This window comes from Thamnophis elegans, chromosome 2 (genome assembly GCF_009769535.1).
Source record: "Thamnophis elegans isolate rThaEle1 chromosome 2, rThaEle1.pri, whole genome shotgun sequence".
Taxonomy (NCBI): domain Eukaryota; kingdom Metazoa; phylum Chordata; class Lepidosauria; order Squamata; family Colubridae; genus Thamnophis; species Thamnophis elegans.
Window position 1 is genome coordinate 154279416 of NC_045542.1, and position 72089 is coordinate 154351504.

Sequence of the window (72089 nt, forward strand, 5' to 3'; positions counted from 1 at the left end):
GGTGCACTGGGCAGTGTTCCCTCTAAGGTGCGCGCCTGCGCAGCCGCACACATAATACGGAAACACCACGCAGCAGTTTCCAAGTGCCGCTCATGATTTTCAATGTTACACTTCCTGTTAGATGAGAGGCCACTCTCCGCTCCCGGCGCTAACTTTTGTGCTCCTGGGCTTTCTTTGCATAATGGTTGGAGTCCCTTCTGATTCTGCTCCAAGCTGCGGAACATCCAGGCTGATTTATTTCACAGAAGTTATACCTCTCCACTCTCGGGGCGGAGGCAGGGAAACTTTTGCTCTGTGGTTGGTTGTGCAGCCAGACTTAGGCGGTGGGGAGAGAAAGCGGGCGTCTTCCACCCTCTCTTGCTCACACTTGCCAGTTCCCAGGACAATCTAGAGCCAGCAGGGAACGAGCGACGGCTGTTGGCTCCCATTCGGATTGGATTGCGCCCACCCGCTCCTGGCAGAGGCTTCACTTGACTGAAGTGGGGAAGCTAATTAACCGGCCGCTTTGGGGGGGGTTCCAGCTGGCTTTCGGGGCACAGTGGTATGGGGCACTAGGCAGAGAAGTCGCCTCTTTTCCTGTTCCTCTTGGTGTGAATCTTGGGGAAGGAGGAGGAAAAGTGGCTGCAGAAAGGGATAATGAACTGAGGCGGAGGGGGAGATTTTAGTGGGTGTGAGATCATGCCTTTTGCAAGACGGAGGGTGATGGTCTGGAGCCCTCAATAAAGTAGTAAACAATAAACATCCCCTGCCCCCTCCCTTCATTGCTCCCTAGCAATGAATTAAAAACATTTATCTTGAGTTTTCACATTTCAGTAAAACGGTTAAAAAAAGGGTATTCGCAACGGCTCCTTTAAGAGGTGCATGTAATTATTGTGATCTTTCCAGTTGAAAGATTTTTAGGAGAGGGGGAGGGAATGATATCTTTTTTGTTCCTGCTGTGTTTTGGGGAATGTCTCTCCCAGTATGGAATACTCAGTTTTTGCGCACAACATGAAAAATACTAATTACTATCAATTACTTAAATGTCTTTAAAAAGCATAATCACTTACCCTATTTATTTGCCAAATGCAAATAGTTGCAAGATATACTGAGTGTCAAGAAAAATATTGAAATTAGGAGATACAAGCAACAATAATAGCTTTAGAATAATTGGTCATCCTCTGCTGAATCTAGCAGATATAAATATGAACTGTTATTCATAAATACTAGGAAAATGTCCCTTCATGAAAAATTACTTTTTCAGTTAACTCTGCCTGGCATTAGTTGGGGGAACAGAAATATTAGTTGGCCAATTCTTAAAGAGAGCACCACAAAGAACTTAAAAGATTTTTAAGAGAGCTGGGTTTTTCATTTATATTATATGTATGAACAGAATTAACACAAATTGCAGATACCAATCAAAAATAAAGAAAAAAAGGATGAAATAATGCTCATTTTTAAAAACTCAATGAAAATAAAAACAATATACCAGGAAGGTGGCCTACTGGTTGTGATTTGATCTCTTCGGGGGATCCCGGGGATCCCCTATACAAGTATTTTAATATTGCAGACTTGCAGTATTATAAGTCATACTGATATTATAGAACACTTTAATTAAGCGGGTCCCTTGAATAAACATAACTTTGAGTTTCAAATAACACTGATTTCGTTGTTGTCTTAGGTGACATCTGTGAAAAAAATTCAGGTGCTCAGGCATGAAAATGTACCGCTCAAACACTACACTTTTCCGCTCACACTGAAAAAAAATTAGAGGGAACATTGGCGCTGGGGGATGTAAGCTGTAGAGAAAAATGAGAATCCAGATCTACTAGAACGATAAACCCCGTATATAAAGTATAAACATGGAAGAAAGAAAAATGATTACAATTAACATTAATGGACTTAATTCGGTAACTAAAAGAACGAAAACATTTCATAAATTAGAGAAGTTAAAACTTGATATAATTTTCCTACAAGAAGTACATATCCAAAAGAAATATGAACATCTACTAATTCAACCAAAGCTTGGGAAAATGTTTTCAACACTGGCGAACTGCAAGAAAAGAGGAGTGATCTTCTATATTAAAGGCAACATTCCAGCAAAATTAATCTATGCAGAGGAAGAGGGAAGAATTCTGATGGTGGAAATTATGGATACTAAAAAAACACTCCTAATCAGAATTTATGCCCCCAATGAAAAACAAGATGAATTCTATAAAAAACTACATTAAAAATTTTTGGACTTAGACTATGTTGATATTTGTATGATGGGAGACTTTAATGGCATCGTGAACCAAAATATAGACTATAAAACACACAAAACAAAAAAGTTAAATAGAAAGCTGCTGCTGAAATCCTTCTTTAGGATGATAGATGTAGTAAATCTAAAAGATATATGGAGAGAAAGAAATGCTAAAAAAGAACAATACACTTTCTACTCAAATAGACATTCTTCATTTTCTAGAATAGATATGATATGGGCCTCAGCAGAGTTGAGCTGCAATGTACAAGAAATTGAGATTGGAGCAAGCACCTGGGTGGACCACAACCCAATTTCAATTAAATGGAAAGGCCAAAGGGCAAGATCCAGATGGACATTAAATAATACTATATTGAAAGAAAAAGACTTTGTACAAAAAATGGAAAAAGAGTTGGTCCTTTTCTTTAAAGAAAATAGGAAAGAAGATACATCATTGCAGAATCTTTGGGACACAATGAAGGCTGTTACTAGAGGTCTGATAATAGACTACACAAGGAAGAGAAACCTAAAGAAAAGAAAAATGCATAAAGCTTTAGATAATGATTACAAAATACTTGAAAGAGAACTACAGAGATCGCCACAAAAAAAAAGATGTCAAAATAAAAATGGACATAATTAAACATGAAATGGACCTACTGGAAAAGGAAGAACTGGCACAAAAAATTAGAGGTGCTAAACAGAACTATTTTGAAAATGCGAATAAACCAGGCAGGTGGTTGGCATATAAGCTGAAAAAAGAGAGAGAAACAAAGAAAATATTCCAATTAAGAGATGAACAAGGACAAACTCAGTATGGAAATATTGAGAAAAAAATATTATACAAGACTACTATGCTAAGCTCTATGAACAAGAGAAGGTGGAGGAGGGAGGAGTCAAAAAGTACTTACAAGATGCCAATCTTCCCCAGATATCAGATGAAATTAGAACAATGCTAGAAAGTAAAATAACAATGATGAAGCTAACAGATGCACTTAAAAAACAAAACAATGGGAAAGCCCCAGGACCGGATGGACTACCTGTGGAATTTTACAGAACATTTGAAGAAACATTGACTCTCCCACTCCTACGAGTCATGAATGAACTGATGTCTGAGAGCAAAATACCAAAGTCATGGTCAGAAGCGTATATTACATTACTACCTAAGGAAGAGACCGATCTAACACAAATTAAGAATTATAGACCAATTTCCTTATTAAATTCAGACTATAAGCTATTTGCATCTATACTAGCTGAGAGACTTAAAAAATATTTAAATGGCTTCATCCACTCAGATCAAAATGGCTTCTTACCTAAGAGACAAATTAAAGACAACATGAGAATGATTTTGAATACTTTGGAATATTATGAGGCTCACCCCGAAAAACAAATGGCTTTGATGTTTCTCGATGCGCAGAAGGCTTTTGACAATGTGAATTGGCAATTTATGTTTTTACAACTGGAGCAGATGAACTTTGGTAAGAAATTTACCCAAACCATACGAATGATATATCAGAAACAAGTAGCAAAGATAATAGTAAATGGAGAATTAACAGACCCTATTGAAATAAAGAGAGGTACGAGACAAGGCTGCCCATTATCACCACTACTCTTTGTCTTAACATTAGAGGCCCTAAAGAGAAAGATCAGAGAAGGAGAAGAAATAAGAGGAATGAAAATTAAGAAAGAAGAATATAAGCTACAAGCGTTTGCAGATGATCTAGTTTTTATTCTTGAAGATCCACTAGAAACAGCACCCAAACTACTAGAAAGAATAGAGGAATATGGAAAAGTAGCAGGCTTGAAAATAAACAAAGAAAAAACAAAGATTATGACAAAGAATATGCCAGTAACACAAAAGGAAGAGTTGTCAGAAACTTTGCAGATTCAAATTACAAGTAAGGTTAAATATTTGGGGATATACTTATCACCTAGATGTAGAACTCTTAAAGAGGACAACTATACTAGACTAAAACAACAAATAGCGACTGATCTGATGAAATGGGAAAATCTGCACCTATCAATGATGGGAAGAATTTCTACAATTAAAATTAACATTTTACCTAGAATTTTATACCTGTTTCAGACAAACCCAATCAGATTGGGTAAGGATTTTTTTCAAGATTTAAATAAAATAGTTTTGAAGTTTATTTGGCAAGGGAAAAAAGCTAGAATAAAATTTAAAAATGCCAGGAGCATAGACATTTCACGAAAGAGCATGGCATGGGACGGGGAAGGGAGAGGACAGGGATGATGGACATGGGAGTGGTCTGAAGCCCAATTTTCTATGGGAAAGATCTTAGAAGACAGGAGGAAGAATGTTTTGACCCAGCTTCCCAAACACACCAAACACTGCAGCTTCCAGAGGTTCTTCAAGGACCTTGAAGTGCATTGCAGCAACCCAAATAGGAGGTGACCGAAGCAGAAGGGACTGTGTGTAATGCTTCTTGATATTGGAAAGGCTGCAATTGGCATGCAATCAATTGTGCAAAATCACCCTTGATTTTGACTTAAATGAGCCCCAGCATTATGTACTGGGTTTCTCTGGTCTGTTTCAACCCAGTCTAGTCCATCTTTGTGAGATGGATGGCTATACAAATTTGATTACTATATATATATATATATGTATCTCCAATCAGGACACAGCCAAGCTCCTACCCAAACAGTTCAAACCCCCACTGGCAGTTAAAAGGAAGAAACAGCCGAGATCTCACATTGCTCCTGGAAGCACCAAGCCTGAAGATGACGAATGAGACTTCGTCAAAACGTCACCAAGACATCTCCAATTTTACGCGGGAGAATATATATATATATATATATATATATATATATATATATATATATGTGTGTGTGTGTGTGTGTGTGTGTGTGTGTGTATAACATATGTATATATGTTAATGTTTTATATATATATAAAAAACATTGCATTCAGGACTCACTGCCTATCCTGGCTTTAAGTAAGAGTTGCTGATGCCAGCAGGTCACCCTCATAACTCAGACACATAATATGAGTTTCCATATTCTGTTTGTTTTTATTACACAACTTTTAAAATGGTTAAGAAGAGAACTCAAATGAACAATGCATGGAGTTATCAGGGAACAAAGGAAAAAGGAAAAAAAAGAACAAATCTATTCATTTCATATGTTCACAGATCCATATGTCAAGTCCTACGTAAATCTTTCGTGCATGGTACAATATTTCCTTACAGGCATCCATAATTATCTTGATGCAAAATCCTGGAATGTTCAGAAGATGAGATAAAAGGGCAATTATTTCTTTTGGACATTTGGAAACATAATGAGATGCTACACTTTGATCTGTGTGGTTAGCTGCTCCTTGGTATTCAGGTGAGGCCTCAGCAAAATAATATAGCTCTTGGGGAAAAAGATGCAGGCCAACAAGCCAGCACTGGAGGCCAAGATGGAGAAGATCTGCACGGCCACCATGTATTTGCCCTTGGTGCTGAGGTAGGTGGGCACAAAGGAGACCCAAACACTGCAGAAAACCAGCATGCTGAAGGTGATCAACTTGGCTTCGTTGAAGGCCCCAGGCAGTCTGCGAGCCAGGAAAGCAACCGTGAAGCAGACAACAGCAAGGAAGCCTATGTAGCCAAGGGCACAGTAAAACATGACAGCAGGTCCTTCATTGCACTGCAGGACAATATGTGCAGGGTGTGAGTGTTTGTCTGTATCAGGGAAAGGAGGAAAGATTCCCAGCCAGGTGGAGCAAATGAGAACTTGGACAGCAGAGCAAGCAAGAACAAGAGCATTGCCCAAGGTCTTCCCGAGCCACCGCCTCATTTTGTTCCCTGGCTTTGTTGCCAAGAAGGCCAGCACCACTGTGATGGTTTTGCCTAAGAGGGAAGAGACTGCCACTGAGAAAACGATCATGAAGGCTGATTGTCGGAGAAGACAGGTAGCTTTCCTTGGTTGGCCAATGAAGAGGAAGGTGGTGAGAAAGGAAAGGAGGAGTGATGTGAGTAGAATGTAGGAGAGATCCCGGTTGTTGGCTTTGACTATTGGGGTTTCGTGGTATTTAATGAAAATTGCTAACATAAAGGCTGTGATGAAGGACAAAAATAGAGCAAAGGAAACCAGGATGATTCCCAAATATTCTCCATATGACAAGAAGGTTATAACCTTTGGAAGACAGTGATCTTGGTGCTCATTTGGATGCTGGTCTTCCAAACATTTGGTGCAGTAGACTGCATCTGTAATAGAGGAGAAGATCTCCCTTATTTATTCTTAGCAATCCCTTAGTGTAGTAACAGGAAATCCTGTTTGATCCCAGAAAGTGCTGTAGTGGGTAAAATAATAAGGCCAATAAAAATAAAGTATAGTTTGTGAAATCACCCTTAAGGGGATAGTTTAGAAAGTGAAAAATAGAAGATTGTGTTGATATAAATTTGCCTTATGCCAGGAACTGTTCTCTGCTGGTCCATATTTTAAAATTTTCCCTTCACACTGTTCTTTTCAAAAAGTTATCATCATCCGAATTATATTCCAGCTTGTTTCAATAAGTCAAAATGATTACTTGAGTGTTTCCCATCTCTAAATGCTTATTTTGGCTTAAATTTATCAACTATTCAATTGTTCCCAATGAAACTTCAAAATCCACCAGAACACCTTATTCATGAAGGGCATGAAAGGAAATGCCAAAGTCAGCCAAGGCAGAATATCCACAGGTATACACAGGTATTCCTTCAGTCCCTATAACCATTTTCATGCAGTCTTTCTCTGAGACCTGAACATACTTTTCAAGGGTTCCTCCAGGACAAAATGTTTGAGAAAAGCAAAAGGAGAAAATCATTGTTGGCCTTTTGGTAGCAATCATTGTATTGTCCAGCTAAAATGTAAACTAATTGTTGACCTAAATCTTCTGAAAGACCAGAAGAACAAAAGTATGCATAATAAACAAATGTGATAGCAAGATTATTTCAAAAGTCCAATAAAGAGAAACAGTAGATAAGAGGAAAAAGTAAGAATATGATATTATCATATCGTATTATATCATATCATGTCTCATTTCTATCTATGTATCATTATCTATCTATCTATCTATCATCTATCTATCTATCTATCTATCTATCTATCTATCTATCTATCTATCTATCTATCTACCTACCTACCTACCTACCTACCTACCTACCTACCTACCTACCTACCTTCCTACCATCTATTCACCCATCCATCTACGTGTGTCCCTCCCTCCCTCCATCTCTCCTGCCTGCCTGCCTGCCTGCCTGCCTGCCTGCCTGCCTGCCTGCCTACCTACCTACCTACCTACCTACCTACCTACCTACCTACCTACCTATATCTATCTATCAATCCTGTCTGTCTGTCTTTCTGTCTGTCTGTCTGTCGGTCTCTGTGTGTGTCTGTCTTTCTGTGTGTCTGTCTCTCTGTGTGTCTGTGTGTCTGTCTGTGCATCTATCTATCTATCTATTTATCTATCTATCATCTATCTATCTATCTATTTATCTATCTATCTATCATCTATCTATCTATTTATCTATCTTTCTATCTCATTTATTTCCTCCTTCAACACAAGTATAATTAATTTTAGTACGTTGTCACCTTGTCTTAAACTACAAAAAGTGATCTCTTCTTCCCATACCTATCTATTTTTATCTGGATCAAATAAACTAATGTTACATTTCTGTTTTTCCTTTTAACAATCTCGATTTTTCATTCCTTGAAATAATATCCTAAAACTTGATTCTTCCCCTTTTGTATGTCCAATGTAGCATCTTTTTAAATCTTTCTCATAGCTTGTCATTTTTAAATACTTTTTCAGATCATTCTCAGTGTGTTCGGATAAAACTTATGCCCCTTCCATGAATCTTTTTAAATACAGTCCATCTATGGAGACAGACAATCTTAAAATTAGCTCTAGGCATCATGGTTCAAAAACAGCCTTCAGTATTTCAATTGTAAAATCTCAGGTCCAAACCACCTAACGTGTTTCCCTGAAAATATGACATGTCCTGATAATAAGGCCATGCCTTATTTTTCTGGTGGGGAAAAATATAAGTCCACCCCCGCAAATAAGCCCCCTGGACAAGCCCCTATCTCCAACCAGGCAGAGCGCCGCTCACCAACCAAGCAGTATCCTGAAGGTGCCAAACCACAGGAACTGGGTGGGGGGAGTGTAAAGTGATTGTGTTGCTTGGTGCCTTCGGGATACCACTATGATGGTGAGTGGCTCTGTGTCCAGCTGAAGAAGGGGGTTACCGGGTGGCTGCTCTAATGTGAGCAGGCCCCAAAGAGCCGGGCACAGCAGCTTCCCAGCAGACCCCCTTTCCAACAAGGCACAGCACCATTCACTGACCTAGTGGTATTGCTAAGCTGTGTGAGTGCCTGTTCGCCGCCACCTGGCTCTCGCGGCTTGGCGAAACCCCTAGGTCACTGAATGGCGCTGTGCCTGGCTGGAAAGCGGCTTTGCGGGGTGGCTGCTCGTGAGGGTTGGTTGCTTCATGGCTGTTGTGTTGTGCTGATGTGACAGCACAACACAGTCATTTGCCCGTGAGGCTGTGCCTGGCTCTTTGGGAGCTGGCTTGGAAGAGAGCAGATGCCTGGCAATCCCAAAACAATAAACCCTCCCCATATGGCCCAAGCCATATTTTGTGTGTAAAAAGCAAATAAGGCCCTGTCTTATTTTCGGGGAAACATGGTAGTAGAGCAATTTTCTCAAGAGTAAGGAACAATTATGTTACTATGATTGATATTTGCCCTATGCCAGGAAGAGATATATTTCTCTGGACAATAGTGTGGACTGCTGTTAGATACCTTCTGCGAATACCTCTAAAATTAAAAGAGTGTTTACTAAATTTCAAGGTTCAGTAAAATGGCTTGCAGTTGTAATGGAGTTCTGCAACCATTCAGAAATGTGCAGATAGAATTCTTGCAGGTCAGGAAATATGCTGTTAAAAGTATCTGGACAATGCCATTTTTATAGCAATATTTTGGAAGACCATGATAGCAATTAAGCCCCCTTTTTCTTAAGTTATTGAGGCGACTAAAAAGCTTGTCTTGTAAGAGTTCAAGGCAGTGGGCATGTGTTGGCAGTCATCACACACTGAGAAATTCATGACTTCCATGAATGAGTTGGAGACACAAGCAACGTTCATGGTCTCTTGCCCTCCAGTTGTGTTCTGAAACTTCTTTTTGGAGGCAGTTGCACAGACCAAATATGACCTTGAAAAAAGAGTTTTCATACCACTTAAGGAGCAATAGTTGCACATAGATTCCTGATTTGCTGCCATGTCACAAAAAGTTTCAGATTGTTTTCCTGTGTCATTTCTTCTTCCTTTATTTCAACTAATTGCTGAATGCAGAACATACTTTACAAATGGTTTGCAACAGTGGTGGGATTCAGCTGGTCTGCACCAGTTTCAGCAAACCAGTTGTTAAACTCCCCCCCCCCCATCAAAGTTGATCCTGGGTGCTACGGTGCAATGGAGAAACTGGCAATGAAGTGGTGGTGTGAGGGATATAAGAGACTGCTTTCTCTCTTTCTCCTCCCTGCAATCCTCCTTCCCACATGCTGGGCACTCCGTTTCCCATTTCTCAATTGCAGCTTAGCACCCAGGTTTCACTTTGATAGTGGGGAGGGGTATAATTTAACAAGGTCAGGTTGGTCATTTCAGGAGGCTCATCCCACGTGTGGTGGAGCTGGAGGGCAGGGATGGGCTGTGCCTCCACGGCAGCCGGCCTTATCCTGGGTGAATTCTTTGAATCCCTCCACTGATTTGCAGTCATTTTCAACAGCCTTTTCTCCTTCCTGAGCCACTCACCTTCCTGTGTGGAGATGGCTCCCTTTGCACACGGAATGCAGTCATAGCAGCAAATCGGCCGTCCTCTCTGAATGACTTTGAGAAACCCGGGACGGCATCTTTCCACACATCTGGAGGGTGGCAGGCTCTAAGCAGCAAAGCAAGAACAATAGAGTGCCTTTACTAACTGGAAATAGGACTGTTTCTGAGGCTGAAAAGTAGTAAAAATGTAACAGAATATAGACTTCCATAAATGCATTTATTTTTATCATTCACATGTTGAAAAGTGCAATATCCATGGCATGCATTGCATTGTTGCTGGTGTTATCTAGTTTGAGCAATAAAATCTCTGCAAGAAACCAACCAAGTTGTCAGAGCTCCAAGGACCCCACATTTTGAGTTGTTTCAAAATGAGAAAAGTGGCATGATTGGTTCAAGATTGACTCAGCCTTCCATCCTTCCGAAGTGGGTAAAATGAGGAGCCAGGTCATATGCTCAGTGGTGTTAAATCAGCTGCATCCCACCACTGCATACACTGATTCTGTAAACAGCTTAGGGTGGGCTATAAAGCAATGTGAAGCAATATTTATGTCTAAGTACTATTGCTATTTTGAGTTATTTTGTAATGAGATGATGGAAAAGAAACTTCATAAATAAATAATTAAAACTTCAACCCCGAACTACAAACATTCTCTTTTAGCAGTAGTGTGATGATGATGATGATGATGATGATGATGATGATGATGATGATGATGATGATGATGATGGCGGCATCCACACAAGTGGTGTTCGACACTTGGTGGTTCCATGGGCCAGGTCTCTCCACATCTTCTGATCTTGCACTACTTATCAGTATTTACAATATCTCAAAGGTCATTGGGATAACAAAACTGAGAAAGGATCAGAAGATCTAGATGACCACAGAGAATTTTCCTGTATTTATGTTGTAGGAAAAAGGAGGTGACATGGAATGACTTCTCTTCCTCACCTGGTTGAACCATTTGGGCCATATTATAGCTTCATTGTCAATCTTGAAGAGGGGCTCTGAGGAACCCTGCCTTGTTATGCTCCCAAATTTCACATTGACAACAGACCTATTGGAAAACCTCACCCAATTCACAATGTCCAAATCAGCTGCTAGTTCACCGTTCTCCCCCAAATATACTCCATCGATGGAAGTGTTGTAAAACTGGGAATCTTGCAAGAAATGGTGAAACTGGAACAGCAGAGAAGAGAAACTGAGTTTAGTAAAGATGGACACCGAATGTCTACTGATCAGTCCTATAAACTTTGAAATGGTTGCTTTTACTTAATCTTGTTTTAAGATGTTAAGGATGATATATTCTGAATTAATTTCCTCTCTTACAAGTGTAATGGTCTCAGGTCTTCAGAAATGAGATCCACAGGGGTCTCCCAACATAGTGTCTATGATCTCATGTCTCTCTTCAAGGAGTAGATGCTAGTCCTCCATCTGAAATGTGCTGAAGACGTCAATTTCTTCAGCCACCGCACATTTCTGAATGTATTTTTCCTCAGATGGAGGGTGCGGCTAACATATAGGCCTTTAAGAAGACACTTCAGAATGTTTTAAATCACAAGGCAAATGGATGCTAATGATGACAGGTCGGACTTAAGACAGATTGTTCATCTAGGCTCATATTTCTATCTCTAGATTCATAAAGCTCTTCTGTCTGTCTATGTGTAACCTTTAACTGTGTGAAATGGTTGAACCAAGGCACTTCTAATGGACAAAACACACCCAGAGTCCAAGATTCATGTCTCTGGAATATTTTATAAAACATTTTAAGACATTAAAATGACAATAAATCCTTTAGTGATCTAAAAAGCTCATAAAACATTTTATGCCATAATATAAAATACCCTTAAACATTTCTTGTGGTCAGTTCCTGAGGTTTAACAGTGGTGTTATGTTGAATATCAATGATTTTCAAGGCCAAATACATCAATGAATATCCCCATGAATTTTGAATAACTTTTCCAGTGAAGGGAATGGATTAAGAGCTTTATTGTTGCTTTGGGGAATCTGGTATGAAACCTAACCCGACAAAAGGGCGAACGACAAAACCGCGCCGACTAAACCATGTCGCTAAAACCACGATGTCATCAATGCACCGACAACAGCGCGGCGACAACAGCGCAGAGACAGAAGGGCGATTTCAGTCGACAGAGGGGCGATTTAAGTTAAGGTAACAGTTAGGTTTAGGGTTAGGTTTAGGGTTAGGTTTAGGGTTAGGTTTAGGGTTAGGGTTAGGTTTAGGGTTAGGTTTAGGGTTAGGTTTAGGGTTAGGTTTAGGGTTAGGGTTAGGTTTAGGGTTAGGTTTAGGGTTAGGGTTAGGGTTAGGGTTAGGTTTAGCATTATATTTAGCGTTAGGTTTAACGTTAGGTTTAGCGTTAAGTTTAGGGTTAGGTTTAGCGTTATGTTTAGGGTTAGGTTTAGGGTTAGGGTTAGGGTTAGCGTTACATTTAGGATTAGGGTTAGGGTTAGGTTTAGTTTTATAGTGCACTTCTGTCGCCGTACTGTTGTTGGCACGATTCAGCGCTCATTCGTCGGAGCGCTTTAGAACATGCAGTTTTGTCACTACGGTTTAGTCGGGCGCGGTTTTGTCGTTCGCCCTTTTGTTGGTGAACCGATAGGAAAATATCTCTGAAACAAGGACCCTGTACGTCATGCATTGTTTGGTGTTTACTATTTCATGGATATTTATACATGGTTATCATGGGACTATGAGTCCTATGTTGTAGATTGTATTTGGAGATATTAGTAAATAAATCCACTTCCCATAGAGGTGACATATTCTAAAGATTGTGGAATCACCTATGAAATAAATCCACATCTTCAATTGGAATTCATTGAAATGGAAAAGGGAATACCTGCCATGGCTGGATAATTTGAAGTGCTGTTGTCCCTCCATCATCTTTCAGTCTCCTCTTGGGTTGGGGAGAATAAGCCGTATCTAAGGCCCATGCCAGGGCCCAGACTGTGTCATAAATGTAGGTACTTTCTAGAGAGACCATTTTTTCAATGTCTTCTTGGGGAAGGGTCTCCTTCCCTTCTTTCTTGCTGCATCTTCTCCATCCTTTCACTGTAGAGCCAGGCTTTGAGTATGAGCAATGAAATGCTTTTTGTGCAAAATAATAAAGAGAAGTAAACAAAGGAACAAAATCAACATATTTTGTCTTTTTCTTCTTCTCAATGAGAAAAGAGAAGAAACCGAGAATGTGTTGATGTGTATTGTCATTGTATGTCATGTCCACGTTGAGGTCCCACAAAGCTGTGGTGACAATGACCTTCCCTGTGGGTGTTGCAGCTTCTTCACCATTTGATTTTATGATCAATATCAAGGTTTTAATTAATGTCTCTATTACCATTATTCCATCTAAAAAGAATCCGGCTTCTGCAAAATAAATAAATACATTGACCTCTTTCCACTTCTCTACTGAGGTAGTGTCAATGGCCATAAGCTCTGTATTCATCCCTGCAAAGGTCTGTGAGAAAACAACACAAATCCCATTCTTGAACAGCATTGGAACCATTGTTGCTATGAAATGCCTCCCATTGTCCGTGTCCGGAGCAAAGAGACCAACTGATGTCCATTGGAAATGCAGGAGCAATTTGAGGATCCCCAAATTTTGCACCCCTTCCTTGGGGACCATGGTGTAGAAAAAGGGGAACCTTGTTTTATCCCCCAGAAGATGGGAAACAAAAGAATAACTGACCTGGTAAAGAGAAGAAAGAACAGGTGACTAATTCAGTTTCAGGACAACATTTGCTATTGTTTTGCTTCCAAGCTCCTGTCAATCTTGAATATCATTTCAGAATTTCAAATCTCTTCTTATGAGCATAGAGTGCTCTATTTATATTAATGATTGTTACTACAGTTTTCATTCACTTGACCTCTAAACTTCTCTGCAATAATCCAAGTCTTTCAACAACAGGATCCTTGGAGACTTAGAATGCTCTCCTTATATCATATTTCAAGGTTCCTTCATTAATGAGATACTATAAGCAGAGATCCAAATATGTCTATTTTATCTTCTTCTGTATTTAACATTTGCATGGCCTTTCATGTGGAATTAAAGGGGAGAACTTCTCACCTGGGGGATTTTATAGTTTCCTGACATGGTTGAAATCTGGATGGAGATGTCAGTTTCTGTCCCTTCAATTATAGCTAAGAGGTTATTCTGTCTTCTTCCACACTCGTAGTTTGGAATATTTGCCAGCCCAGGAGAGAGCAGATCTGCCAAAGCTTCCGATGTTGTCCTTGCATCAAAATGATTGTCATGAATGTTGTAGCCCAGGGTGAGGTTGGGTAAGATACGGGGATCCTGGTTGATCTCATGGACAGTAAACAAGAAGGAGAAGATTTTCCAATACTTTGTGGCTACTTTCCTGAAAATATGCACACACATACATACACCTAGTATACAAATATAGGATAATCCAGCAACTTTGAATCAAAGGAAAGTTATGAGTTCAATATTGGTTGCTTTGATTCTCTTATTTCTCCTTTTTGGAATGGATTTTATTAAGCTTCAAAAAATAAAATTAATATATAAAATATCAAAAAAATAGGGAGCTTGGTGAGGGGAACCACAGGGAAAGTTTAAGAAGTGATGTATAAAAAAACACATCAAAAATAACATTTAAAAGTTATCCAACCCCCTTCCATATAAAGATGTTAAATAATAAAATACATAGTGGTGGAAGAACAATTTCACTGTAAATTCACAAGTAGAGTTGGTCTAGTATATTTCTATTCAATTTTTTATATTATCTCTCTCATTTTTGAACCACCCACATCCCTCGGAGAAGATTAAATCCTGTGTCACAGATATTGAGAATCTTCATACTGCAGGAATATCTGCTTTATAGGTATAAAAATAGAAAGAACAAGAGTATTAGGAAATGGAGCAGGAAGAGATATTGGAGGCATTTGTGGAATTGTTTTTGGGTGGTTCAAAAATTTGAAGTTATTTGGGGTGGTGTGCACTGGAAATACTATGTATATATCAAGGAAAAGGATTTTGTAGAAGGAGAAATAGCAGGGAAAAGTAGGATCTGAGAAAACTATCCCCTGTGCCAACTACTTGGTCCTAGTCCTGTCCCAGAAACAAGAGAGAATTCCAAGATTCCTTCATGGAATGCAAGTTCCCTGAATTTCCTCTTTATTCAACTACTCTTTATTTTCTCTTTCCTTTTTATTTCAACTACTCTTCCCAGAGTAAAGCCAATAGAAGATATTTTCTGAAGTGAAGGATTAGCAAAATATCTTGCATTAGGGAAACCGACGACAGAAATGACTTGGTGAACATTGAGTGGTTCTTTGGTTCTCATTCAGTCCTAACTGTGTCTAGTAATCTAGCTAAGAGACCTTGCTCATAAAGAAAGGTTTTCCCTCATTGAAGAGTGACAAGAAATATCTAAAAGTTTTGGAACCAGGAGTAATCAGAGGGGGAAATGCTCTCTTACCAGGAAACTTTGTCCACTGGAGCCTTTTGGAAAGTGAATGGTCGAAACATAGTGGTTGTTGCAGGAGTGATTCCAGTAATGAGGTAGTCTCCTGGCTTGAAATAATTCAATGGATCTGTCTCATCCCTTTCTAAAGTTAAGGGGCACTTGGCATTCAAGATCTTGCAGGGTATCTGGAAGAACAGAAGCATTAGGAGAAATAATAGAAGCATTTTTATTTCTTGAAGAGTCAGGTGACTCTCAAAGAATTAGAGGAGCTGTTCACAAAGACTAAAGGCCCTTGCAATACCACAACTGCTGTTGTGGCTTTACTAGCACAGATGGAAGATGGAGCCCACAAGGAATTCATCTGAAAAGTCTCAAGGTTTAAAGAACAGAACAATAACTACTCAATGACACTAAAGGCTTTTATGTCCCTGATTTTCCAAGCTCTGATGAAAGATGCTTCCTGCATTGCTCTTGAATGTGATGTTTATGTCAACTCAGCAGTGAACTTTGGAGAATTCCCTGGAGGAGAAGTTGGGAGGCAGTCAATAAATCAACATGATGTTGATACTTACAAAGAGAAGACACATCCCCTGTGCTCCCTCTATCCCCAGGTTTGTCCTGTGAGTTCATGAAGAAGGGAACAAGGAAGGAAAATATGTTTGTGAGAAGCCTGTGATGTAGTTCCAAAAGTATTTGGAAGCCCCTGAACCAAACTTTCTCCAGTGAAACTTTTTTTGGGTCATAAATTATGGAGAAATTAAGCCTGTGGGTCCCTCCCCCACTTGATTGTGAGTCCATATCAAAGCGGCAAAGAGGGCTTCCTTGATCTATTGGTTTATTCAATTGATATGGCTGCACATTTCATATAAGCCACCCTGGTACTGAAGCAATATAAAAACATCACCATAATAATAAAATGACTCTATATTTTCCGAAAATGCTGTTAAGTCGTTGTGCTCACAACCGTTCCTGTCAATCAAGCGGGACATGCTCCCATTGGTTCCCGCGTGGCTACTGGCTGGCGGGAGATTCACAGGCATCCTATTGGTTACCTGTTTGACAGCTCAGGTATAAAAGAGCTGTTGGACAGGGAGAGTTCATTCATTCGGTGGTTGTCTGTTCTAGTTAATAAAGTTTGTTGAATTGCTAATGCTTCTGTGCTGTCCCTTAATAGCTCAGTACTGAGCACTGGTGATGAAGGTGGGATACTGATGGAAAATCCACCGTCACAGTGAAGGCAATTAACAGGAGAATTGCTGCCTCAGATATTGCCTGCTTCCTCACTATGGTGACCATCCCCAGTTTTGCTGCATTTATGCCAGATAAGGAATCCTGCAAAGTCTTCCTTAAAATATTTGAGTGCTTCCTACTGGCAAACAATTTCACAGAAATCTCTAATGAAAGGAAGAGGGGCTACTTTCTAAGTTCCTGTGGGCCGGAGATGTTCTCAACAGCCCAAGCGTGTCAGCACTGTCTCCGGTTCACCCTATTCCGTGGGACATGCTGCTTACCAAGTTAAAGGTCACTATACACTGGCTCCGTCCCATTTTGCCAAGTGGCATGCCTTCTGCCAGTGTGTTCAATGAGACAGTCAAACAATTAGCCAATATATCGTGCTCCTAAGACATACAGCCATCCACTGTGAGTTCCAGGACCTGGATGAAGCACTACTGGAACAGGTAGTTTGAGGAGTCAAGGACTTGCAGCTGCAGCGCCGCTTGTTAGCTGGTTCAGAATTGACTTTGCAAATAGCTTTGGATGTGGCTTGAGCAGCAAAGCAGTTGGACCGGTCCAAAATTGAAAAATACCAGGTAGCACACAGTTAACCCCATCTGCTGCCATGGTCAATCAGCAAGATGTTGAAGATGAAGATGAGCAGGTGGGGGATGAAGAAGTGAGCTGCCTCAAGCTAACTGCTACCAACCACGGGAAACTGCCCACAAAATCACCTCAGACTGGCTGCTTGAGTTATGGTGGGAACAGTGGTGGGTTGCAGGCAGTACGCCTCGGTACGGGCATACTGGATCCTGCCCGGAGCATGGGGTACCATTCCAGTACGGTGCTCTGGAGGGCCCACCCGCCCACCCGCACTCCTTACCTGTGCTTTAAGCTTTTGGCACTTCCACGCACATGCATGGCATGTACATTGCCTGTGCGACGCCCCGCAAGTAGCTGGAGCATCTCGGAGACTTGCAGAAGTGTCACAGGCAAGTAAAACTCGTATGCGCCATGCGTGTCCACATGGGTGATGCCAGGGCTGTTTCAACTCTACCAGTTGGAATGGAATCTGGAACCCACCACTGGGCGGGAACCATATGCATGTTCAAGACAGCCATCTGCAGGCATTGTGGAAAGACGGGCCACTTCACCTACATTTGCTGGGCCATGCTTCCCGCCTCAGACAAGCCAGGGAATTGTTTCTTCAACTGAGAGACAGACAGGCATTCATATAGACCCAGAGATGACTGCCATGCCATTGACCGCTACCCCGACTGTAACGAGTGGGCAATCAATACTATGTCCGTGGTGAACCAGGGTCATAAGAAAATGTACATCACTGTTCTTCTTGAGGGAGCACCATGCAGAATGGAGATTGACCCTGTTAGATCTGGATTGGTTTGCAGCCCCGGGTCTCTCTATTTTAGGAGTCCACACTATGATGACAATGGCTGCCTTTGATGACCTGGCCAGGGAGTTCGAGGATGTGTTTAGCGACACATTGGGTAAATATACTGGGTCACCCATCTCTTTCAATTTGGACCCTCATGTTGCACCTATTAGGCTTGTTGGAAGAAATATCCTTCTGGGTCCAGGTCCAAGTGGGGAAAAAGACACTGGAGCCATGGAGGCTGCTTGGAAAGATGGTTTTAATGGTGGACAGAACCACATGGCTTGAGTCCTGAACAGAAAAGGTGATCACATGCTTCAATGTTGGTAGAGAAAAAGAGAAGGAGGGAAGAGAGGCTGAGTCCCTGGTTTTATGCTCTCTCTGGCCTTTGATCTTGAGCTTGTATTCTGATAGGTTGTCAGACTCCCATGGGGCCATGCAGGGGCAACTCTCTAGGCTGCGTTTTGAATCTAGGTTTGGTTGAGTTCTCAGATGCCATGTGGTGAGTTGGCTAAAGGGCCAATATTATCATGCCTTAACCTATCCCCCTGAAGCTGAAGGGGAGAACTCTCTATTATGTAAAGGGACTGGCTTGGCCTTAATAATGACCCATTGACAAAGTGGGTGGAGGCAGGAAGCTATAGGGAGCTATTCTCAATTTAAAACATATTTCTTCCTTTTCACATCCAGAGAAATATAATATTCTGCCTTTTCAATATTTCCTAGGATATTTCATTTTTCTGGGAGAGGGCTGGGTGGTAACTTCCTACAGGCTGAAAGCCCGTCAAGTTCCCTTTGCACTTTGGGCTAAAATGGAAGCCGAGCTAGATAAACTGGTAGTGCAGGGCATCCTTGAACCTGTGGACTATGCGCAGTGGGAAACCCCTATAGATATACCTATCAAAGCAGATGGATCCATTAGGATCTGCACTGATTATAAATTGATGATCAATAAAGCCCGTCAGGCAAACCCCTACCCTGTCCCTGTAGTGCAGCATTTGCTGCACTCATTGGGACAAGGACAGATTTTTGCTAAGCTTGATTTACCTTAAGCTTATCAACATTTGCCTGTTGATGACATGACAGCCAATGCTCAGACAACCGTCACCCACCGTGAGGCTTTATGGTGCTGCCGACTCCAATTTGGAGTCTGTGTGGCACTGGGAATATTTCAAAGTATTATGGAGAGCCTGCTCCATGGCTCCCTGGGTCCAGTCCTACTTCAGCAATGTGTTGATTGTGGCCAACAGTCGTGGAGACCTGCTAGCTAAATGGAAAGCAGTCCTGCTGCATTTTTGTAATGCGGGACTGCGATTGAAGAAATCCAAATGTCACATAGTGGTTCCGGCAGTTGAATTTCCTGGGTATCATATTGATGCCCGAGATATCCACCCTATCCAATCCAAAGTTGAGGCCATTAAAAAGGCTCCAGCCCCAACCAGTAAGGCGGGTGACAAATGTTTTTAGGTTTCTTAAATTTTTACTCAATATTTGTACCCCATAAGGTTTCTGTCGTGGAACCCTTGCAATGGCTACTTGACAGTTCTGTGGCCTGGAAATTGGGCAATCGCGAAGTGCATGTGTGCATGGTTGTCAAATACCTCCTTACATCATCAACTGTACTCATACAATACAGTGATTCCCTACCGCTCATACTTGCTTGTGATGCCTCCCCCTATGGCATGGGGAAGTTTTGAGTCACCACTGCCCTAATGGCATTGAGGCACCCATTGCTTATTTCTCCCACTCCTTGTCCAAGGCTGAAAGAAATTACAGCCATTTGGACAAGGAGGCTTTGGTGGCTGTGGTGGGAATCAAAAGATTCTATCACTACCTATACAGCCTCTCTTTCTTACTTCTTACCAACAATAAGCCTCTTCTCAGCATATTAGCAGGGGACCGACAAACACCTAAAATCCTGTCTCCGTGCATGTTGCAGTGCATAGAGTTCCTAGTGGTGTATTCCTATCATTTGGAATACTGGCTGGGAAAACAAATGGGGTACACGGATGCTTCAAGCTGTTGTCCCAGCACTGGCTTCTACGGTCCTCCTAATTGAGGCTCTAGACTTGCTCCTGTCTGCTACGGACAAAGCTGGCCACTCTAAGGAGGACCCTATCCTATCTAAGGTATTAGATTGGGTCCACAGGGGATGGCCCCATGAGAAAGTGTCCAAAGAGTTCCTGCTTTACTACTGAAGGTGGTTGGAACTCTCAGAATTATGGGGGAATCCCCCTTCTCTATGTCACCTTTTTTTGAGTCGCCTCCACGTGGGCTACCCAGGCATAGCACGAATGAAGGCCATGGGCTGCAGCTATGTCTGGTGGCCCAAGTTGGATGAGGCAATAACACAATGGGTGGCCACCTGTCTTCCTTGCTAACTGTCCTGCCCATCACCATCAACAGCTCCAGCTAGGGAATGGGAGATGCCTCAGGGACCATGGGCACGAATCCATGTGGATTTCGCGAGCCCGGTCAAAGGCAGACATTTAAAATTGTGGTAGATGCCTTTTCAAAGTGCGTGGAACTAGCACCCATGCATTCCCCCACATCAGAAGTCACTATCTGAGTGTTGCAGTGCCTGTTTGCTACACATGGTCTTCTGGACACCCTAGTGTCTGACAATGGTCCCAAGCTGACTTTGACAGCATTCCAAGCATTCCTAGCTAGCTTAGGAATCAGCCATGCACTGGTAGCACCCTATCACCCAGCCAGCAATAGCCGGGGCGAGCGAGCGATTCACTCAGCCAAAGAAGCTCTAGAACGTATGGGCCTTGGAAAGTGGGAGGACAAAATCACAAACTATCTATTTGCCCAACCCACAACTCTCTGTCCAGTGTCTGGCAAAAGTCTGACTGAGTTGCTAATGATCCCATTTCCTTATGTTTCTAATTTTTCTTTTATATTTTTAGAATTTTTTAATCTTATGTACAATTTTCTTTACTAAAACACATTATTTTATAGAATACTAACCAATAACCAGGCATTGCCTGGATATTTATTTATAGGGGGAAAATGTCTGGACCAAACATAATTTCTAATGTTGGATCTTCCCCCTTACTAGAGGGAGCCCCCCTTGTGGACTACAGTGAAGCTGTTACCATGGCAACTCCACTGCACTGCACAGTAGAAGCCATTTTATGGCAGTACAGTAGAAGGTATTTTAAGGCACAACTGGCTGTATCTTAACAGAACACCTCCCCTCCGATGGATGTTAGGGATGTCTTACCCCCACAATATTGTTTCCAATAGTACGTTATCTGTGTACCAAGTTTGGTTGAAATTGCTGGAGGCATTCCAGAAAACACACACACACACACACACACACACACACACACGATATAAAAGCATGATAGCAGAGTATATCACAATGCTAGTTCTCTCTCATATGTAGATGCATGTAGTGCTCCATTCAGCAGCTTTCCTCTTTCTGCCCTATGGATAGCACTGACTCCTATAAAAATGGTGGCCTGCATTTCTCCAAGTGAAACTGGATCCTGAAATTCTCTTGGGTATCTTGTCTTAGGTCACCTGCTTCTTGGGCCATTGCCTATCCAGACTCTAATGAGGAGCAGCTGCAGATGTAACCATGTTGCCCTCATAATGCAAACAAACTATCAATCTGGGTTTGTTTATTCTGCTTGTTTTTATTAAATGTATTTTAAAAATGGTTAAGAATAGAAGACAAATGGACAAAGCACACACATCAGAGGACAAAAGAAAAAAGGACAACAAAAAGAACAGAAATATTCAATGTATATGTCGACTGATCCATATATAAAATTCTATATAACTCTTTTCATGTTTGGTACAATATTTGCTTATAAGCATCCATAACTATATTAATGTGAAACCCTGGAATGTAGGTCAGAGGTGAGAGAAAAGGGCCATTATTTTTTTGAGCTTACCTAGGGAAACACGAGAGCTATACTTTGATCTGTGTGGTTAGCAGCTCCTTTGTATTCAACTCAGGCCTCAGCAAAATAATGTAGCTCTTGGGTAAAAAGATGCAGGCCAACAAGCCAGCACTGGAGACCAAGATGGAGAAGATCTGCACGGCCACCATGTATTTGCCCTTGGTGCTGAGGTAGGTGGGCACAAAGGAGATCCAAACACTGCAGAAAACCAGCATGCTGAAGGTGATCAGCTTTGCTTCGTTGAAGGCCCCAGGCAGTCTGCGAGCCAGGAAAGCAACCATGAAGCAGACAACAGCAAGGAAGCCCATGTAGCCAAGGGTGCAGTAAAACATGACAGCAGGTCCTTCATTGCACTGTAGGACAATCTGTGCAGGGTGTGAGTGTTTGTCTGTGTCAGGAAAAGGAGGAAAGATTCCCAGCCAGGTGGAGCAAATGATAACTTGGACAGCAGAGCAAGCAAGAACAAGAGCATTGCCCAAAGTCTTCCCAAGCCACCGCCTCATTTTGTTCCCTGGCTTTGTTGCCAAGAAAGCCAGCACCATTGTGATGGTTTTGGCTAAGAGGGAAGAGACTGCCACTGAGAAAACGATCATGAAGGCTGATTGTCGGAGAAGACAGGTAGCTTTCCTTGGTTGGCCAATGAAGAGGAAGGTGGTGAGAAAGGAAAGAAGGAGTGATGTGAGTAGAATGTAGGAGAGATCCCGGTTGTTGGCTTTTACTATTGGAGTTTCGTGGTATTTAATGAAAATTGCTAACACAAAGATCGTGATTGACAAAAATAGAGCAAAGGAAATCAAGATGATCCCCAAATATTCTCCAAATGATAAGAAGGTGATATCCTTTGGAAGACAGAGATCTTGCCTTTCATTTGGATGCTGATCTTCCAAACATCTGGTGCAATAGACTGCATCTGCAAAGGAGAAGATCTCTCTTATTTGTCTCTAACATTCTATTAGTTGCACTAACAGGAATCAATTGAAAAGGTCTGGAGGCCTTCTGTTAAGGACACTAGTGTGCCTTGATCCCAGGGCTGCACTGGATGAAATAACGAGGCCACTAAATGCAACAAATTGTATATAGTGGAATCACAGATAAGGGGATGATATAGTGAGTGAAAAAGAGAAAATTGTGTTTATATAAATTAGAATTACACAGGTAACTGTTCTCTGCTGATCCATCATTTAAAAGTACCCTTTTACACTGTTTTGTTTATGAAAAGTATGATCATCTGAATTATATCCAAGCCCATTTAAGAGGTTTAGTATAAATACCTGAGCATTTTCCACCACTAAATGGTTATTTTGGCTCAAAGTTATCCATTCTTCAATTCTGGCCAGTGAATTTCCAAAAACCATCAGAACCATTTAGCTTTGAGAGGCATGAAAGGACATGCCAGACTTTGGCCAACTATCCACAGATAACATCATCTGTGCCATATGTTCCTTTAGTCCCAAGTTATAAACTTGCTTTAAGCCAAAGTTTCTTGGTTCTTATATTTGAGAAGGTGCTTCCGTTGGGCGTCAGGCAAGATCTCTTCATGCTGATTGTGTAGATCCTAGAAAAACCTTTGATTTGTGGTCATGGTAGAACTTCACTAGAACAACTTGTTATAAAAATGCAACAAAAATGGACTCAATGAACTTTTTTGGCCTTGAAAGAAAAGTCCATGGACTATACCAGTGATGGCTAACCTTTTTTGGATCACATGCCAAAATCAGGGGGAGTGCAGGGAGGGTCGTGCGTGGGTGTGCCCACACCCATAATTATATGTGCATGAGCCCAGCATGCATGCACATATGACCAGTGCACCCGCATTTTTGGCATGTTTTTTTGCCCTCCCCAGGCTCCAGAGGCTTTCTAGGAGCCTGGGGTGGGCACAAACAACCTCCCCTGCCTTTCCTGAAGCCTCTGGAGGGCGAAAAATGGCCCTTTGGGCAACCCGGAAATTTCGGAACAGTGACTTCCAGTTTGTCCGTAAGGCCATTTTTCATCCTCTGGAGACTTCAGAAGGCTTTCCTGAAGCCTCTGGAGAGTGAAAAATGGCCCCAGGTTCAAACTGGAAGTCACTTCTGGTTTGTCCGTAGGGCCATTTTTCACCCTCCAGAGACTTCTGGGAAGCCTCCTGAAGTCTCCAGAAGGTGAAAAATGGCCCTACGGACAAACTGGAAGTCACTGTTCCCAAATTACCCGTAGAACTGATTTTTTTTGCAAAATTTGGCCTTAAAAGAAGGCCAAAGTCAGTTGGCCAGTGCTTGCATGCCACTGGAGCTGACAGGGCAACACCTCATGTGCCCTAACCAATGGCTCTATGTGTCACCTGTGGCACACGTGCCATAGGTTCGCCATCATGGGACTATACTATAGGGTTCGTCAATAGGAGCTTTGTGAAACTTTGGTTCTGCAAGAGGTTTCACAGGGTTCTATAGGAGATCTTGATTGAACAAAAAATGCATTGTCTTTTAAATTTCAGAGGCTGTACTTTGACCTATAGATATAATAATTTTTTTGAACATTATTTCAAAAGTTCCTCCAGTATAAAACATTTGAGAAAGGCAAAAGCAGAAAATAACTTTTGACCTTCTCAAAGCAATTTTTGGTAACTGACCAGCCAGTGTATGAACCAATAGTTACCTAAATTCTTCTGAACAGCCATTAGAATTAATAGCATGCATAATAAACAAGAGTGGTAGTAAGATTATTTCAGAAGTTCAATCAAGAGAAAAAGTACAAACAAATAGATACAGTTACAGGATTTATTAAAGTTAAGATTAGAACAATAAAAAACTAATAAATACTTTAAAAAAGAATGGAAGGTACATAAAAAAACATATGTATATGTATAAATAAACACATATGCGTATGCATGAATGATTTCCCCCTTCATCACAAGTCTAAACACTTTTAATAACTTATCACCTTGTCTCAAAATAAAACATATCTTCCCATTTCCCATCATTTATTTATAAAAAAAAGTCCCTAAAAACCTTAATATTTCATTACTGATCAGAAAAAAATCCACTAAGGGTTACCAGAGATAAGAACATATCTATTTTTAACCTGGATCAAATAAATCCACATTATATTTCTGTTTTCCTTTTTAATAAACTTGATTTTTAGTCGCTTTAAATAATGTTCTAAAATCCCAATTTCTTCTTATTTTTTCTTTTTCTCTTCTCACAAAATTCTTCAAAAGTTTCACAAACCACTTTTGTAAATCCAATATAGGGAGATTATCTTGAGTTATTATTTGCATGTCCTTTTTAATTATTAAAACACCACCTTATTTCTTTTGTCTGTCCAATCAGAGGTGGGTTGTTTCTGGTTTGGCCCTGATCTGGTAGTGGCGGCAGTGGAAGCCTCCAGTCACCTGCCTGGACACTTCTGCGCATGTGCAGAAGCATTGAGCACACACACACAAGCGAACCGGTATTAAAAATAATGGAAACCCACCACTGTGTCCAATACAGTACAGTATCTTTTTCCTGTATCTTTTTTCTTAGCTTGTCATTTTTAAATAGATTTTCAGATCAGTCTCAGTCTTTTCTGGTAAAACCTGTCCCTCCTCCATTACATTTTTGAAACTTAGTCCATCTATAGAGATAGACAATCTTAAAATTAAAGTCAGTATCCATGGTTCAAAAATAGTATGTTAAATGTTAAAATATATTGCTTCGTTCTGTATCAATATGTAATATGAAAGCATTCTTGTCCTTTATTGTAATCTTTACTTCCTTCTAGTTCCCTCTAAGGTCCAACCTTCATAGTTTTCACATGATTTTCTTTTCAAATAATTGTAAAAAACAATATTTTTCCCATGGAAAGGATTCTTACATTAATTCTAAAGCCTTATTTCAAATGAATCTGGATTCTGAGTCCGTGTCTTTCTAAAATGAAAACTTTAATTATCTTTTCATTGTTTATTCCAGAAAAAACTGTCAAATATTTGGCCTGTTTTTGCAACAGCCTGTTCTCCTTCCTGAGTCACTCACCTTCCTGAGTGGAGATGGCTCCTTTGGCACAAGGAATGCAATCATAGCAGCAAATCGGACGTCCTCTCTGAATCACTTTGAGGAACCCAGGGTGGCATCTTTCCACGCATCTAGAAGGCGGTAGGGTCTAATCAGAAAAACAAGAAAAATGGTGTGCCTGTCAACCCTGGAGCCATCTTTGAAGATTCTTCAGGGTTGCCAAAGCAAGGCTCACTGGAGCTGTGGGAAAGGCAGGGGAGAGTAGAGATAGCAAAGGGGTACAGGTAGGCAAAATCACATTTTTCCTCATGGGAACCAAGGACACTCTCACCAGCACCTGGCGGGGCATGGATGGGAGGCAACCGGAATGAGGAGAAAGACCTGATTGGGGCATGTGATGGTCATGTGTAAGGTGGGGGAGAACTTTGGATTTCAATTAGGTGGGGAAAATCCGGGGGACTTCAGATTTGGATTTTCACCAACTGTGCCAATATGACATGCCTAATAAACCTACACTTTGAATAACCTTGCCTTGGAGTCCTGATTTCCTATGGGCTGATACCTGGAACCCTGACAGTGTGTCTACTAATACTAGGGACAGGGCTATTGCTGAGGATGAGTGGTTAAAGTGCAATAGAACACATCCTTTCAGAAATATCTTTCATTTCTTCATTGAAATAGCTTCTTCATGGCATGCATTGCATTGTACAGTGGCACTGATGACGTTACCTGGTTTGAGCAATACAATCTGTGCAAGAAAACTACAAAGCTCTGAGAGCACCAAGGACCCATTTTGAGTTTCGAAATGAGAAAGGTGGCTTGATCCGCTCAAGGTTGATTCAGTCTTCCATCTTTCTGAGGTGGGTAAAATTGTTGGGGCAAAATGCTGACTTTACAAACCATTTAGAGAAGGCTACAAAGCACTATGAAGTGGTATATAAGTGTAAGAGTGATTGTTATTTTGAGTTGTTTTGAAATGAGATGGATGGCAAATAAACTTAATACAGAAATAAAATTTCAACCCTGAACTACAAACATTCTCCTTGATCAGTATGATGACGACGACGATGATGATGACAATCACGATGATGATGATGATATCCATTCAATGGTGTCTGACCTTTGGTTGTTTTATGGGCCAGGCCTCTCCAGAAGATCTCAAAGGCCATCAAGACAATGTAACTGAGAAGGGATCCGAAGGTCTAAAGGACCACAGAGGGAATTTTCCTGTATTTATATTGTAGAAGAAATGAAGTGATATGGAATCACTTCTCTTCCTCACCTGATTGAACCATTTGGGCCATATTATAGCTTCGTTGTCAATCTTGAATAGGGGCTCCGAGGAACCCTGCCTTGCTATGCTCCCAAATTTCACACTGACAGCAGACCTATTGGAAAACTTCACCCAATTCACAATGTCCAAATCAGCTGCTAGTTCACCATTCTCCTCCAAATATACTCCGTCGATGGAAGTGTTGTAAAACTGGGAGTCTTGCAAGAAATGATGAAACTGGAACAGCAGAGAACAGAATCTCCCTTTAATAAAGATGGATATTGAACCTCTATTGAGCACCCTATAAACTGTGAAAGAGTTAACCTCATTTTTAGGTGATAAGAATTAGGTATTTTGCACTAATTTTCTCTCTTAGAAACATTATGGTCTTGGGTCTTCAAAAATGAGATCCCATATAGTTTCAATGTTCCTGTTTCTCTCTACAAAGAGCAGATGCTTCTCCTCTATCTGAAATGTGCTGAAGAAGGCAGAATGAATTCATTCTTTCAGCCATCTACCGTACTCTACCATACTCTACCAAACTCCGTTGTTACATCCTGAAACCCTCACAGCTTTAACTTTAGACTGTCCACTGTGGATGTCACCCCATTCCTAAGAGGTCTGTAAAGGGGGTGCACCAATGTGCCTACCATCCCTGCCATACTATCCCCATCTCACACTTCTGAACCAGAGATGGTATTCAGCAGGTTCTGAGCAGTTCTGGAGAACTGGTAGCGGAAATTTTGAGTAACCGGTAAATACCACTTCTGACTGGCCCCGCCCCCATTTATTCTCTGCCTCTTAAATCTCAGCTGATTGGGAGGGAATGGAGATTTTGCAGTATCCTTCCCCTACCACGCCCACCATGCCACACCCCACAGAACCTGTAATAAAAATGTTTGAACCCCACCACTGTTCTGAACATATTTTGCCTCAAATGGAGGGTGTGGCTAACAGAGGCCTTTAAGAAGACATTTCAGATTGGTTTTTTTAAAACTTAGTTTTATTTTTATAGATTGTTTTGAACCAGAAGGCAAATAGATACTAAAGATGACAGGCCTGATTTGAGGCAGATTGTTTATTTAGTCTCCCACTTAATCTCTATACTTCTAAAACTCTGTAGTTTGTCTATGTGTAACCTTTTACGGGGTGAAATGATTAAACCAAGGCACCTATAATGGACAGAATGCATTCAATGTTCAAGATTCATATCTGTGGCCTATATTTTAAAAGTTTTAAGCAGCAGTGGGATTCAAAATTGTGTCATGGTGGGCGTGGCATGGCTTGGTGGTTATGGCATGGGAGGAATACTGTGAAATCCCCATTTCCTCCTGATCAGCTGGGACTCAGGAGGCAGAGAATAGATGGGGTGGGGCCAGTCAGAGGTGGTATTTACCGGTTCTCCCAACTACTCGAAATTTCTGCTACCAGTTCTCCAGAACTGCTCAGAACCTGCTGAATACCACCTCTGTTTTTAAGACATTAAAACGATCATAAAACATTTAGTGACTTAAAAAGCTCATAAAACATTTTATGACATAATATAAAACATTTCTTATGGTCAGTTCCTGAGGTTTAACAGTGGTGTTAAGTTGAACATCAGCTATTTTCCAGGCAAATACAACTCTGAATATAACCATGAATTTTTAAATATTTTTCCAGTGAAGGGAATGGATTAAGAGCTTTTGGGAATCTGGTAATAAAATGTCTCTGAAACAAGGATCCACTGTCTAGTGTTTATTATCTCATGGATATTTATACATGGTTATCATGGGATTCTAAATTGCCATGAGCCCTATATTGTAGATTGAATTTGGAGATATTAGTAAATAAATCCCCTCCCCACAAGAGCTGGCATATTCTAAAGATTCCGGGGTGGCCTATGAATTCCACATCTTCAGTGGGAGTTCATTGCAATGGAAAAGGGAATACCTGCCATGACTGGATAAGTTGCAGGACTGACTCTGTGATTGCTTATATATTCCACATATTCAGTGGGAAATCCAGAGATGAAAAAGGAATACCTGCCACGGTTGCAACGCTGGTGTCCCTCCACCTCCTTTCAGTCTCCTCTTGGATCGGAGAGAATGAGCTGCATCTAAGGCCACCTCTAAGGCCCATGCCAGGGCCCAGACTGTGTCATAGATGTAGGTACTCTCTAGAGAGTGTGTTTTTTCAATGTCTTCTTGGGGAAGGGTCTCTATCCCTTCTTTCTTGGTGCATCTTGTCCAGCCTTTCACCGTAGAGCCAGGCTTGGAGTATGAGCAATGAAATGCTTTTTGTGCAAAATAATACAGAGAAGTAAACAAAGGAACAAAATCAACATATTTTGTCTTTTTTTTCTTGTGGATGAGAAAAGAGAAGAAACCGAGAATGTGTTGATGTGTATTGTCACTGTATGTCAAGTCTACATTGAGGTCCCACAAAGCTGTGGTGACAATGACTTTCCCTGTGGGTGTTGTAGCTTCCGCACCATTTGATTTTATGTTCAATATCAAGATTTTAATTAATGTCTCTATTACCCTTATTCCATCTAAAAAGAAACCGGCTTCTGAAAAATAAACAAATACATTGACCTCTTTCCACTTCTCTAGTGTGGCAATGTCAATATTAACTTGCTCTGTGGTCATGCCCAAAATGGTTTGTGAGAAAACAACACAAATCCCATTCTTGAACAGCACTGGAACCATTGTTGCTATGAAATGCCTCCCGTTGTCCGTGTCTGGAGTAAAGAAACCAACTGATGTCCATTGGAAATGCAGGAGCAATTTGAGGATCCCCAGATTTTGCACCCCTTCCTTGGGGACCATGGTGTAGAAAAAGGGGAACCTTGTTTTATCCCCCAGAAGATGGGAAGCAAAAGAATAACTGACCTGGTAAAGAGAAGAACATGGGACTGATTCAGTTTCAGGACAACATTTCCTATTGTCTTGCTTCCAAACCAAGGGTGGGTTTCAATTTTTTTTACTACCGGTTCTGTGGGCATCGCTAGGTGGGGGTATGTGACTGAGTGGCCATGGCCTACTTGATGTCACTCACGCACACGCACACTCAGTCACATGTCCCCCCCACCTAGTTATGCCCACAGAAGTGCGAAAATTTGTTTTCCCAGTTGGGAGGCTGGCAAAGAAGCCTTGGTTTCTCCACTGCTGTGACTCTTGGAAGAAGGAGGCAGGGATGCTGAGCCAACGCTCACATGTCTTACGGCACCGCCACTTGCTCCCTTGCCACTTTCCTGGCCAGCCACCCATCTAAGTAGGGCAGGCTGCAGCTGGTGGGGATGGGGTGGTAATGCTCTGTTCCACAGAGACGATGGTGGTGAATGGTAAGGGAAGCGAGCCCCATGCTATGGAATGGCTAACCTCCCCTGCTGCTACACCCTTGCCTTCCACATTCCCCCTGTCAGATGTTTGCCTACCTGTTCCAGTGACCCAGGCTGGCAAGTTACTACCTATTCAGCGGAACCAGTCAGAATCAGTAGGAACCCACCTCTGCTCCAAACTCCTGTTAATCTTGAATATCATTTCAAAATGTCAAATAAATTCTTATTAGAACAGAGTGCTCTATTTATATTAATGATTGTCATTACTGTTTTCATTCATTTGACCCTTAAAATCCTCGGCAATAATCCAAGTCTTTCAACAACAGGATCCTTGGAGACCTAGAATGCTCTCCTTATACCATATTTCAAGGTTCCTCCATTAATGAGATACAATGAGCAGAGATCCAAATATGTCTATTTTATCTTCTTCTGTATTTAACATTTGCATGGCCTTTATAGGGTCTTCATTTGCATTTCATTTGTCATTTTCTTCAGATTGTACTTGTTAAAGAATATACTTATTTTGGAGCATAAACAAACACTGAATTGATACCCGTTAATACATTATCCCGCTTCCAGATAATTAGATTATTTTTTTCCATTATTACTCTTAATGTGGAATTAAAGAGGAGAACTTCTCACCTGGGGGATTTTATAGTTTCCTGACATGGATGTAATCTGGATGGAGATGTCAGTTTCTGTCCCTTCAATTATAGCTAAGAGGTTATTCTGTCTTCTTCCACACTCATAGTTTGGAACATTTGCCAGCCCAGGAGAAAGCAGATCTGCCAAAGCTTCAGATGTTGTCCTTGCATCAAAATGATTGTCATGAATGTTGTACCCCAGGGTGAGGTTGGGTAAGATACGGGGATCCTGGTTGATCTCATGGACAGCAAACAAGAAGGAGAAGATTTTCCAATACTTTGTGGCTACTCTCCTGAAAATATGCACACACACATACATACACCTAGTATACAAATATAGGATAATCCAGCAACTTTGAATCAAAGGAAAGTTATGAGTTCAATATTGGTTGCTTTGATTATCTTATTTCTCCTTTTTGGAATGGATTTTTTTAAGCTTCAAAAAATAAAATTAATATATAAAATATCCAAAAAATGGGAGTTTGGTGAGGGGAACCACAGGGAAAGGTTAAGAAGTGATATATGAAAAAACACACCAAAAATAACATTTAAAAGTTACTTCCAACCCCCCTTCCATATAGAGATGTTAAATAATAAAATACATCGTGGTGGAAGAACAATTTCACTGTAGATTCACAATTAGAGTTGGTCTAGTATATTTCTATTCAATTTTTTATATTATCTCTCTCATTTTTGAACCACCCACATCCCTCGGAGAAGATTATATCCTGTGTCACAGATATTGAGAATCTTCATACTGGAGGAATATCTGCTTTATAGGTATAAAAATAGAAAGAACAAGAGTATTAGGAAATGGAGCAGGAAGTGATATTGGAGGCATGTGTGGAGTTGTTTTTGGGGTGCTGTATACTGGAGTTATTTGGGGTGGTGTGCACTGGAAATACTATGTATATATCAAAGAAAAGGATTTTGTAGAAGGAGAAACAGCGGGGAAAAGTAGGATCTGAGAAAACTATCCCCTGTGCCAACTACTTGGTCCTAGTCCTGTCCCAGAAACAAGAGAGAATTCCAAGTGAGATTCCTTCATGGATGGCAAGTTCCCTGAATTTCCTTTTTATTTCAACTGATCTTCCGAGAGTAAAGCCAATAGAAGATCTTTTCTGAAGTGAAGGATTAGCAAAATATTTTGCATTAGGGAAACAGAGGAAATGCAGACAGAAATGACTTGGTGAACATTGAGTGGTGCCTTGACTTTCATTCAGTCCTTAATCTCTCTAGTAATCTAGCTAAGAGACATTGCTCATAAAGAAAGGTTTTTCCTCATTGAAGGCTGTCTGGAAACGTCTAAAAGTTTTAGAACCAGCAGTAATCAGAGGGGGAAATGCTCTCTTACCAGGAAACTTTGTCCACTGGAGCCTTTTGGAAAGTGAATGGTCGAAACATAGTGGTTGTTGCAGGAGTGATTCCAGCAATGAGGTACTCTCCTGGCTTGAAATAATTCAATGGATCTGTCTCATCCCTTTCTAAGGTTAAGGGGCACTTGGCATTCAAGATCTTGCAGGGTATCTGGAGGAACAGAAGCACCAGGAGAAATAATAGAAGCATTTTTATTTCTTGCAGAGTCAGGTGGCTCTCAAAGAATAAGAGGAGCTGTTCACAAAGACCAAAGGCCCTTGCAATACCACAACTGTTGTTGTGGCTTTCCTAGCACAGATGGAAGCTCGAGCCCACAAGGAATTCATCAAGTGTTATAGCACAGAATCACAACCTCTGAATGATACTAAAGGCTTTAATGTCTCTCAGTTCCCAAGCTCAGATGCAAGACTCTTAGGAAGCCCTTGGGCCCAAGTTTCTCCAGTGAAACTTTTTTCTGTCAGAAAGTATGAAGAAATCAAGCCTGTAGGTTTTTCTGCTCTTGATTGTGAGTCCATATCAAAGTTGCAAAGAGGGCTTCCTTGATATATTTGTTTATTCAATTGATATAGCTGCCCATCTCAAATAAACTACTCTGTTAGTGAAGAAATATCAAAACATCATCATGTATATTATTCTTCATTCTCTTTCTTCTTTCTCTCTGTATGAAAAAGGCTGTATGTATGTATGTTCCAGAATAACTCTAGAACGCCTTCAACAATTCCAACCAAACTTGGTACACATATGACTTGCCCTCTGGAAACAAATACTGTGGATGGGGGAAAGACACCACTGTGTTGTGTGTGTCTGTGTCCGTGTGTGTGTTCCAACATAAATCTGGAATGCTTGGGCCGTTAAGGAGAGGAAGTGTGGTGTCCTAGAGCAGAGATTGTTTGTGATGTCAGTTCCTTCACAGCTTTCTTGGGAAAGCCAACTGTGACATTCGCCCTCCAGTGGACCAATTTGGAAGCAACTGATGGATTTTGGGCAAAGTGCCAGTAGACTGAGCGGGAAAGAGGAGCATTTGGGAGCGGGAAGTGAGTGGGCAGGGATGATGGGCATGGGAGTAGGGGGAAGAAAGGCCCCTCTCAATGGCTCCCTGTGAGAGAAATGCTTCGATGTCTATAACCTGGGCAACACCAGGTTATTGGCTAGTATAATAATAAAATTAAAATGCACATCAGCAAATGGCCTTTGGACTAAAATTTACAGATTCACTTAAATTCCTGACCTTATACCTGAAAGAATAATCAGGTTTAGGAGCTTTCTGAATGATGGCAGAATGTTGGCTACTTTTTGGAAAGCTTGTTATTCCTGAGGCCAGGCACAGCAGCAGAAAAGCCAATCTTCCTAGGTTCACCTGATCACACTTCTTAAGATATGGGACCTTTCTGCCTGTCTTGATGGAACTTCTAGAGACAGTAGGAGAAAGGTGTCCTGTGTAGACCTGTATAGTTGACAACCAGAACTTACATTCCACTGGAAGCTGATTGTGTGCTAATGTAGCTCGCAAAATAAAGGTTTAACATGAATTAGCACAGCATATCTAGAATTGTTCATGATGGCACATTCGGAAGCCTTCGACCTTGAAAGACAGGAGGAAGAGTCTTCTGACCCAGCTTCCCAAACACACCAAACACTCAGTGTTTAAATCAAGGATTTCCTTATTAGGAGTGCCAGCAGCCCTGGCAAAAAGTTTTTTCTTCCCCTCAGGCTAACAAGTCCATCTGGCAAGGAGATGAATAATTGTCTGCCACATCTATTCATCTCCTCCCCCTGCCTTTTATCCCCAGAGCCTGGGTGGGCTTCACTAGCAGTGGTGGCTTTTCCTTCCCAAGGGTTGACCCATTGGTTTCCAAAGTTTGTCTCCCCCTCCCCCTTTTTAAGTTGTACGCCGCCCTGAGTCCCCCCAGGGAAAAGGGCGGCATATAAATAAACTTTAAATCTAAATCTAAAAAATCTTTCCACTGTTCTCTTCTCCTCTGTGTTCTGCACATCCACGCGTCAGGCAATGGACCGAGCCACAAACATGACATCCTTCATATACAAGATATCTCAGTCCACAGAAGGAGAGGTGGTATTGTGAGAAGTATTTCAGAAGGGACAATACTTAATTTCCCAAAGAGTAAAACTTACAATCTTTGAAGAATCTGTTAATGTAACCTTACAATAAAGGTGGAGTTAGTTTTTATAATTGGGTTTTTTGCCTAGAATTCATGTAAGGAGTAAGACAGATTTATGAAGAGCATTGCAATAATCCTACTGGGGGTAACCAAAACATACATTACTGTTTATAGTGCTCACGGATGTAGGAAAGGCAGCAATTGGCACACAAACAAAGTTGTGTTAAAGCTACATCCTTCTTAAGCAGGACTCATGCATTCAAGGGGATCACCTGAATTGTTCACTGCATCTCTTTGGGATACAGATACCTGATCCAGGCTTCAAGATGGAAAATCACTGCATCCAAGAGTCCCTAAATCCGAAAGCCCCTCTGACATTTAAAACAATTAACCAGTAGAATGGTTTGTCTCCAGAAGTTGCTTGTATTCAATCACTGGTGGGTTTTAATAAGAGATTGAACAGCATTTTATCTGCAATGGTATTGCTTTCCTGCTTGAGTAGGAAATTGGACTAAAAAACATTCAAGATCCCTTCCAAGTCTCTTATTTTGCTATTCTATCTTGCTAGTGTTGAGCTGTAACCAGATCATCCAGGTCATCCACAGCATCACTTGGCTGTCCCAGGTGATATAGGTGTATACATGAGTGTCATTAGAGATAGTTGGAGAAAGATGGTCCATAAATATCTGGCCAATGCTATGAAGAACTTTCTAGGTGACTACAAGCAGAGCATCACTTCTTATCTATGGAAGTCTATTGTGAACTAATGTTGGAATACTTTCAAAGAAGTGAGTAACATGGGTGTATTATAGCATATGGAGAATTGCTTTTGTGGATTAATTCTGGATCAACTGCAATTTCCAGAGGTTCTTCAAAGACAACCCCTTGAAGTGCATTGCAGCAGTCCAACTAGGAGGTGACCGAAGCAGAAGTGGCTGCATGTAATGCTGCTTGATCTTGGAAAGGTTTCAATTGCCATGGAATCAGTTGTGCAAAATCACACTTGATTGTGACTTAAATGAGCTCCAAGATTATGTATTGAGTTTCTCTGGTGTATTTCAACCCAATGTAGTCCCTCTGTGAGATGGATGGCTATATAAATTTGATAAATTTGATTAATAAAAACAAATAAATAAAATATAATATTTAATAATTATTTATATTAAATATTTAATATAATAATAAATATAGATAGATGGCAAAACACTGCATTCAGGACCCACTGCCTATCCTGGCTTTAAGGAAGAGCTGCAGATGTAACCAGGTCACCCTCATAACGCAGACAAACAGTTTTTTTATTTTTTTTATTATTATTAAAGTATGAGTTTCTATATTCTGTTTGTTTTTATTAAACACAAGTTTTAAACCTATTAAGAAGGGAACACAAATGAACAATGCACGGAGTTATCAGGGAACAAAACAACCAAGGAAACAAAAAAAAAAGTAAAAAGAACAAAGCTATTCATTTCGTATGATGACTGATCCAAATATAAAGTCCTACATAAATCTTTTCATGTATGGTACAATATTTCCTTACAAGCATCCATAACTATGTTAATGTGAAATCCTGGAGTGTTCAGAAGATGAGAGAAAAGGGCAATTATTTCTTTTGGACATTTGGAAACACAATGAGATGCTATACTTTGATCTGTGTGGTTAGCTGCTCCTTTGTATTCAGGTGAGGCCTCAACAAAATAATATAGCTCTTGGGGAAAAAAATGCAGGCCAACAAGCCAGCACTGGAGGCCAAGATGGAGAAGATCTGCACGGCCACCATGTATTTGCCCTTGGTGCTCAGGTAGGTGGGCACAAAGGAGACCCAAACACTGCAGAAAACCAGCATGCTGAAGGTGATCAGCTTGGCTTCGTTGAAGGCCCCAGGCAGTCTGCGGGCCAGGAAAGCCACTGTGAAGCAGACAACAGCAAGGAAGCCTATGTAGCCAAGGGCACAGTAAAACATGACAGCAGGTCCTTCATTGCACTGCAGGACAATCTGTGCAGTGTGTGAGTGTTTGTCTGTGTCAGGGAAAGGAGGAAAGATTCCCAGCCAGGTGGAGCAAATGAGAACTTGGACAGCAGAGCAAGCAAGAACAAGAGCATTGCCCAAGGACTTCCCGAGCCATCGCCTCATTTTGTTTCCTGGCTTTGTTGCCAAGAAGGCCAGTACCACTGTGATGGTTTTCGCTAAGAGGGAAGAGACAGCCACTGAGAAAACGATCATGAAGGCTGATTGTCGGAGAAGACAGGTAGCTTTCCTTGGTTGGCCAATGAAGAGGAAGGTGGTGAGAAAGGAATGGAGGAGTGATGTGAGTAGAGTGTAGGAGAGATCCCGGTTGTTGGCTTTGACTATTGGGGTTTCATGGTATTTAATGAAAATTGCTAACACAAAGACTGTGATGAGGGACAAAAATAGAGCAAAGGATACCAGGATGATTCCCAAATTTTCTCCATATGACAAGAAGGTTAAAACCTTTGTTAGACAGTGATCTCGGTGTTCATTTGGATGCTGATCTTCCAAACATCTGGTGCAGTAGACTGCATCTGTAATGGAGGAGAAGATTTCATTTTCATTTCATTTTAATGACATTTATAGGCTGCCCTTTTCCCTGAGGGGACTCAGGGCGGCTTACAATAAATCCCCCTTATTTATTCTTAGCAATCCCTTAGTGTAGTAACAGGAAATCCTGTTTGATCCCAGAAAGTTCTGTAATGGGTAAAATAATAAGGCAACTAAAAATAAATTATAGATTGTGAAATCACCCTTAAGGGGATAGTTTAGAGAGTGAAAAAGAGAAGATTGTGTTGATATAAATTTGCCTTATGCCAGGAACTATTTTCTGCTGCTCCATATTTATCATATCATATTGTATCATATCATATCATGTCTCATTTTTATGCATCATTATCTGTCTGTCTGTCTGTCTGTCTGTCTGCTTGCCTGTCTGTCTGTCTCTGTCTCTATCTATCTATCTATCTATCTATCTATCTATCTATCTATCTATCTATCTATCTATCTATCTATCTATCATCTATCTATCTATCTATCTATCTATCTATCTATCTAGCCATCCATCCATCCATCCATCCATCCTGTCTGTCTGTGTGTCTGTCTGTCAGTCTCTCTCTCTCTGTGTCTGTCTGTCTCTTTATCTATCTTTCCATCCATTCACCCATCCATCTATGTGTGTTCCTCCCTCCCTCTATCCTGCCTGCCTGCCAACCTACCTACCTATATCTATCTATCCTGTCTGTCTATCTGTTTGACTGTCTGTCAGTCTGTGTATCTGTGTCTGTCTGTCTGTCTGTCTGTCTGTCTGCCTGCCTGCCTGCCTGCCTGCCTGCCTGCCTGCCTGCCTGCCTGCCTGCCTGCCTATCTATCTATCTATCTATCTATCTATCTATCTATCTATCTATCTATCTATCTATCTATCTATCTATCTCTGTCCTTCTGTCCCTCCCTCCATCCCTAAATTTATCCTGTCTGTCTGTCTGTCTGTCTGTCTGTCTGTCTATCTATCTATCTATCATCTATCTATCTATCTATCTATCTATCTATCTATCTATCTGTCTGTCTGTCTCATTTATTTCCTCCTTTTTTACAAGTATAATTAATTTTAGTACCTTGTCACCTTAAACTAAAAAAAAATGATATCTTCTTCCCATAACGATCGATTTTTATCTGGATCAAATAAACCAATGTCACATTTCTGTTTTTCCTTTTAACAATCTTGATTTTTGGTTCCTTGAAATAATATCCTAAAACTTGATTCCTCCCCTTTTGTTGTCCAATGTAGCATCTTTTTAAATCTTTCCAATAGCTTGTCATTTTTAAATGCATTTTCAGATCAGTCTCAGTCTGTTCTGATAAAACCTATGCCCCTATGTTTTAAATACAGTCGATGTATAGAGACAGACAATCTTAAAATTAGCTCTTGGGTCCATGGTTCAAAAACAGCCTTCAGTATTTCAATTGTAAAATCTCAGGTCCAAACAACCTACCGTGTTTCCCCAAAAATATGACATGTCCTGATAATAAGGCCATGTCGCATTTTTCTGGTGGGCAAACATATAAGCCCTCCACTGCAAATAAGCACCCTGGACAAGCCCCCACCTCCAACCAGGCACAGTGCCGCTCACCAACGTAGCGGTATCCTGAAGGTGCCAATCTGCAGGAACCGGGGGTGGGGAATTGTAAAGTGATCGTGTTGCTTGATGCCTTCGGGATACCACTATGTTGGTGAGCGGCGCTGTGCCCAGCTGAAGAGGAGAGTTACCGGGAGGCTGCTCTCTTGTGAGCAGGCTCCCAAAGAGCTGGGCACAGCAGCTACCCAGCAAACCCCCTTTCCAGCCAGGCACAGTGCTATTCACTGACCTAGGGGTATTGCTAAGCCACGTGAGCGCCTGTTCCCCACCGCTTGGCTCTTGCAGCTTGGCGATACCCCTAGGTGAGTGAATGGCGCTGTGCCTGGCTGGAAAGGGGGTTTGCTGGGTGGCTGCTTGTTAGGATTTTTCGCTTCCTGGCTGTTGTGTTGTGCTGCTGTTACAGCGCAACACAGTCATTCACCCATGAGGCTGTGCCCGGCTCTTTGGGAGCCGGCTCGGAAGAGAGCAGCTGCCCGGCAATCCCAAAACAATAAACCCTCCCATCATAATAAGGCCCAAGCCTTATTTTGTGTGTAAAAAGAAAATAAGACCTTGTCTGATTTTGGGGAAAACATGGTAGTGGAGCAATTTTCTCAAGAGGAAGGAACAATTATGTTACTATGATTGATCCTTGCCCAATGCCAGGCAGAGATATATTTCTCTGGACTATAGTGTGGACTGCTGTTAGATATCTTCTGAAGATACCTCTAAAATTAAAAGGGTCTTTGCAAACTTTCAAGGGCTGTTCTAGTTCAGTAAAATGGCTTTCAGTTGTAATGGAGTTCCTGCAACCATTCAGAAATGTGCAGATAAAATTCTTGCAGGCCAGGAAATATGCTGTTAAAAGTATCTGGACAATGCCACTTTTTATAGCAATATTTTGGAAGACCATGACAGCAATTAAGCTCCCTTTTTCCCAAGTTACTTGAGGCAACTAAAAAGCTTGTCTTGTAAGAGTTCAAGGCAGTGGGCATGTGTTGGCAGCCATCACAACCTGAGAAATTCACACCCTGAGTTGGAGACCCAAGCAATGTTCATGCTCTCTTGCCCTCCAGTGGTGTTCTGAAACTTTTTGTTGGAGCCAGTTACACAGACCAAATATGACCCTGAAACAAGAATTTTCATACCACTTAAGAGATAATAGTTGCACATAGATTACTGATCTGCTGCCATATCACAAAAAGTTCCAGATTGTCTTCCTGTATCATTTCTTCTTCCTTGATTTGAACTAATTGCTGAATGCAGAACACATTTTCCAAATGGTTTGCAACAGTGGTGGGATTTGCACCAATTTCAGAAAACCAGTAATTAAACTCCTCACCCCCTCCAGCTATCAAAGCTCCTGGGTGCTATGGTGCAATGGAGAAACTGGCAATGGAGTGGTGGCATGAGGGATGTAAGAGGCCGCTTTCTCTCTTTCTTTTCCCTGCAATCCTCCATTCCACATGTGGGCACTCCATTTCCCTTTTCTCAATTGCAGCTTAGCACCCAGGTGGGGGAGGGGTATAATTTAACAACTGGTTCTCCCAAGGTCAGGTTGGCCATTTCAGGAGGCTCATCCCACATGTGTGGTGGAGCTGGAGGGCAGGGATGGGCCATGCCTCCACGGCAGCCGACCTTATCCTGGGTGAATTCTTTGAATCCCTCCACTGATTTGCAGTCATTTTCAACAGCCTTTTCTGCTTCCTGAGCCACTCACCTTCCTGTGTGGAGATGGCTCCCTTTGCACAAGGAATGCAGTCATAGCAGCAAATCGGCCGTCCTCTCTGAATGACTTTGAGGAACCCTGGACGGCATCTTTCCACACATCTGGAAGGTGGCAGGCTCTAAGCAGCAAAGCAAGAACAATAGATTGCCTTTACTAACTGGGAATAGGGCTGTTGCTGAGGCTGAAATGTGGTAAAAATGTAATAGAATATAAACTTCCAGAAATGTATTCATTTTTACCATTCACATGTTGAAAACTGCCATAGCCATGGCATGCATTGCATTGTACGGGGGCATTGGTGATGTTATCTAGTTTGAGCAATGAAATCTCTGCAAGTAAATAACCAAGTTCTCATTTTGAGTTGTTTCAAAATGAGAAAAATGGCCAGATTGGCTCAAGATTGACTCAGCTTTCCTTCCTTCCAAAGTGGGTAAAATGTGGACCCAGATTGATGGGGGCCATATTCTCAGTGGTGGTACTCTACTGGATAGCCAGTGAGCAGTTGGCCCTGTCCACTTGCCCCTGCGATTTCCTGTCCTATATTTCCCAGTTTCTTAGCTTAGTTGAGCCACACGGCACAGTGCATTGTTGCACGTCAGCTGTTTTAATCACCAGCCCTGACATAGAAGGTAAGATTTAAAGCTTGAAATCGGTGGTTTTTGAATGCTGTGTGCGCGTGCAAAACAGGCGCTCACCGAACAGATTGTTAAATTGGTTACATCCCACCACTGAATACACTGATTCTGTAAACAGCTTAGAGAGGTGTGTAAAGCAATGTGAAGCAATATATATGAGAAAAGTGACGTGATTGGCTCAGGATTGACTCAGCCTTCCATCCTTCCAAAGTGGTTAAAATAAAGACCCAGGCCATATGCTCAGTGGTGTTAAATCAGCTGCATCCCACCACTCCATACGCTGATTCTGTAAACAGCTTAGAGAGGGCTATAAAGCACTGTGAAGTCGTATATAAGTCTAAGTCTTATTACTAATTTCAGTCATTTTTAAATGAGATGATGGAAAATAAACTAAATAAATAAATAAATAAAACGTCAACCCTGAACTACAAACATCCTCTTTTATCAGGATGATGATGATGATGATGATGATGATGATGATGATGATGATGATGATGATGATGATGGCGGCATCCACACAAGTGGTGTTTGACACTTGGTGGTTCTATGGGCCAGGTCTCTCCACATCTTCTGATCTTGCACTACTTACCAGTATTGTACAATATCTCAAAGCTCATTGAGATAACAAAACTGAGAAAGGATCAGAAGATCTAGAGGACCACAAAGGGAATTTTCCTGTATTTATGTTGTAGGAGAGAGGAAGTGACATGGAATGACTTCTCTTCCTCACCTGGTTGAACCATTTGGGCCATATTATAGCTTTGTTGTCAATCTTGAAGAGGTGCTCCGAGGAACCCTGCCTTGCTATGCTCCCAAATTTCACATTGACAACAGATCTATTGGAAAACCTCACCCAATTCACAATGTCCAAATCAGCTGCTAGTTCACCGTTCTCCTCCAAATATACTCCGTCGATGGAAGTGTTGCAAAACTGGGAGTTTTGCAAGAAATGGTGAAACTGGAACAGCAGAGAAGAGAATCTGAATTTAGTAAAGATGGACACCAAATGTCTACTGATCAGTCCTATAAACTCTGAAATGGTTGCTTTTACTTAATCTTGTTTTAAGATGTTAAGGATGATATATTTTGAATTAATTTCCTCTCTTACAAGCGTAATGGTCTCAGGTCTTCAGAAATGAGATCCACAGACTTATCCCAACATAGTGTCTGTGACCTCATGTCTCTCTTCAAGGAGTAGATGCTGTTCTTCCATCTGAAATGTGGTGAAGACGTCAGAATGAATCCATTCTTTCAGCCATCACACATTTCTGAATGTATTTTTCCTCAGATGGAGGGTGCGGCTAACATACAGGCCTTTAAGAAGACACTTCAGAATGTTTTAAATCACAAGGCAAATGGATGCTAATGATGACAGGTCAGACTTAAGACAGATTGTTCATCTAGGCTCTTATTTCTATCTCTAATTCATAAAGCTCTTCTGTCTGTCTATGTATAACCTTTAACTGTGTGAAATGGTTTAACCAAGGCACCTCTAATGGACAAAACACACCCAGAGTCCAAGATTCATTCTCTGGAATATTTTATAAAACATTTTAAGACATTAAATGCATTAAAACCTGTTTCAACTTGTTGCTCCTGAGGAAGTGGACAAGGCCATGCGAGCGGTGAGTGCCTCCACATGTATACTGGACCCGTCCCCATCCTGGCTGGTCTCGACCAGCAGGGAGGTGACATGTGGCTGGATCCAGAGGATAGTTAATACCTCTCTCCAGGAGGGATCCTTCCCGCTCCTCCTTAAGGATGCGGTGGTGAGACCCCTCCTGTAAAAGCCTTCTCTGGACCCAGCCATTTTAAGCAACTATCGTCCAGTCTCCAACCTCCCCTTCGTAGGGAAGGTTGTTGAGAAAGTGGTAGCCTTTCAACTCCGGTGGTCCTTGGATGAAACTGATTATCTGGATTCCTTTCAGTCTGGTTTTCAGGCCTGGTTACAGTATGGAAACTGCTTTGGTCGCACTGATCGATGATCTCTGGTGAGCCAGGGATAGGGGTCACTCCTCTAACCTAGTGCTCCTTGACCTCTCAGCGGCCTTCGATACCGTCGACCATGGTATCCTTCTGCGACAGTTATGGGAGCTGGGAGTGGGAGGCACCGTCCTAGGGTGGTTCTCCTCCTACCTCTCGGATAGGTCGCAGTCAGTGTTGGTCGGAGGGCAGAGGTCGACCCCTAGGCCCCTCAACTTTGGGGTGCCACAGGGTTCGGTCCTGTCCCCCCTCCTATTTAACATCTACATGAAGCCCCTGGGTGAGATCATACGACGGCATGGGATTAAATACCACCAATATGCAGACGACACACAATTGTATCTGTCTGCCCCATGCCAACTCAGTGAAGTGGTAGAAGTGATGTGCCAGTGCCTGGAGGCTGTTAGGGTGTGGATGGGAACGAACAAGCTTGCACTCAATCCCGACAAGACCAAGTGGCTATTGATGCTCCCTCCCAAAAATGGTGCAGCTATTCCATCCCTCAGCCTGGGGGGGAAATCATACGCCCCCTCAGAGAGGGTCCGCAATTTGGGAGTCCTCCTGGATCCACAGCTGTCATTAGAACATCATCTGTCGGCTATGACCAGGGGGACCTTTGCCCAGGTTCTCCTGGTGCACCAATTGCGACCCTACCTGGACCTGGAGGCCCTTCAGATAGTCACTCACGCCCTCGTCACCTCAAGACTAGATTACTGTAACACGCTCTACATGGGGCTGCCCTTGAAGAGCGTTTGAAGACTTCAGTTAGTCCAGAATGCAGCCGTGCGAGCGATTGTGGATGCACCCAGGTACACCCACGTTACACCTATCCTCCACGAGCTGCACTGGCTGCCCATTGGTCTCCAGACACGCTTCAAGGTGCTAGTCATTACTTTTAAAGTCCTGCATGGCATCGGACCTGGGTACCTGAGAGACCGCCTCCTGTCAAGTACCTCCGAAAGACCAATTCGATCGCACAGACTTGGCCTCCTCCGGATTCCATCTGCCAGCCAATGCCGGCTGGAGACCCCCCCAGGGGAGGACCTTCTCTGTTGCAGCTCTGGCCCAATGGAACGACCTCCCCGTTGAGATCCGGACCCTTACTACCCTCCCGGCCTTCCGTAAAGCTACTAAGTTCTGGCTGTTCCGGCAGGCCTGGGGCTGTTGAAGTATCCAGCCCCACTTTAATTGTGAATGTTGTTGTATTTTAAATTTTGTATTGTCTTATTTATTCCCATTCCCCTTTTATTGTAAGCCGCCCGGAGTCCTTCGGGAGTGGGCAGCATACAAAACCAATAAACTCAACTCAAACTCACATTAAAATGACCATAAAACCTTTAGTGATCTAAAAAGCTCATACAACATTTTATGACATAATATAAAATACCCTTAAACATTTCTTGTGGTCAGTTCCTGAGGTTTAACAGTGGTGTTATGTTGAATATCAGTGATTTTCAAGGCCAATACATCAATGAATATCACCATTAGTTTTTAATAACTTTTCCAGTGAAGGGAATGGATTAAGAGCTTTACTGTTGCTTTGGGGAATCTGGTAGGAAAATATCTCAGAAACCAGGACCCTGTAGGTCATGCATTGCTTAGTGTTTACTATTTCATGGATATTTATACATGATTATCATGGGACTATGAGTCCTATGTTGTACATTGTATTTGGAGATATTAGTAAATAAATCCACTTCCCATAGAGGTGACATATTCTAAAGATTGTGGGATCACCTATGAATTATAAAATCCACATCTTCAGTAGGAATTCATTGCAATGGAAAAGGGAATACCTGCCATGGCTGGATAATTTGCAGTGCTGTTGTCCCTCCATCAGTTTTCAGTCTCTTCTTGGGTCGGGGAGAATAAGCCACATCTAAGGCCCATGCCAGGGCCCAGACTGTGTCATAGATGTAGGTACTCTCTAGAGAGACCGTTTTTTCAATGTCTTCTTGGGGAAAGGTCTCTATCCCTTCTTTCTTGGTGCATCTTCTCCATCCTTTCACTGTAGAGCCAGGCTTGGAGTATGAGCAATGAAATGCTTTTTGTGTAAAGCTTCGCAGAGAAGTAAAAAGAGGAACAAAATCAACATATTTTGTCTTTTTCTTCTTCTGGATGAGGAAAGAAAATAAACCACGAATGTGTTGATGTGTAATGTCATTGTATGTCATGTCCACATTGAGGTCCCACAAAGCTGTGGTGACAATGACCTTTCCTGTGGGTGTTGCAGCTTCTGCATCATTTGATTTTTTCTTCAATATCAACAATTTAATTAATGTTTCTATTACCAATATTCCATCTAAAAAGAATCCGGCTTCTGAAAAATAAATAAATACATTGACCTCTTTCCACTTCTTTAGTGAGGTCATTTTAATGTCCATAAGCTCTGTATTCATCCCTGAAAAGGTTTGTGAGAAAACAACACAAATCCCATTCTTGAACAGCATTGGAACCATTGTTGCTATGAAATGCCTCCCGTTGTCCGTGTCCGGAGCAAAGAGACCAACTGATGTCCATTGGAAATGCAGGAGCAATTTGAGGATCCCCAGATTTTGCACCCCTTCCTTGGGGACCATGGTGTAGAAAAAGGGGAACCTTGTTTTATCCCCCAGAAGATGGGAAACAAAAGAATAACTGACCTGGTAAAGAGAAGAAAGAACTGGTGACTAATTCAGTTTCAGGACATTTGCTATTGTTTTGCTTCCAAGATCCTGTCAATCTTGAATATCGTTTCAGAATTTCAAATCTCTTCTTATGAGTACAGAGGGCTCTATTTATATTAATGATTGTTACTACAGTTTTCATTCACTTGACCCCTAAAATCCTCTGCAATAATCCAAATCTTTCAACAACAGTATCCTTGGAGACCTAGAATACTCTCCTTATACTATATTTATTTATTATTAGACTTATATACCGCTTCATAGGGCTTTCAGCCCTCTCTAAGCGATTTACAAATTTTTTTGCAAATTGAGTCAGCAACTTGCCCCCACAGTCCGGGTCCTCATTTCACCCACCTCAGAAGGATGGAAGGCTGAGTCGACCTTGAGCCGGTGAGATTTGAACCACTGAGCTGCAGATCACAGTCAGCTAAAGTGGCCTGCAGTACTGCACCCTAACCACTGCGCCACCTCGGCTCCTATTTCAAGGTTCCTTCATTAATGAGATGCAATGAGCAGAGATTCAAATATGTCTATTTTATCTTCTTCTGTATTTAACATTTGCATGGCTTTTACAGGGTCTTCACATGCATTTCATCTGCGATTTTCTTCAGATAGTACTTGTTAAAGAATATACTTATTTTGGAGCATAAACAAACACTGAATTGATACCCGTTAATACATTATCCCGCTTCCAGATAATTAGATTATTTTTTTCCATTATTACTCTTAATGTGGAATTAAAGAGGAGAACTTCTCACCTGGGGGATTTTATAGTTTCCTGACATGGATGTAATCTGGATGGAGATGTCAGTTTCTGTCCCTTCAATTATAGCTAAGAGGTTATTCTGTCTTCTTCCACACTCATAGTTTGGAACATTTGCCAGCCCAGGAGAAAGCAGATCTGCCAAAGCTTCAGATGTTGTCCTTGCATCAAAATGATTGTCATGAATGTTGTAGCCCAGGGTGAGGTTGGGTAAGATACGGGGATCCTGGTTGATCTCATGGACAGCAAACAAGAAGGAGAAGATTTTCCAATACTTTGTGGCTACTTTCCTGAAAATATGCACACACACATACATACACCTAGTATACAAATATAGGATAATCCAGCAACTTTGAATCAAAGGAAAGTTATGAGTTCAATATTGGTTGCTTTGATGCTCTTATTTCTCCTTTTTGGAATGGATTTTATTAAGCTTCAAAAAATAAAATTAAAATATAAAATTGCAAAAAAAAATAATAGGGAGCTTGGTGAGGGGAACCACAGGGAAAGTTTAACAAGTGACATGTAGAAAAACACACCAAAAATAACATTTAAAAGTTACTTCCAACCCCCTTCCATATAAAGATGTTAAATAATAAAATACATTGTGGTGGAAGAACAATTTCACTGTAGATTCACAAGTAGAGTTGGTCTAGTATATTTCTATTCAATTTTTTTATATTATCTCTCTCATTTTTGAACCATCCACATCCCTCGGAGAAGATTAAATCCTGTGTGACATAGATATTGAGAATCTACATACTGCAGGAATATCTGCTTTATAGGTATAAAAATAGAAAGAACAAGAGTATTAGGAAATGGAGCAGGAAGTGATATTGGAGGCATTTGTGGAGTTGTTTTTGGGTGGTTCAAAAATTTGAAGTTATTTGGGGTGGTGTGCACTGGAAATACTATGTATATATCAAGGAAAAGGATTCTGTAGAAGGAGAAACAGCAGGGAAAAGTAGGATCTGAGAAAACTATCCCCTGTGCCAACTACTTGGTCCTAGTCCTGTCCCAGAAACAAGAGAGAATTCCAAGTGAGATTCTTTCATGGATGGCAAGATCCCTGAATTTCCTCTTTATTCAACTACTCTTCATTTCCTCTTTCCTTTTTATTTCAACTGATCTTCTGAGAGTAAAGCCAATAGAAGATCTTTTCTGAAGTTCAGGATTAACAAAATATCTTGCATTAGATAAACCGAGGAAGTACAGACAGAAATGACTTGGTGAACATTGAGTTGTTCCTTGGCTCTCATTCAGTCTTTATCTAGTAATCTAGCTAAGAGACATTGTTCATAAAGAAAGGTTCTCCCTCATTGAATGGTGACAAGAAACATCTAAAAGTTTTGGAACCAGGAGTAATCAGAAGGGGAAATGCTCTCTTACCAGGAAACTTTGTCCACTGGAGCCTTTTGGAAAGTGAATGGTCGAAACATAGTGGTTGTTGCAGGAGTGATTCCAGTAATGAGGTAGTCTCCTGGCTTGAAATAATTCAATGGATCTGTCTCATCCCTTTCTAAAGTTAAGGGGCACTTGGCATTCAACATCTTGCATGGTATCTGGAGGAACAGAAGCATCAGGAGAAATAATAGAAGCATTTCTATTTGTTGCAGAGTCAGGTGGCTCTCAAAGAATTAGTGGAGCACTTCACAAAGATAAAAGGCCCTTGCAATACCACAACTGCTGTTGTGGCTTTCGTAGCACAGACGAATTCACCTGAAAAGTCTCAAGGTTTAAAGAACAGAACAATAACTACTCAATGACACTAAAGCCTTTTATGTCCCTGATTTTCCAAACTCTGATGAAAGATGCTTCCTGCATTGCTCTTGAATGTGATGTTTATGTCAACTCAGCAGTGAACTTTGGAGAAGTCCCTGGAGGAGAAGTTGGGAGTCAGTCAATAAATCAACATGATGTTGATACTTACAAAGAGAAGACACATCCCCTGTGCTCCCTCTATCCCCAGGTTTGTCCTGTGAGTTCATGAAGTAGGGAACAAGGAAGGAAAATATGTTTGTGAGAAGCCTGTGATGTAGTTCCAAAAGTATTTGGAAGCCCCTGAACCAAACTTTCTCCAGTGAAACTTTTTTGGGGGTCAGAAATTATGGAGAAATTAAGCCTGTGGGTTTTTCCCCACTTGATTGTGAGTCCATATCAAAGCTGCAAAGAGGGTTTCCTTGATCTATTGGTTTATTCAATTGATATGGCTTCCCATTTCATATAAGCCACCCTGGTACTGAAGCAATATAAAAACATTACCATAATAATAAAATGACTCTATATTTTCAGAGTGGCATGCCTTCTGCCAGTGTGTTCAATGAGACAGTCAAACAATTAGCCAATATATCGTGCTCCTAAGACATGCAGCCATCCACTGTGAGTTCCAGGACCTGGATGAAGCACTACTGGAAGAGGTAGTTTGAGGAGTCAAGGACTTACAGCTGCAGCGCCGCTTGTTAACTGGTTCAGAATTGACTTTGCAAATAGCTTTGGATGTGGCTCGAGCAGCAAAGCAGTTGGACTGGTCCAAAATTGAAAAATACCAGGTGGCACACAGTTAATAGCAGTTAGACTTATATACCGCTTCATAGGGCTTTCAGCCCTCTCTAAGCGGTTTACAGAGTCAGCATATTGCCCCCAACAATCCGGGTCCTCATTTTACCCACCTCAGAAGGATGGAAGGCTGAGTCAACCCTGAGCCGGTGAGATTTGAACAGCCGAACTGCAGAACTGCAGTCAGCTGAAGTAGCCTGCAGTGCTGCATTTAACCACTGCGCCACCTCGGCTCTTTATCTCATTAACCCTCATCTGCTGCCATGGTCAATCAGCAAGATGTTGAAGATGAAGATGAGCAGGTGGGGGATGAAGAAGTGAGCTGCCTCAAGCTAACTGCTGCCAGCCACGGAAAAGTGCTCACAAAATCACCTCAGACTGGCTGCTTGAGTTATGGTGGGAACAGTGGTTGGTTGCAGGCAGTACGCCTCGGTACGGGCATACTGGATCCTGCCCGGAGCATGGGGTACCATTCCAGTACGGTGCTCTGGAGGGCCCACCCGCCCACCCGCACTCCTTACCTGTGCTTTAAGCTTTTGGCACTTCCACGCACATGCATGGCATGTACATTGCCTGTGCGACGCCCCGCCGAGTAGCTGGAGCATCTTGGAAACTTGCGGAAGTGTCACAGGCAAGTAAGACTCGTATGCGCTGTGTGTGTCCACATGGGTGATGCCAGGGCCATTTCAACCGTACTGGTTGGAATGGAATCTGGAACCCACCACTGGGCGGGAACCATATGCATGTTCAAGACAGCCATCTGCAGGCATTGTGGAATGATGGGCCTCGCCGACGTTTGCCGTGATATGCTTCCCACCTCAGACAAGCCAGGGAATTGTTTTTTCAACTGACAGACAGACAGGCATTCATATAGACCCAGAGATGACTGCCATGCTATTGACCGCTACCCCGACTGTAATGAGTGGGCAATCAATACTACGTCCATGGTGAACCAGGGTCATAAGAAAATGTACATCACTGTTCTTCTTGAGGGAGCTCCATGCAGAATGGGGGTCGGCTAGATCCATTATTTCATGGAGCACCCTCAAGCGACTTCTGCCTACAGTCTCCAAAAGCCCTTTGGGCCAATGTAACTGTAAACTGAAAGACTATCAAGGCAATCTCATATGAAGAGTAGGCAAAGGGATTTTCCAAGTGGAGCACACCAACTTTAAAAGTTCTCTGCAGCTGGTTGTGGTGGCAGACCCCTTAACCACCCTGTTAGGTCTGGATTGGTTTGCATCCCCGGGTCTATCTAATTTAGGAGTCCACGCTATGATGCTAATGGCTGCCTTTGATGACCTAGCCAGGGAGTTCAAGGATGTGTTTAGCAACACACTGGGTAAATATACTGGGTCACCCATCTATTTCAATTTGGACCCTCATGTTGCACCTATTAGGCTTGTTGGAAGAAATGTCCTTCTGGGTTCATGTCCAAGTGGGGAAAAAGACAATGGAGACATGGAGGCTGCTTGGAAAGATGGTTTTAATGGTGGACAGGACCACATGGCTTGAGTCCTGAACAGAAAAGGTGATCACATGCTTCAATGTTGGTGGAGAAAAAAAGGAGGGAAGAGAAGTTGAGTCCCTGGTTTTATGCCCTCTCTGGCCTTTGATCTTGATCTTGTATTCTGATTGGTTGTCAGACTCCCATGAGGCCATTCAGGGGCAACTCTCTAGGCTGCGTTTTGAATCTAGGTTTGGTTGAGTTCTCAGATGCCATGTGGTGAGTTGGGTAAAGGGCCAATATTATCATGCCTTAACCTATCCCCTGGAGCTGAAGGGGAGAACTCTCTATTATGTAAAGGGACTGGCTTGGCCTTCCTAATGGCCCATTGACAAAGTGGGTGGAGGCAGGAAGCTGTGGACTATGCCCGGTGGGAAACCCCTATAGTTATATTTATCAAAGCAGATGGGTCCATTAGGATCTGTGCTGATTATAAATCGATGATCAATAAAGCCCTTCAGGCAAACCCCTACCCTGTCCCTGTAGTGCAGCATTTGCTGCACTCATTGGGACAAGGCCAGATTTTTGCTAAGCTTGATTTACCGCAAGCTTATCAACAGTTGCCTGTTGATGACATGACAGCCGATGCTCAGACAACCGTCACCCACCGTGAGGCTTTCTGGTGCTGCCATCTCCAATTTGGAGTCTGTGTGGCACTGGGAATATTTCAAAGTATTATGGAGCGCCTGCTCCATAGCTACCTGGGGTTCAGTCCTACTTCAACAATGTGTTGATTGTGGCCAACAGTCGTGGAGACCTGCTAGCTAAATGGAAAGCAGTCCTGCTGAGTTTTTGTAATGCGGGACTGCGATTGAAGAAATCCAAATGTCACATAGTGGTTCCAGCAGTTGAATTTCTTGGGTATCATATTGATGCCCGAGACATCCACCCTATCCAATCCAAAGTTGAGGCCATTAAAAAGGCTCCAGCCCCAACCAGTAAGGCGGGTGACAAACGTTTTTAGGTTTCTTAAATTTTTACTCAATATTTGTACCCCATACGGTTTCTGTCGTGGAACCCTTGCAACGGCTACTTGACAGTTCTGTGACCTGGAAATTGGGCAATCGCGAAGTGCATGTGTGCATGGTTGTCAAATGCCTCCTTACATCATCAACTGTACTCAATACAGTGATTCCCTACCGCTCATACTTGCTTGTGATGCCTCACCCTATGGCCTGGGGGAGGTTTTGAGTCACCACTGCCCTAATGGCATTGAGGAACCCATTGCTTATTTCTCCCGCTCCTTGTCCAAGGCTGAAAGAAATTACAGCCATTTGGACAAGGAGGCTTTGGTGGCTGTGGTGGGAATCAAAAGATTCCATCACTACCTATACAGCCTCTCTTTCTTACTTCCTACCAACCATAAGCCTCTTCTCAGCATATTAGCAGGGGACCAAAAAACACCTGCGCATGTGCGGGACCCGGATGGCTGCCTGGCTTCTCGTTCCATAGAAGCCGGTGCTAAATACTAAAGACTTTAAGAGCCTCCGGAGTCCACCAACAATACCAACAAAGCCCCCTGGAAGGGCTTGGTCCCAGGAATCCTGTAAGGGCCAGCATTCTGTCGGCAGCTGCCTGTGGCCGTCCCTTGGAGCAGCGGAACTACGGCGGCTCGGATCAGCGATTTTTGGCGTGAGAGAGAAGATGGCGGCACCACGCTGCCGATCTCAGCGTTTTGCAACTTTGTAACTTTTCGGCGCTCCCTCTCTCTCTGCCGGCTGTGACGGACTCGGAGTGGTGCGGTGAGCTCGGGGGGCTCAGTTTTTTGTCATCTGAACAGCGGGGGTTATTAGAACTTGCCGGAAATCATTGGGAGCTGTGGGTTGGGCGGCTGGTTGTATTTGCCACCGCCGTAGCCCCCCCCCTCTGGACATTCCCCCCCCCCCCCCGGTCCTACTCTGTTGCTCTATTGCCAGCTGCCTGCTTATCCTGTGGTCCTGTGGTCCTCCGGGCCGTTTGTCTGTTCGGCTGGGGACTGAATGGAGGATGGAAAACGGAGCCCTGAGTAGCTCTATTATTATTCTATGCTTTCGATCTGAAGAGAAAAGAGGTCTGAACGCTCCTCCTCTCCCCCATCATCTGGCCCCTTTATCATCACAGCTGCCTCAGACATTGCTCCTTTGTCGCTCCCCCCTGTCATTGGGGAGCTTTTTCTGCCTTTCTACCATCTCATCGATTGCCTATTAGGAGCAATAGATGATGGCAGCTGTAGGGACAAGGCCTTGGCACCAAGAAAACTGGTGCTCTCTCCCCCTCTGCCTTGAGCAGTTGGGGCCAGCTTCAGACTTTGGCCCACTGGACTATGGACCTTATATAACCTCAGGAAAGAGACTGTCTTCTACGTGGTCTGCTGACCTCCTCTGGGACCTTAAGAGGAACAAGACTGGACAGACCCTGTTTACAAACATCAGGCATTTTTGCCTTGCCCCCCCCCCCCACATGCGACTGCCTTGTATATCATTGATTTCTGGCCTTCTAGCTGTGGACTTTCCTCTGGGACATAGAAGAGGGAGAAGAGCGGAGCAGCTCCCTCCTCATTTTTTACACCACCGCCTGATAGCGCACTGTTGCAGTGCTCCGTAATTTTTAATTTTAATTTTTCACTGGTATGGTGAGTGCATGGGATTGCTAGTGATAGAATGAATGATCCCACTTTTATTATTCCATTTTGCTGTATTTATGTGTTTTAATTACCACGTGGGGACTGACTGAGTGAGTACATGAGTGTGACTGATTCGGAGGGCCTGCCGGGGAATGCGGGAGCCATAGGGGTGGCTGAGGGAACCACGGCCACGGGAGTGGGTCGGAGCATTACGGTCGTAACAGGGAGGGGCAGATATGGCGGGGACTTTAGGGCTGGCCATTACCGGGGAAGGAGGGTTCGCTACGTCACAGAGATCCCTCCTTCCGGCCCTATGAGTCCCACTCCGAGGCCAGATGGCGCGGGTAATCAGGACCCTGGTCTCAGGCTGTTGTCGCTAAATGCCAGGTCTGTTGTTTACAAGGCTCCCCTCGTCCGGGACTTAATTTTAGACGAGAGGGCAGACCTGGCATGTATTACTGAAACCTGGCTGGGCCCGAAGGGAGGAGTCCCCCTCGTAGAGATGTGCCCAGACGGATTTCAGGTGCTTCATCAGCCGAGAGCCCAGGGAAGGGGTGGAGGTGTGGCTGTTGTTATCCGGAAGTCTTTAGCACCTCGTAGGATCCCTGCTCCGGAGCTTGTCGGAGATCTGCACCCTCACCACCGTCCAGGCCTTCCGCACGGCCCTCAAGATCTGGCTATCCCGTCAGGCCTGGGGATAGGATTTTACTCTCTCCCCGCCCGAATGTTGAGTGAATGTTGTGTTTTATGGTTAATTTTTTTTTTACTCACGCTTTTCTTTTATGTCTTGTCTTGCACTCCCTTCCCTCATTATTGTAAGCCGCCCTGAGTCCCCTCAGGGAAAAATGCTCATATTTATAAAACTCAGTGCCTCCGTGAAAGGTAAGGATGACTACTGCATTTGTGGTGCAATCAGAACATTGCGTGTGTTGAAGTTGTTTTAACGCAAACCAAAGATGCCTTTTAAAAAACAAGTTTACATCATATTCTTATGCATGCCAGTGCTGTGTGTGAGGTAATTTAAGGTGGTTCTGACAAGTGTCATTGGCATCTTCATATCTGGTCACATGGGTGGCAAGCCACTCCCATCCAGTCACATGGGCGGCAAGCCACTCCCACAAAGGAGGCCACACCCACAGAATACAACGAACAATTGTTCGAACAATTTTTGAAACCCACCACTGATTAGATAGATAGATAGATAGATAGATAGATAGATAGATAGATAGATAGATAGATAGATAGATAGAGGATATAGGATATAGGATATAGGATATAGGATATAGGATACAGGATACAGGATACAGGATACAGGATACAGGATATAGGATATAGGATATAGGATATAGGATATAGGATATAGGATATAGGATATAGGATATAGGATATAAAAACAAGTTAGCAGAGTATATCACAATGCTAGTTCTCTCTCATATGTAGATGCATGTAGTGCTCCATTCCGCAGCTTTCCTCCTTCTGCCCTATGGATAGCACTGACTCCTATAAACATGGTGGCCTGCATTTTTCCAAGTGAAACTGGATCCTGAAATTCCCTTGGGTATTTTGTCTTAGGTCACCTGCTTCTTGGGCCACTGCCTGTCTAGACTCTAATGAGGAGCAGCTGCAGATGTAACCATGTTGCCCTCATAATGCAAACAAACTATCAATCTGGGTTTGTTTATTCTGCTTGTTTTTATTAAATGTATTTTAAAAAATGGTTAAGAATAGAAGACAAATGGACAATGCAGACATATCAGAGGACCAAAGAAAAAGGGAAAACAAAAAGAACACAAATATTCAATGCATATGTGGACTGATCCATATATAAAGTTCTATATAACTCTTTTCATGCTTGGTACAATATTTCCTTATAAGCATCCATAACTATATTAATGTGAAACCCTGGAATGTAGGTTGTCAGAGGTGAAAGCAAAGGGCAACTATTTGTTTTGGGCTTACCCAGGAAAACAAAATGAGAGCTATACTTTGATCTGTGTGGTTAGCTGCTCCTTAAGAGACCCAAACACTGCAGAAAACCAGCATGCTGAAGGTGATCAGCTTGGCTTCGTTGAAGGCCCCAGGCAGTCTGCGGGCCAGGAAAGCCACTGTGAAGCAGACAACAGCAAGGAAGCCTATGTAGCCAAGGGCAGAGTAAAACAAGACTGCAGGTCCTTCATTGCACTGCAGGACAATCTGTGCAGGGTGTGAGTGTTTGTCTGTGTCAGGGAAAGGAGGAAAGATTCCCAGCCAGGTGGAGCAAATGAGAACTTGGACAGCAGAGCAAGCAAGAACAAGAGCATTGCCCAAGGTCTTCCCGAGCCACCGCCTCATTTTGTTCCCTGGCTTTGTTGCCAAGAAGGCCAGCACCACTGTGATGGTTTTGGCTAAGAGGGAAGAGACAGCCACTGAGAAAACGATCATGAAGGCTGATTGTCGGAGAAGACAGGTAGCTTTCCTTGGTTGGCCAATGAAGAGGAAGGTGGTGAGAAAGGAAAGGAGGAGTGATGTGAGTAGAGTGTAGGAGAGATCCCGGTTGTTGGCTTTGACTATTGGAGTTTCGTGATATTTAATGAAAATTGCTAACACAAAGGCTGTGATTAACGACAAAAATAGAGTAAAGGAAACCAGAATGATTCCCAAATATTCTCCATATGACAAGAATGTGATATCCTTTGGAAGACAGTGATCTTGCCTTTCATTTGGATGCTGATCTTCCAAACATCTGGTGCAGTGGACTGCATCTGCAAAAAAGGAGAAGGTCTCCCTTATTTAACCCTAGAAATCTCTTAGATGAACTAACAGAAAGTGTAAGGTAAAATCTGAGGCCTTCTGCTGAAGATCCTGGAGGAGCCTTGATCTGATCACAGGAGCAAGAACAACTAAATGTCTCCAGAATTTGTGGGCTATCTCAAGTACTCTAGAGAGAAATGTCCAGAGAGAAATTATGAAGAACTGTTCTAGTTGCTGGCTTCTGATTCAACTGCTCCACTTTTAGCAAAGCTTTCTTCATTTTGTCATTTTTTCCCTGGAAGTCCTAATTTCAATGAGTTTTCAAAGAGATCTAGAGAAGCTCCCCCAGGATATGTCATGGCAAAAGTTATTGCTAAGAACTAAAGTTTGGGAATTCCCTAAGGACAGTTTCGCCATTGTTTTAACCTATTTTGCTGCAGCATTTTTCACCAATGAGACAATCTGACATGAAAATGTCTCAGAATCTGATTCAATCTTTCGAATTATTCCTGTGCTGTGGGCAATAAGCACAAGTGCAGGGTTTATGCAGAAGGCAAAATAAGACTCTGAAATTAAAGAAATATGCATTTAGATATGAGATTCAATTTATTATTTATTTATTAAATTTATGTTACCCACTTCACTGACCAAGGTGAATCTGTGAGACAATAGAGTAAAAATAAAGATACAAAAACAATTATAATTCTGAGGGATCTTGGAATCCTAGTGGACAACCATTTAAATATGAGCCAGCAGTGTGCAGCAGCTGCCAAAAGAGCCAACACAGTTCTAGGCTGCATAAACAGAGGGATAAAATCAAAATCATGTGAAGTGTTACTACCACTTTATAATGCCTTGGTAAGGCCACACTTGGAATACTGCATTCAGTTTTGGTTGCCACAATGTAGAAAAGATGTGGAGACTCTAGAAAGAGTGCAGAGAAGAGCAACAAAGATGATTAGGGGACTGGAGGCTAAAACATATGAGGAACGGTTGCAGGAACTGGGTATGTCTAGTTTAATGAAAAGAAGGACTAGGGGAGACATGATGGCAGTGTTTTAATATCTCAGAGGTTTCCACAAAGAAGAGGGAGTCAAGCTATTCTCCAAAGCACCTGAAGGCAGGACAAGAAGCAATGGGTGGAAACTAAGCAAGGAGAGAAGCAACTTAGAACTGAGGAGAAATTTCCTGACAGTTAGAACAATTAATCAGTGGAACAGCTTGACTCCAGAGGTTGTGAATGCTCCAGCACTGGAAGTCTTTAAGAAGATGTTGGATAACCATTCATCTGAAGTGGTGTAGGGTTTCCTGCCTAAGCAGGGGGTTAACTAGAAAACCTCCAAGGTCCCTTCCAACTCTATTCTGTTCTGTTCTGTTCTGTGAATGCATAAAATATCTTGTCAACTGTCTGACATCTTTTTCAACAGCCTGTTTTCCTTCCTGCGTCACTCACCTTGCTGAGTAGAGATGGTTCCTTTTGCACAAGGAATGCAATCATAGCAACAAACTGCCCATCCTCTCTGAACCACCATAAGGAATCCAGGACGGCATCTTTCCACACATCTGGAAGATGGCAGGGTCTAAGCAGAAAAGCAAGAAAAAAATGTGCTCATGTATGAACATTGAAAGATGGTTGTTGCTGATGGATGGTAAAAATGGAATAGAAGACATACTTCCATAAAGATATTTATTTTCTTCATTCAAATGTTCGCCTTATTCATGAAATATATTGCATTACAGCAATAGTACAGCCCTCTCTAAGCGGTTTACAGAGTCAGCCTATTGCCCCCAACAATCTGGGTCCTCATTTTAATGACCTCGGAAAGATGGAAGGCTAAGTCAACCTTGAGTCTGGTGGGATTTGAACTGCCAAACTGCAGGCAGCTGGCAGTCAGCAGAAGTAGCCTGCAGTACTGCACTCTAACCACTGCACCACCACAGCTTATAGAGTAAAGCTGAAAAGAGATCAGAAGACCTAGAGAACTCCGGACACAGTCTTAAACTAATCATATGGTAGGAGAAAGGAAAGGAACTGACATGGAATGATTCTTCTTCCTCACCTGGTTGAACCATGTGAGCCATACCATGGCATCTTCATTAATGGTGAATTGGGGCTCCAAGGAATCTTGCTTTTCCATGCTCCCAAATCTCACGTTGACAATAGAATCATTAGGAAACTTCACCCAATGCAGGATGTCCAGGTCAGCTGCTAGTTCACCATTTTCATCCAAATATACTCCATCCATGGACATGTTATGAAACTGAGAATCTAGCAAGAAAGGATGAAGCTGGAACAGCAGAGAAGGAATTTGCATTTAGCAAAGGTGCACAATAGATTTATGTTGAGCAGCCCCACAAATCCCATAATGGGCTTTTAAAAAATTAATCTTGTTTATAAAGTAAAAGATAAATATACATTTTGAGGGGTCATTGGTGATCTCTGAGCTTGGTGATTTGCTTGCAGAAGTTTCATTACCCAACTAGATAACATGATGACAACAAGCAAGGTCAAGGAAGTTCATCTCTGACATACAGATTCTCATATACAGTGGTACCTCGCTACTCATTGTTAATTGGTTCCTGAAGATGCAATAAGTACCAAAAATGATGAGCACCAAACAAATTTCCCCCCATAAAGAATAATGTAATGAGTCATAAGGCATAGGTCCTAGCTTGTGTGTTGAGTACCAAACAGTGAATGAGTACCAGGATACTTTTAAAAATCAAATTCAAGGTGCTTGTTGTCATCTTTAAAGCCCTTCATGGCTTGGGACAAGGTTATCTGAGGGATTGTCTCTTGCTGGTCACATCTACCCAAGCCATTAGAGCAGGGAATCAGGGAATGCTGTGGGTCCCATCCCCAAGGGAGATCTACCTGGTGGGACCCAAAAGAAGGACCTTCTCCATGGTGGCCCCTTCTCTCTGGAACATCATCCCCCCAGAGATTAGAATGGCCCCCATTCTAATACTCTTCTGGAAGGTGCTGAAGACCTGGTTCTGCCAGAGGGCTTGGGGAACCCAGAGCGGGCATGGAGCCCATTAAATGGCTTGCGTGATCTGCTGTCAATGGGGGTGGGGGAGGTTGGGGGATGATTTTATTGTATTAATTTATGTTTTTTCTTAGTTTTATTGTTTTTTAATGTTGTTTTAAATTATGTAAGTTGCCATGGGCGAACAGCCGGCAATATAAATTTAATCAATAATAACAATAATAATTTTTGCATCAAAATGCATCAAGTACCAAATTCAATGAGTTTCAAAGCAGTTGAGTACCAAGGTACCACTGTATTTTAGAATAGATTTTGCTATAATACAAAATGAATGGTCTAAGGACTTATAAAATGGGATCTGTGGGCTTCTCCTGGCAAATTTCAATATTCTGTGACTCTTATCGGGGAGTAGTTGCTAGACCCTCACATGAAATGTGTTGAAGAAGACTAGGGTACCATGAATTTGCTTTTTCAGCCGCTCCACGTTTTGTACACATTTTTTCTCAGGTGGAGGGTGCAGATAACCTTCTGGTCTTTAAGAACTCACCTCGACAAGGCAAATGGATGCTTGACCTAAGACAGACTTTTTATTTAGGGTATTATTTCTATGTCTACTATATATCATGGGTATTTATATACATATGATTATCTGGAACAATGTAAATTGCCTTGAGTCCTATGTAACAGACTATATTTGGAGAAATCAATAGATAACCCATTAATATATACATTTCTTTTTTTTCAGGATAATTTTTTTATTTTAAACACATCAACAAAAACAAACACATAACATTAAAAACAACATAGGAACAATAAGTTCCATCGTATATCATACAGCAGTTTCGAATCGGTTTCTCTGTGTGTGTGTGTGTGTGTGTGTGTACATATAATACATTTCTGAGTGGTGGTGATAGCCTAGTGATGACAATTCTTGCCTCCCACTTGGAAGGTTGAAAGTTCAGTCCTAGGTAGTGGCAGATGTTTCTCTATCAGGGCACAAAGAGAAAATATCTGCTGTGAACTCCGTGTGGCATCAGGAAGGGTATCCAGCCAGTAAATGCTCAGCTCCATCCAGTCACCCTGACTCTACCCCAAATTAAGGGATTACAGAGTTTAATATACTAGCTATTTCGATAATAGCAGACCCATCTAATCAGCAAAATGAAAAGTCATAGTTTCAGCCCCGCACTCTCTCTTCTGCCTTTGTTTATCCCCTAGTTTCTCATTATTTTCATTTACTTTTGAATTTTAGATTCTGATAAATTAATTAAAAAATTGAATCATGAAAAGGGAATACCTGCCAAGGCTGCAGAATTTGAAATACGGGTGTCCTTCCAACATTATTTAGTCTCTTATTGGACTGGGAAAAATAAGCTGTGTCTAAGGCCCGTGCCAAGGCCCAGACAGCGTGGTAAACACGGGAAGTGCCCAGAGATGCAGTTTTTTCAATCTCTTCTTGGGGAAGGGTCCCCACTGCTTGTTTCTCAGTGCATCTTTTCCAGCCTTTCACTGTGGGAGCATCCTTGGAGTATGAGCAGTGAAATGCTTTGTTTATAAAATTATAGAGGGAAGTAAAAAGAGAGAGGAAATCATCAAATTCTATCGCTTTCTTTGTACGGATAAGGAAAGAAAAGAAACCGTGAATGCTTGTATGTGATACAATATCATAAGTCAACTCATATGTGAGGTCCCATAAAGCTGTTGTGACAAAGATCTTCCCTTGGGGGGGTTGCAGATTCTGCCACATACGATTTTATGTATACTATCAAGTTTTCGATTAAACTCTCTATTACCATTATTCATCCATGAAGAAGCCAGGGTCTGAAAAATAAATAAACACATTGACTTCTTTCCACTTCCATATGGAGGCAGCATCAATGTTCACATTAATATTCACATTATCTGTATTCCTCCCTGAAAAGGTTTGTGAGAAAACAACACAAATCCCGTTTTTGAACAGCATTGGCACCAAGGTTCCTATGAAACGCTCCCCATTGTCAGTGTCTGTTGCAAAGAGACCAACCGATGTCCAATGGAAATGCAGGAGCAATTTGAGGATCCCCAAATACTGGATCCCTTCTTTGGGGACCATGGTGTAGAAAAAGGGGAACCGTGTTTTATCGCTCCAAATATGTGTAACAAAAGAGTAGCAGAGCTGGTAAAGAGAAGAAGGAATTGGTGATAGTAGTTTCAGGACAGGATTTCCTAGTGTTTTACTTCCAATCTCCAGGTATAATGAATGCTGTTTTAGATTTTCTAGTCTAGTCTGTTCAGCATAGGTCCCTCTATTTATATTTAGGGTTGATACCATTGTTTTTAAGCTGCTTGACTTCTAAAATCCTTTAGCAATTACCTAAGCATTGGATCCCTGGATATTCTAGCATGCTGTCCTTATAGCATATTTTTTGAATCCTCTGCTGCGACCATCAGCTTTCCTATTCTTGTTGTCAGTTGCGAAGTCGTGTCCAATCCATCGTGACCCCCATGGACAACAGACCCTCCTGGCCTCTACCATCCTCTGGAGTCCATTTAAGCTCACTCCTACTGCTTCAGTGACTCCATCCAGCCACCTCATTCTCTGTCGTCCCCTTCTTCTTTTGCTTTCAATCTTTCCCAGCATTAGGCTCTTCTCCAGTGAGTCCTTCCTTCTCATTAGGTGGCCAAATATTTGAGTTTCCTCTTCAGGATCTGGCCTTCTAAAGAGCTGTCAGGATTGATTTCCTCTAGGACTGACAGGTTTGATTGCCTTGCAATCCAAGGGACTTGCAGGAGTCTTCTCCAGCACCATAGTTCAAAGGTCTCAATTCTTCCTTATGGTCCAACTTTCACAGTCATACATTGCAACTGGGAAAACCATAGCCTTGACTATACACACTTTTGTTGGCAGGGCACTAGCAATAGTGCGTAAACTTATATACCTCCCATAATGCTTTACCATACTCTCTAAGCTGTTTACAATGTCAGTATATTGCCCCCAATAATCTAAGTTCTCATATAAGTGACTTCAGAAGAAGGAAAGGCTGAGTCAACCTTGAGTCCCATCAGAATCGAACCCAGGCTGTGGGCAGAGTCAGCCTGCAATACTGCATTCTAACCACTGCGCCACCATAGCTCCTTATATCTGGCATATAACTACCTCATCCTCTTTTGGATCTAATGTTTGCTAGGAATTTACAGCATTTTCATTTATATTTCTATAGTATTATCTATAGAAATGATTTCATTAGCTTTGTACATGTTAATATATAATACATTCATTTTGAACTGGAAAGAAAAGCTGGATTGTTACACCTTAATATTGACAGGTCAGATTCCAGCAAATTAGAATATTTGCACTCTAGGTTTTTAAAAGGGGAATTAAAGAAGATACCTTCTCACCTGGGTGATTTTGTAGTTTCCCGACATGGATGAAATCTGGATGGAGATGTCAGTTTTTGTCCCTTCAATTATAGCTAAGAGGTTATTCTGTCTTCCTCCACATTTGTAGTTTGGAACATTTGCCAGCCCAGGAGAGAGCAGATTGGTCAAAGCTTCCGATGTCATCCTTGCATCAAAATAATTGTCATGAATGTTGTAGCCCAGGGTGAGGTTGGGTAAGATATGGGGATTCTGGGTGATCTCATGGACAGCAAACAAGAAGGAGAGGATTCTCCAGCACTGAGAGGTTGCTCTCCTGAAAATAGACACACACATACTGTATATATAGGTAAATTCAGAGGGTGGAGATCTGCAGGCAGAAATGTCAGAGGGCAAGGATGAAATTCAGCAAGTTCTGACAGGTTCTGGAGAACCAGTTGCAGAAATTTTGAGTAGTTTGGAGAACTGGCAAATACCACCTCTGACTGGCCCCAGAGTGGGGAGGGAATGGAGATTTTGCAGTATCCTTCCCCTGGAGTGAGGAGAGAATGGGTATTTTGCAGTATCCTTCCCTTGGAGTGAGGAGAGAATGGGGATTTTGCAATATCCTTCCCCTGGAGTGGGGAGGGAATTGGGATTTTGTAGTATCCTTCCCCTGGAGTGAGGAGAGAATGGGGATTTTGCAGTATCCTTCCCTTGGAGTGAGGAGAGAATGGGGATTTTGCAATATCCTTCCCCTGGAGTGAGGAGAGAATGGGGATTTTGCAGTATCCTTCCCTTGGAGTGAGAAGGGAATGGGGATTTTGCAGTATCCTTCTCCTGGAGTGGGGAGGGAATGGGGATTTGCAGTATCCTTCCCTTGGAGTGAGGAGAGAATGGGGATTTTGCAATATCCTTCCCCTGGAGTGGGGAGGGAATGGGGATTTTGCAGTATCCTTCCCCTGGAGTGAGGAGAGAATTGGGATTTTGCAGTATCCTTCCCCTGGAGTGAGGAGAGAATGGGGATTTGCAGTATCCTTCCCTTGGAGTGAGGAGAGAATGGGGATTTTGCAATATCCTTCCCCTGGAGTGGGGAGGGAATTGGGATTTTGTAGTATCCTTCCCCTGGAGTGAGGAGAGAATGGGGATTTTGCAGTATCCTTCCCTTGGAGTGAGGAGAGAATGGGGATTTTGCAATATCCTTCCCCTGGAGTGAGGAGAGAATGGGGATTTTGCAGTATCCTTCCCTTGGAGTGAGAAGGGAATGGGGATTTTGCAGTATCCTTCTCCTGGAGTGGGGAGGGAATGGGGATTTGCAGTATCCTCCCCTTGGAGTGAGGAGAGAATGGGGATTTTGCAATATCCTTCCCCTGGAGTGGGGAGGGAATGGGGATTTTGCAGTATCCTTCCCCTGGAGTGAGGAGAGAATTGGGATTTTGCAGTATCCTTCTCCTGGAGTGGGGAGGAAATGGGGATTTTGCACTATTCTTTCCCTGACATGCCCACCAGAACTGGTAGTAAAAAAAATTGAATTTCACCACTGTCAGATGAGGAATTAGGTGGTGCCTTAGTATTGATTCAACCCAAACATTTTCTCCAATGAGCCAGACAGCACAGATAGATCAAAGGGGACAATATCTGGGGACACCTACATCTTTAGGATCCAGCAGTAACTGAGGGTGAGATGATCTCTTACCAGGAGATTCTATTAGTTGGAGCCCTTTCAAAAGAGTATGGTGCAAATATAGCAATTGTTGCAGAAGCAATTCCAGTAATGAGGTAGTCCCCTGCTTTAAAATAATTCAATGGCTCTGTCTCATCCCTTTCTATATTCAAGGGGCATTTGACCTTTAGCATCCTGCAGGATGTCTGGGACAGCAGAAGCACCAGGAGAAGGAGCAGAATCATTTCCAACATGCTAGGCAGTGTTGGGTGCCTCTCAAAGAATTGGAGGCACACTTAGAATAGACCTGGAAAAGACCTTGGAGGTCATCTAGTCCAGCCCCCTGCTCAAGCAGGAGACCCTATACCATCTCAGACAGGTAGCTGTCTAGTCTTTTTTAAAAAAAACCCTCTAGTGTTGGAGCATCCACAAGATCTGAAGGCAAAGCTGTTCCACTGGTTAATTGTTCTCACTGTTAGGAAGCTTCTCCTAAATTCCAGGTTGTTTCTCTCCTTCATTACTTTCCATCCACTTCAAGGAGGCAAAGTGCTGTTGAGTTATCATAGCTGCTTTTGTGGTTTCCAACCACAGATGGAGGCTGGTGCCTCACATGGAATTCACCTGAAAAGCTTCAAGCTTTATAGCCTAGCATCTCAACCTTTCAGTGATGGTAAAGACTTTTATGTCCATGAGCTGCCAAGCTCTGATGCAAGATGTCTCCTGCATTGCTCTCGAAAACCATGTTTATATTAATTCAGAAGTGAACTTTAAGGAGTTCCCCGGAGGTGTGATTGGAAGGCAAGGAATAAATCAATGTGATTTATGATAGCATGATATCAGTTAAAAATGGTAGCAGTGTTCCAATATCTCAGGGGCTGCCACAAAAAAAGAGGGAGTTAACCTATTCTTCAAGGCACCTGAGGGCAGGACAAGAAGCAATGGGTGGAAACTAATTAAGGAGAGAAGCAACTTAGAACTAAGGAGAAATTTCCTGACAATTAGAACATACACCTTGACTGAAGATCACTACACTCCTTCTATCTGGGATGGTCTTCCTCTTCCACCAAGTGTGCAGCTTCAGGAGGGATGCACATGGAGCAGTGAGGGAAGAACGGGACACCCGCCTTGCCAGCCAGATCATCCGAATCAACACTGGTGATCAGTGGGGTGACAGATATCACAGCCAGATCGCCTTCACATCCTCACATTAAGAAAATTTAAAAAAATTTACAAGTTGAAAAAACAGGAACCACCTTTGGTGGGAAGGTAGCAACATTCCGTGCACCTTCAGCATTTAGTCATGTAGTCAGACCACAGAGAGGTCTTCGGACAGTGGTGGCTCTTTGGCTTTGAAACAGAGATGAGCACTGATCTCTAGAGTCAGGAAGGACTAGCATATATGTGCAAGGGGAACCTCTACATTTATCTTTTACCAGTTTTGGAATGAGCAATAACCAGAGGGGGGGATGCTCACATACCTTAAAACTCTTTTAGTTGGAGCCTCATTGAAAGTGTATACTACAAATGAAACTGTTGTTGCAGAAGCAATCCCACTAATGAAGTAGTCTCCAGGCTTGAAGTAATTCAATGGATCTGTCTTATCCCTTTCTAAAGTTAACCGGCATTTGGTCTTTAGCTTCCCACAGCCTTTCAGGGGCAACCTGAGTATCAGGAGAAAGAGCAGAACCATTTCTATCTTTCCTTGTAGAATCCAGTGACTCTCCTCTAAGAATTAAAAGAGCAATTCAAGCATCCAATTCAAGGACCGTGTAATATCACAATGGCTTTGGTGGCTTTCCTCCCACAGATGGAGGATGGGGCCTCCTGAGAAATTTAGCTGAAAAGCCCAAGATTTACAGCTTGGCTTTGGCCATGCCCTAAATTCTTTGCAACCTTTCAGTGATACTGAAGTCATTTCCTCTCCTGAGCTTTGATGTTCTAATGAAAGATGTGACCTTATTGCTCTTTAAAGTGATGTTTATGTCAGGGAACTCAACAGTGAACTTTGGAGGATTATCTGGGGACGTGGGTGGGGCGGGGAGACAGTCAATAAATCTATATAGTTTTGATAATTATAGCTATAAGGGGAAAAAAATCTGCTTTCTTACAACCTGCAGGGTTTTTCTCCCCATGAAGAAGGAGCCAGAGAAGAAAAAATATATTTGTGAGAAACCTTTGAGGGAATTGCCATCCTGGTTGCAAACTGTTGACTCCAACTTTCCCCCCTGAAACTGTTTCTTAAGAGTCACAATCCCCCCACCCATCCACCCATTCTTCCATCCAATTTGCGGCCTGCCCATTTTCCGTGTTTTCAAGGCAATACTGAGAACTTCCAGTTCTGAGAGAAGATCCCGTTCTCAGATTGCAGGTCCTCCTGGCTCCTGTTTGAGATGCAAATGGAACCGTGGCAAGGAAATCCTTTGTCCAGCTTCAGATGGTGTATCAGTTGCAGTCCTTGTTAGCAACAGCAATAAGACTTAGACCTATACAATACCTCACAGTGCTTTACAGCACTCTCTGGGTGGTAAACAATGTCAGCATATTGTCCCCGACAATCTGGGTCCTCATTTTACTGACTTTGGAAGGATGGAAGGCTGAGTCGTTGTTGAACCTCATCTGGATCGAATTCCAGGCTGTGGCCAGATTTTGCTGCAATACTGCACTCTAACCACTGCACCACCAGGGCTCTTTTAAACAAATATCCCCTAACACTGGTGACTCATGCCCTTCCCACCTTCTGTCTACACTACTGTAATGAATATTAGATGCTCATCCAGAAACTGCATTTGTCCAAACTATTGCAACTAGCTGTTTTAACTCCAATGCAGGTCTGTTTGCATTACCGCTTACCAGAAGACTTCTGGGTCCAATTCAAAGTGCCACTGTTGACCTATAAAGAGCTGCGGTGGTGCAGTGGATAGAGTACAATACTGCAAACTACTTCTGCTGACTGCCTGCTGCCTGCAATTTGGCTGTTCAAATCTCATCAGGCTCAAGGTTGACTCATCCTTCCATCCTTCCAAAGTGGGTAAAATGAGGACCCAGATTATTGGGAACAATATACTGATTCTGTAAACAACTTAGAGAAGGCTGTAAAAGCACTGTGAAGTGGTATATAAGTCTATTGCTATAAAGCTATACCTAGCACAGCTCCTGCCAAATACATCAGAGATCAGAAAAGACAAGATAGGGGGCTCTAGGTTATGATGCTATGAGGCTGCAGAGCTTCCATAGAAAATCATAGCTTCCCTCCTTCTTCCACCTTTCACCCATCTGCTCAAGTCTGCTGCTTGATTGGTAGCTGGTTCCATTAGAACCTTTATTATCAATGTTTGAATTGGTGTTTGTGTTTGGATAACTACTTTGATCTTGAATGACTGGTAGTGGTACCTACACCTCTGGAAAAAAATTGGATATCCCCCTTTCTGCAATCTGCAAGTGGCCCAGGGTTGTTGAATATGAGATGGGTGGCAAATAAATTTCATAATAAATAAATAATTGAATGATTGAAGCCTGAGAAACAGGCCCCTTGTCAGTCAACAGGAGTGCTGATTTACCAACAGTGTATCAGGTACTTATCAGGAGCCAAGGACATGGCAGCACAGAGAAACAATAGCCAATTATCAGCTATTAACACACCAATCAATCAATAGGGAAGTGCCACATAAATATGACTCATAGAATACCCCAAAGCACATATTCCAGTAGAGAGAAGTTCCCTGAAGATGGGCTCCAGCACAAGTCCAAAAGCTCGCAAGAGTAAACTTCTGGTCCTGGTGACTGACTCAGATTTGATCTTGCAATAAATGATCTTATACAATTATTGGAATTACAGTTGCAAGTCATGGCAAATGTTAAGTGGTCATCTTGTCACGGTGACCAATTGTACGATCTTTTTTGGGGCGGTTCAGTGAACACTGCAGTTGTTATTTTGCTCAATGGATGGTTTTTGCAGTGGAAACAGGAAATAAATTCCAGAAACCAGCAAAAAAAATGATAAAAATCATGTTCCCATGATTGCAGGACACTATAAAGGCAAGCCTGTTGCCAAACACACAAAATTCAACCATGTGACTGGGGTGGGGGGCAGGGAAGCCATCAGAACTGGGTCATTAAGTAGTGGAATTTGCCTTGAACTACACTATTCCAACAGGGAAGTGGCCATTTATTTGACTACTATTGTATGAGCAGGATACCTTTGTAGAAAATATGCCTTGATTCACTGAATCTTTCTTTCCTTTTTAAAAGGAAAATGTCGAATGAGGGGAAAGCAGGCCATGCTCCTGTGTGCTCACTTAGCTAGTGCTCTTCTGACATTGTTGAGAGGCTGCATTGGAAAAAAGCTTCCAATTTTAAGACAAGACACATGAAATGTGAAAATGGAAAATAAAAGATCCTCCCCACCTCATTGACCTGCATGGCTCTTCTGATTGCATTCTGGTCCATTGTGAGTTTGAATTTGTCTTCTGACCTTCCCTCTCTTTCCAGGCTCCCAATGTTCATTTCTGTAATGGTCCGATTGGGAAACTTCACCCAGTACATGATGTCAAAGTCAGCTGCTAGCTCTCCTTTTTCATCCAAATATACTCCCTGCATGGAATTATTGTAGTACTGGGAGATGTGCAGGAAAGGGTGAAGCTACAACACCAAACAATTTACTCTTGGCTTCAAAAATTTTCCATGTCAAAGCAGGACTTGAGAGGGATAGATCTTGCTTCCATATTTTCTCTCTCTTTCCCAATATCTAAGGAGACCTCAATATCTAAGGAGATCTAAGGGGGGGCACAGGCTGGAGGAGACCTGTCAAACTGGTGGCCTGTTGGCTGGGTATGTCATACATAGGCCATGCCCATCCCAGCTGTGCAAAGGCAAAAAATGTCACGATATGTCACGATCTCGCCCATGACGCAATTGACTTTGACACCTGTGGGCTGGAGTAACACAATCAGTTTGGTGAAACTCTACAGAAGAGAGTTCTGCCTGTTTAAGTGCAATAGAGTGAAATTGCATTGCTTCTTCAGGCAGAAGCACCTGAGGGCAGAACAAGAAGCAATGGGTGGAAACTACCATAGTTTTTGGAGTATAAGATGCAACTTTTCCCTCAAAAAAGAGGCTGAAAATCTGGGTGCATCTTATACACTGAATACAACATTTTTTGCCTTCCAAACCCCATCCCCTTCACTAAAATGGCTGTGCATAGCTTTTAGGATGGCTTCCAGAGTGCTCTTGGGGGCTGGGGAGGGCAGCACAGATAATTTCAAATTAATTTCACAGATCTACACACAATCAGATGACAACAGCCAATGCCTCACAAAACATTGAGAGTTTGATATCAGCAGTAATCTTTTTTCTTTCATTCATTTATTTCTTAACATTTGATGTCTCTTTTTTTGGGGGGGGGGTAAAAATTAAAGTTGTGATTCTACCATAGCTTCTAAAAGAAGAGATTTTTTAAAAAAACATATTGGGTGTTAGAATGAAAATATAAAATAGATAAAATGAACTTCCCTAAGAAATTACCATGATTGATTTAAACATTTGTCTTGGAAAACAGTAATACGCAAATGGGTCCTATTCTGCTTGCTAAGCTGTGCAGGTTTAAAATGACATTTCTGTTTTGCTTTTCAGAATAAGCTGCTCTTTGGTATTCAAATCAGGTCGAAAAAGAATAATGTAGCACTTGGGGAAAAAGATGCAACCCAGCAGTCCAGCACTGGAGGCCAAGATGGAGAAGACCTGCACAGCTACCATGTACTTGCCCTTGGTGCTGAGGTAGGTGGGCACAAAGGAGATCCAAACACTACAGAAGACCAGCATGCTGAAGGTTATCAGCTTGGCTTCATTGAAGGCCCCAGGAAGTCTCCGGGCCAGGAAAGCTACTGTAAAGCAGATGGCTGCAAGGAAGCCCATGTAGCAGAGAGCAGTGTAGAACATGGCAACAGAGCCTTCATTGCATTGCAGGACAATCTTTGTGGCCTGGGAAGTCATATCAGAGTCAGGGAATGGGGGACTGGTACCTAACCAGATAGCGCTGATTGTAACTTGGACAACAGAGCAACAAAGGACAATGGAGTTGGCCAAAGGCTTCCCCAGCCATTTTCTCATGCTATTTCCTGGTTTGGTGGCTAGGAAGGCCAGCACCACCATGATAGTTTTGGCCAAGAGAGAAGAGACAGCTACTGAGAAAATGATGCTGAAGGCTGCTTGTCGAAGAAGGCAGGTGACTCTACTTGGCTGGCCAATGAAAAAGAAGGAAAACAAGAAGGACAGCAGGAGGGAAATAAGGAGCAGATAGGACAGGTCCCGGTTGTTGGCTTTGACTACTGGAGTTTCCAGGTGCTTAATGAATATGCTTAAAACAAAGCCGGTGGTCAAAGAGAAAAGTAAAGCAAAGGAAGTAAGGATGATCCCCAAATCTTCTGAGTAGGATAGGAAGGTTATCACCTTGGGAACACACTGATCTCGGTTCTTGTTGGGGTGCTGGTCCTTGGGACATTTCAAACAATGTTTGGCATCTGCAAAGAACAAATGCAACACTTACGTACTTCAGGGGTTTGAGAGTCTCTTGATGTTCTCTTCTCTTGATAGGATTTTTGGTCACAAGGTTGTCAATAAGCACAGTTTGGAAATAATTTTACACACGGGAATGAATTAAGTCAATATATACAATTGTGTGCAGATACTCCCTATATACATTTTTAATAATACCGGAGAACTCTATTGCATGATTAGGAAAATGGAGACAAATTATTAGAACTATGTAATGATACATTGCAAAATGGTAGGGTCCCAAAATCATGGGGGGAAGCCTACATTACCCTAATACCAAAGGAAGAGGCGGACAGTAGCAAGGTCCAAAATTATAGACCCATATCCCTGTTAAATGCAGATTACAAAATCTTTGTATCAATATTGGCGGAAAGACTAAAAATAATATTAAATCAAAGTATCCATTCGGATTAAAACGGCTTTCTCCCAAAAAGACATATTAGAAACAATACAAGAATAATAATGGACACCCTGGAATTCTATCAAACAAGATCCGAGAAACAACTCGCATTAATCTTTGTCGACGCTCAGAAAGCCTTTGATAACCTAGATTGGAACTTTCTAATCACTCAACTAAAAATGATGAAATTTGGCGATAAATTTATTAAGATTATAGAATCTATATATTCACGGCAATCTGCAAATATTATAGTCAATGGGGAACTAACGGAGAGGATACAAATTGGAAAGGGTGTTAGACAAGGGTGCCCGCTCTCCCCACTACTATTTATTACGTCTCTAGAGGTCCTTTTAAATCGGATAAGATCAAATCAGGAAATTAGGGGCCTGACCATAAAAAAAGAACAATATAAAGTACAGGCCTTCGCGGATGACATGGTCTTTATCGTGGAAGACCCCTTACTTTCAGGACCGAATTTGATGAAGGACATTGAGAACTTTGGGTGTGTGGCCGGTTTAAAAATAAACAAGGAAAAAACAAAAATGATTATAAAAAATTTCCCCAAAAACCAGATTGGAGAACTAGAGGAAACAATGGAATTAAAGGTAACTAAAAAAATTAAGTATTTAGGGATCTGGCTGTCTGCGAAGTGCTCTTCCATAAAAGAAGACAACTATGATAAGTTGTTACAGAATACCCAAAAGGACTTAAAAACCTGGTCAAAACTACAACTATCACTGATGGGAAGAGTCGCAGTAATTAAAATGAATGTTCTCCCAAAAATCCTCTACCTATTTCAAACGGCACCGGTTAAGCTAGGGGAAAAATTTTATAATGATTTGGACAAAATGATTCGTAACTTTATATGGAATGGTAAAAAGCCCAGAATAAAATATATGCACCTGCAGGATAAAAGAACTCAAGGGGGAATGGGATTACCGGAATGGAAAACATATCATCAAGCAGCAACAACTATGTGGATAAAAGAATGGGTAATGTTAGCTAATAAAAGAATCTTAACAATAGAGGGCCATGACCTGCAATAGGGGTGGCACAACTACTTATGGTGCGAGGGAAATAAAATCCACAATTATTTTAGTAGTCACCATTTAAGGGGGGTATTGATTAAGGACTGGCTCGAAATTAGAAGGAGATACTAT